The sequence below is a fragment of the Rhamphochromis longiceps genome, linkage group LG12 (assembly GCF_057381845.1).
Source record: "Rhamphochromis longiceps isolate RC_006_pf linkage group LG12, R_longiceps_female_GT1.1, whole genome shotgun sequence".
NCBI lineage: Eukaryota > Metazoa > Chordata > Actinopteri > Cichliformes > Cichlidae > Rhamphochromis > Rhamphochromis longiceps.
This window is the reverse complement of record NC_140568.1, coordinates 1,677,380-1,738,377: the sequence shown is the minus strand read 5'-3', so window position 1 is coordinate 1,738,377 and position 60,998 is coordinate 1,677,380. Positions and strand designations below refer to the sequence as shown.

The 60,998-nt window shown below is 42.3% G+C and overlaps 2 protein-coding genes across 2 annotated transcripts; both read left to right on the top strand.

The window, feature by feature from the left end:
* Window positions 1-2,816: 2,816 nt before the first annotated feature.
* On the top strand, window positions 2,817-27,517 carry niban2b (niban apoptosis regulator 2b). Its single transcript, XM_085424303.1, has 14 exons — window positions 2,817-3,103; window positions 13,406-13,536; window positions 13,772-13,900; window positions 13,989-14,094; window positions 14,816-14,983; window positions 17,652-17,767; window positions 18,416-18,520; window positions 20,202-20,364; window positions 22,528-22,715; window positions 22,840-22,995; window positions 24,166-24,279; window positions 25,393-25,500; window positions 25,642-25,753; window positions 26,384-27,517. The coding sequence occupies exons 1-14, from the start codon at window positions 3,049-3,051 to the stop codon at window positions 27,019-27,021; spliced, it is 2,289 nt and encodes a 762-aa protein (XP_085280429.1). The 5' UTR covers window positions 2,817-3,048; the 3' UTR covers window positions 27,022-27,517.
* A 4,433-nt stretch (window positions 27,518-31,950) lies between these two features.
* npdc1b (neural proliferation, differentiation and control, 1b) lies at window positions 31,951-51,462 on the top strand. Its single transcript, XM_085424302.1, has 9 exons — window positions 31,951-32,264; window positions 40,327-40,491; window positions 43,072-43,161; window positions 43,252-43,446; window positions 45,095-45,161; window positions 46,149-46,230; window positions 48,562-48,641; window positions 48,745-48,844; window positions 50,260-51,462. The coding sequence occupies exons 1-9, from the start codon at window positions 32,195-32,197 to the stop codon at window positions 50,329-50,331; spliced, it is 921 nt and encodes a 306-aa protein (XP_085280428.1). The 5' UTR covers window positions 31,951-32,194; the 3' UTR covers window positions 50,332-51,462.
* The last annotated feature ends 9,536 nt before the right edge of the window (window positions 51,463-60,998 follow it).

Sequence of the window (60,998 nt, the reverse complement as noted above, 5' to 3'; positions counted from 1 at the left end):
TATTATTGTTATTATGAAAAATGTAAAGTAGGTGTTTTACTTGTGGATGTAAAAAATCTAGATTATCAGGTCAAGTTTTGTCCCTAAATTGTCAATTTCCCACAGACTGAAATTTAAGTACTTTTATTTTGAAACTCTGGAAAGCCTCGTCCGCGCCTCGATTATGAGCCCTTACATGAAAATGAAATAATGGATCGGGGATAATAAATCAGTATTAGGTATATATAATGTGAGTTTATATCTAATGTACATCAAGAGTTACTGAGATGATTATGGTATGATGGCGCACTTAGACGCTGTTTGGTGTCCACGCGAGGGCAGCAGAAGACAAGTCAACGCTCTCACGCGTACTCAGTGCAGAGTTACGCGGAATAGTAGAGATGCTGCAGAATATACATTTAACTTGTGAGTTCAAATATCCACAAATGTGAGCCAGAAGGACAGAGAAGAGTAAAATGTTTTATTTTGAAAAACAAATCATTTTACGACACTGTTTATTGTTTATTTGTTTTGTTTTTATTTGTAAATTTTCTACTGTGCTAACCAACCTGAACCAAATGTTTCACTCACCTTCAGTAATGTAGCTTTTCCAGTATCGCTGTTATGTTGTCTCAGATTTTTCGAAACGTGTTTGTAGAAGATATTTATCAATTGTTGGTGTAGTGAAAAATATAGTCTAAAATCAGGGGTCAAATGAGCTGTGGGCCGCTGCTGGCACTGTCGTCTCATTGGAGGGCCACTTTAGTGTTCAAGTAACACAAACAAACAAACAAACAAACATCCACAAATGTTTCTGAAAATGTTTTGTTTGTTTTTTAAAATTCAAGTATTGAACGTGAACACAGATTCTTTTTCTTCCCTCTTAACTGAAGCCTCTCTGTCTGTGCAGACACTTGGCAGCGCTTCTGCCATCATTTTGTTCGCATTTAACAAAATATGAATGCAGACACAAGTGTACACATTAGTTTGCTTAGGGGAAGTTTATGTGGTTTCTTTGAGCGTGAGTCCATGAGATTGGTGAGTTACAAGATATTTCTTGTGTAAGAAGGAAAGAAGGAAAGCCTGTCTGTTTTATCGCTGGACATCTTCCTTTTACACGTTTTATCAATTTGGTTTTTTTGCCTGTCCCGTTTGGATCTTTAGCCATCAGAATTATTGTCTGACGGCCAAGAAAGATGCCCAACTGATTTACTTTACCAAGTGGATCATCACAGCCTTGCCATATTGGTCCATTTGGTTGACCTTTGTTATTATTATTATTTCTTTTATTTTATTTCAAGTTGTTACAGACGGGACAGACATGACTGGGGGATAAGAAAGGGAGAGAGAAAGAAAAACAGAGGGGAAGAAGGACCGTAAGAGAAGACACAAAAAACAAGGAAACAAAAACAAGCAAAAGAGAGCAACACAATAAACACACTAAACATGACACCACAGCAATAACCTAGATAACTGTAACTAACAGTAAATACTAAATATTGAATGTTATTGTGTAGTACGCAGCACCGACAAGTAAGAAATACGTATTTATGTCCATGTGCGTAATGTGCCACGGGTCACCCCAAGCAGCACCCTGAGGCTGTACGCTAAGTGGAAGGAAGGAGGCCGGGTGAGTGTCAGCACCACAGTCCAGGACGAGACAACAAACATCCACGAATACATCAGGAAGATGAGCCCAACCGACCGCGTGCTCAGTGAATACCTCAGGCAGCAGAAGCCCAGGAATGAGGAGGAAGAGGAGGAACCATCATGGAAGGACAGGCCCCTGCACGGTACCACCGGCAGATAGAGGAGGTGGCTGATATCCAGAAATCCTACCAGGCTGGACAAAGCTGGACTGAAAGACAGCACAGAGGCACTAATCATGGCAGCACAGGAACTGGAACGCCATAACCAAGTGTCCAGCATAGTATACAGAAACATCTGTGGCGAATATGGAGGGGATATGGGAATATGGGAGTCCTGAGGTCAAAATAGGAGACGCCCTCCAGCGTGGTGAAGTGGCCGAGCTAAGATCCTGTGGGCCGAAATGATATTTAACGACAGTAATTTTAATATAGTTTTAGAGGCAGGAACATGGATTCTTCAAACTCATTTTGTAATAAAACTGTAATTTATCATTTTGCTGTTTTCCTTCTTCTTCCATCTTCCATCAAACATTAATGATGGAAACGTTTGTTAATCAACAAAAACAGTGTAAAATTACAGAAACAATTATCCTTCGAAGCTTTTCTTGATCTTATGATGTTTTCCATCGAGGTGAAGGAAAAGGAAAATAATAATGGTGATTGTGTTGGCCTCAGGATTTCTTTGTATCATGGCTACAGCCCTGTGGTCGCTATTTGCTGCGGTTGGCGAACAAGGTGCATTACCGCCACCTTCTGGACTGGAGTGTGGCTCAGTCAGTTTATACATCTATATTCTCATATAAACACCACTTGCTCTTAAAAACCCAAATATCGCCCTGCGTTCCTTTGTAATATTTCGTGCACCCTTAACTGAACTCTGCTTTTCTGTAATGTGAGTATTTGCCTGTATTCAGCGCATTCTAACATCACACGTTCAAATGTCTCCTCCTGTCCACAAAATGCATAATCCCCTGTCTCGTGCTTATTCATCTTCTTTAGTGTGTTATTTAAACCTGTGTGACCAACTCTCTCTCTCTTGCCATTGTATCTTCTTTTTTACTGCTTTGACTTCGTCTCCATTGTCCAGCTGCTCTATAATAACCTTCCCTGTCCCACAGCGCTGGGTCTGCTGTTTCCCAACGAGACTTTAACGTAACGTGGCCGCACGGCAGAAGTTCTCCTCCTACTTAGGAGGGTGTGTCTGTCCGAGAGAAAAACGCACAGTTCTTACACAGTTTGAACTTCCTTTCGACAGCTTCGACTTGAGTGTTTGGTACCACCCGTTATTACTGACGCTGCAGTCATTTCATGAGCGGACAGGGCTGCTGTGGCAGGAGACACGTCTCTATAGACTTTATTGTTTGTCTTAAAAAGTAGTTGTCGGTCTGACGCAGCGTTCGCGTGGGACGCTTCACTGATCATGGGGGATGTGATTTCTAGTCACCTGGATGAAGGCAAGCGGGAGATTATCACAGGTAAGGAGCGCCGCGGGTGATTAGTTTGATGAGTGCTGGTTTGGCGTGTTTTCCATTTTGCCACAGTGTCAGCGTGAGTCCAGCACCTCTTTGTTTACTAACTAAACGGGCTTTTTATCTGCTTCGTTGATAAACCACAAATATCCACGTAGCGCGTTGGGCACCGCACCGCTCTCTTTCCTTAGCTGGACCAAACAGCTGTCTTTAAGGTTCGGGTTTGTTCTTTGTCGTACTGAAGCGCTTCCACGACACCAAAAGAGAAGGAAAAACTGGAAACGTAATAGGAAATGATGTGACCCGTTAAAGTTTGTTACAAATGGGGAGTGCAGCAGATAAAGTTCTGCTGATCGTCAGTGGCCCTGCCTCGGACATGTCACAGCCTATCAGGTTTTCTCTAATATGGAGTCTTTGCTGTCGAGTCTGAAGCGAATAAGCTTAGCTGCTGACATTTTTCAGCAGCACACTCGTGTACAGTATCTATTGGACTTAAGTGTCACAGTACTCGTGCCTGGTCCACACAGATGTGTCTCATATAAAAGGCATCACTGATGACCTCCTGATGTTCCACTCATCTTCTGCCCGAGACTGGACGGAAGGTTCCGTTGGACTCTGACTTTGCAGTTTGTGTGTTAGGAGTGGAAAGTTCAGGTTTAGCAATTCCTTATTTTTGGCTTGTTTCACCTCAGTTCTCTTTATTTGTGAGGATTACAGCTGACAGAAGAATCCACAAGTATGTTGTAACTTTTGGTGGTGGTGGGTGGGGTGTTGTTACAATTTCTCCTGAACTGGGCCAAATTTCAGGAACTTCAGTGACTTTTATTACACTCACAAAAAGTGTTCATGTTACTGTTTCATTGCTTAGTTGTTGGGATGTTTAATTTTCAAAACAACGGACACACATATTTTTGTAGGGTTAGTCCTGACCAGTCCTGACCTGATAGACCAGTGACCTGTACGGGGTTTGGGTTTCTAGGCTCTTTATCTTTTTTTCCATTTAGAAAATGAAGCAACGTACATAAAATAAAGAAGACCGCACATGAAGGTAGATATTTGGGCTCAGTTTTCTAGTACTGGATTAAAATGGACATGAAACACATCATGTATAATGACTAATTGACGTCATGGAGCCCTACATAGATGTAACTCTGTCTGTGAAGCTCGATTTAAAGTTTTAGAAACGTGTTTAGCGCCATCTCCTGTCAGTACAGAACATTACATCTAAGTAACGTTTGGTTGGCTGGTTGGTTGCTGCTGATAGACTTTAATTAGTTGATATAAACTAATAACTGAACCAATATAATGAGACTTAAACTAAAAATCCATTAAAGGGTTTCACTTTGTACTGACTTTGGCTGCAACAGTGACATTGATGTTCAAATGAAGGATGCACTGTTCACGTTCAGTCTCAGGTGAGCGTCTGTTCCTGTCACCACAATTAAAACCTTTACTGGGAAAAAGCTGGTGGGAGTCTTTCATCAAAGCACCAACAAACTGTGACATGAAGAAAAACAAACTTTGTCGCTGCTCCAACCAGTAATCCTCCAGAAGTATTTAAATATGCAGATGAACTGTTAACCTAGTCTGATACATGTTTCAATTATATCGTTTGCTGAAGATATTTTACATCGAAGCATACCTGCAGCAAACAGGGCTGCAACTAAAGGGGGGCGTGGGGTGTACTAGACCATATTTATTTCAAGGTTGTCGTAACATTTTTCAGATTGAAGGAGAAATAATATAAAGTCTTAATTAAATTGCTTTGATATTTAAAAATATAGAAGACAGAGTCAAGGCACATTTCTTATACATCTTATTTAGCTGAGTTTGACTTGAGATGTTTACTTTAAAAACATTGAGTTTCAGTTTGACATATAAATCCAATGAAAGGAATGAGTTGTTTTTGTTTTTCTGACAGATTAAAGTTAAACTTTTAAACACTGACGTGAAAAAAGTGTGGCGCCTCTTCCTTGGACTGTCTTGGGGTTTTTGTTTCCTCCCCGTTGCGCACACACGACCTATTTTCCCTGCAGACGTACTGATGGGATTCCTGATCGGTAAACTGTTTACAGCATCACAGACCAGGAAAACGTGGAGTTTCTGACTCCAGCATGTGGGTGAACCACTTGTCAGCTAACTCAAACAGGCCCTTCTCCACACTTTTCTCATTTCTAAAGTGCTTTACAAACCTGAATGTTACAGCCAACAGGGGGATTTTCCCGTATCAGTGCAACTAGCTACACAACAACAACACTTACTGGTTAAGAGAGAGTGAACGTGGACAGTATGTCCTTGGTCTTAATATGAAAATGTTGCAGCAAAGTAAGCCCCTTAAATGAATCTTTAATTTTCCTTCCGCTGAGCTATTGGGTCGGTTACATTAGTTTATGTTACCTAACTGGTAATGACCGAAACCAACCAACCCAGTGATGTAACACTGTGTACTGGAAGAAGATGGCGCTGAACAGATTTAATACATTTTAACTTTAAGCACTGTAAAATCCAGCTTCACAGTTTTTGTGTGTATGAAGCTGACAATGCTCGCTTCCACAGGTTTGTTTTTGTTTTTAAAGTCTTCTCTTTTCTTTTTACTAAAAAATGATTTGAGGTTTGATGACTCGTCTGAAGAATTAATTGCAAGTTTTGGCCACAGATTCCCAGAAAGGCCAAAGAAAATTTGAGTAATACTAGACTTGGATTTGGCTATAATACAAATAGAATCTACAGAGAATGGAGGAAGTTGAAATGTGGGATGAACCTCATTGGTATAGACCTACAGACATTCAGTGACCTTTCTATTTTACACTGACCTCCACGCTTGATTTCTGCTTAAAGTTTAGAGGGATTACCTAAAGCTCAGGAAACTTAGTGAATGCCATGATTGAGGCTAAAGATAATTTTTTCCTTCACTGTCATTACAACTCAGAGTAGCACGTACACGTATCAGATGTGGAATTTGAGGAATGCATGAAAAACACGTTTCTGTGTGGCTGGATGGAAACTTTAGCACGCTGAGAAGCTGAGTCCTGTTATTGAAAACTGAGAGTGGCCTCTGATACCACACGGTTTAAAAGCAAGACTGGATTAGTAACAGATTATTTACATTTATATTTTGGAGTGAGCATGCATGTAAAAACAAAGTCTGTGTGAATATGGCCAGTTACTTGTGTGTTTTGGGGGGTTTTGTGAGCAAAACACTGAAACGGACTGTAACAATTAGAGAAATTAAACTCATCAGTTAGTGTCCTGGTTGCCTCTTTGTTTTAACATTTAGTCAGGATGCATGAAGATACTGACTGTTATTATTGGGCATTGAGTTGTCAGCACTTAATTGGTACTATGACATGTGAAAATGAGAATGTCATAGCTGCTAACAGACTGTAGTTAGAGAAAACTGAACTATTGTTGACTGAGTGGGTTGTCTGGGGTGGGTTATGGACACATGAAGAACCAGGCAGCAGGAGAATCATAGTTTCACTGAGCAGAGTCTCCAGATTATGGATTATCCCGCACCTCAGTTCATTGACTAAACCCAATCCTGGGTTTCTCTGTTATTGCCTTCCAACCTACTTCTGCATGGGCGAACCTTAATCTGGAAGTCCCGAGGTGAAAATGGGAGACGCCCCCTAGGCTGGTGGAGAATGGCCGACCTAAGGTCCTGTGGGGCTTCCAGATACAGATGGCTAACCAACCGGACATTGTAGTGTTGGACAAGCAGAAGAAAACGGCCGTAGTGATTGATGTAGCGATAGTGAATGACAACAACATCAGGAAGAAGGAACACGAGAAGCTGGAGTATTACCAAGGGCTCAGAGAAGATGTGAAGGTGACGGTGGTCCCCGTGGTAATCGGAGCACTCGGTGCGGTGACTCCCAAGCTAGGCGAGTGGCTCCAGCAGATCCCGGGAACAACATTGGAGATCTCTGTCCAGAAGAGCGCAGTCCTGGGAACAGCTAAGATACTGCGCAGGCCTCTGGTAGAAGACCCGAGCTTGATAAACCGCCCGCAGGGGCGAGAAGGGGACATTTTTTTAATATTTACACATATATGTATGTCAAAGTGAGTTTGAGAGAGAGCGCAAACGTTCATTTTCACTTCACTTGTGAAAACTCTCTAACTGTACCGGTCAGTATCTACACTGAAGATAAAATGAGCGTCTCGTTTAAAACCAAGAAGACTGAAGAATGGACACTATTGGTTGGGTTTATTTGCTCCAGTTGTCACAGTCAGTGTTTCAGTGTTTTGCTTAATGAAGACTTTGTTTTTACACGGATGAATGTAGAGCTTTGCTTTGTCTATGAGTGAGTGAAACAGGAAATCCCCCCCCCCCTCCCTCCCCTTGTCCCTGGCTCTGTGAAATCTCTAACCTCTGACCTGTATCTTCCTGTTGCCTGGTGACATGTGGTCCTCTCACCTTCAGCAAATACCCAACTGATCGCACAGGTGATTGTTTTAAACAGGTCTGATAAAATGAGAAATACTTATTTCAAAGTTAACTTCTCCTCAATAGAAATATATGACATGGCCAGTAAGAAGTCGACAGAACTCCTTCTATCCATGTTTTGACAGACGCCAACAAAATTATGACATTTAAAGCAGCAATGAAAGGCCCTCGCACCCTGGGAACAGCCAGCGTGCTGCAGGGTGAGTCACACAGTCACATGGCTGATTCAGTGTCACATCACTTCCTCACTGACTGCTCTTTGAGTGCTTGGAGCAGAAAAGCGCTAACATAAGAGACGGTCTGTTTACAACTGACCATTTACCTTCTGTGCCCACTAGGTGGCAATATAGAATACCCACTAACTATATGACATACTGCTACATATCGAGTGGAACCATCAATTAAAATGTTGCATAGATTGGATCATGATTAGAAGCTTTTTGACAGTAGGTGGAACTATAAACACGACCTAATATGGGCACATAGATATCTCCAGTCTCTGTCTTCCATCAGGAATTTGGGAGTCTGGGAGAGATTCCCAAAAGTTGAATCTGGACGTAACATTTTCTCAGTTGACATATACAAGTGACTTCTTGGATGAGTGATGAAAAGTTTCTCCCCATGAAAATGCTACATCCAGATGAACGGACTTGACTTTTTTGAGGTTTTCTTAACTGGATGATTCAGCGTGCCACTGGGGCAGATTGAACAATGTTCAGTTGAGATGTGCGATATCTTCTCCTGTGGTGAATTATTTCACGAAAATTCAAAAGCTTCACAATTTAACATCACCAAGGTCTTTAGACTGTACTCATCAAAGGTCATGTTGATCTGATGAAGTCCCGGGGAGTCTGTCAAAATTATACTTTAAATTCAAAATAGCTGCCTTTCTTCTGGGTTTGGCGTTTAGCTCCAAGAGATGTTTTGTACATCTTGAGACATCACATAAGCTGCAAGATTTCACAGTTGAAACGTAGAGCCATTTTGTAATATTCAATGACCAGAGCCATACAACCTGAGAGCCTTTAACACGCTGCACGTTTCTGCCAAATTTCATGACTTTTCCAGCTTCCCAAACCCCTCAAACTGCTTCCTGTTTCATGGCGAATCCCCAGCCACCAGAGCACGCCAGCATCATCAAGTTCTGATGTGTATTCAGACTGCTTCTGAGGTGGAAAAAGACTTTGCTGTTGCCATCAGGTGCTACTGTGATGTCAAATACTGCAGTTAGATGTGTTCAGGGATGGACTCTATCACACTTTTGGTTCAAATTGGACAATAAATGTGTTTGGGATGCAACCATTCAACTAATTTAATTGACACAAATTCTTTGCTTGGACGCTTTGTGTACTGCAGCGGTCTATAGTGCGCCATTGTCACCATGGAAATGCGAGCGATTCACCCACGTTTGTGACTAAACTAGACCTGCAGTACAAACGTATTCAGCAGTCACGTGTAAAAGTCTGACAGGCTGAGCTCAGGTGGAGCTTTTTCCAAAAGCTTTCATAACATTTTTCAGATTGAAAGTGAAATAATATAAAATATTGTGTTAATTAAAGTGCGTTAATATTTAAAAATATAAAAATAAAAGCTTTTCATGAGTTGATAACAACAAACACGGGCTGGTAAAACTCTGAGCCAGTGACCTGAGGCTTGTTAGGTAACACATTATTATTAACCATCATAATTACTCGTTTTCAGCAGTACAAAGATGTTTCATCAGCGCTCAGGCCAAACTTTAAAATGCTGATATTGTCGCTTTTCTTCATCGCAGGCTTACAGACACAAACTCCTCACTCGTTCACTCTCACACACAAACACTCATGAACACACACCAAACCAAAACACTGCATGAACGCTTTCAGTCTCCTGTTAATGTCAGAAAGCCTTCCAAGAACACAGAGTAAAGGTACAGTTTCTGTAGTTTAGATCGCACACGGCTTCTTTTATTTGACTTTGACCTTTCACTGTATAGGAGAGTATTTCGATATTTTTGTAATTAAGAAAATGTTTTCCAGGTTTCCAGCTCAGCCAGGATATTTTCTTCATTCAACCAGCTGTTCTAAAAACTGCCTGAAAAGCCTCCAGCATGCTGCAGCAAGAAGCCCATCTGATTTCAAAGACTGTTCCAGTACCGTACTTGGTTCTCAGACTACGTGCTTAATTGTGGCTCCTGGGCTGTTTAAAAGTGGAGTGGAAGGCAGAGCCTTCAGCTTTGTTCTGTGGAACCAGCAAACAGACTCTGTGTCTGGGACGGCTGTCGCTCAGGGAGTAGAGCACGTCATTTTGTTATGGCCACTCCCCTTTTTGTATACTCAGTAGGGTTACCCCCTGCAGAGGTTCAGTGATGGTAGTTAATTTGATTGGCTTACACCAGGGTAGAGGCGTCGGGATGGTTTAAATAGGCCTGCCCTCTCCCTCCAGGAGGGCATCTCCAGGGTTATGTTTGTTTTCCAGTTGCACTACTGGTAACGTATAGTTTTGGCTGGATCAGATGAACCTGAACCTTTAGTGATGATGAAGGGGCCTTTCTCGGATCATGTGACTCATGTGACTGCAGAAAAGGATCTCTATGATACCAGAACAGAAACTTTGTAAAATGTGATTTAAAATAAAAATCTATAAAGAACATAGAAAACAATGAAATGCAAAACTGTTTGTTTTTGGTTTTTTAAGGGGGGAGCGAGATGATCATTCATTGTTAATCGTCTCCAAGTACTTGCTGCTTGTGTTTTCTGGGGCTTTCTGTGTAACATTAAAGGGTCTTTACACTCTAAATCTGCTGCATGGAGGTCGCCAACTTTGGCCTATGAGCTTCATCCAAATTGTAAAGCAGCTTCCACTGGACTCTGGAGCAGTGGCGACATTTCTCTGGAGTGAGGAGTCTAACTTCTCCGTCTGGCAACTTGATGGACGAGTCTAGGTTTAGCGGTTGCCGGGGGAACAGTACTTGTCTAACTGCACTGTGCCAAGTGTAACGTTTGGAGGGGGGCTGTTTGTGAGGAGTTGCTACTTAGTTTCACTGAAAGGAACTTGTATCGCTTCAGCATAGCAAAACATTTTAAACAATTTCATGCTCCCAGTGGAACTAGTTTGATGATGGGCCCTTTCTGTTCCAACATGGCTGTGCGCTGCTGCACAAACTCCATGACGACATGAGTGAGTGACTTTGGTGTGGAAGTGGAGTCCTATTCTTAACCCAGTAGAAAACCTTTGGAATAAGTTGGGTCAGAGATTGCCAACCAGGCGTTCTCATCAAACAAGAGTGTCCAAGTTTACAAATGTGCCTCGTGAAAGTTTGTTCAAAATTCCCGTATTCGCACTTCTAAACCTTGAGGAAAGTTATACGGTTCAAATTCCTTGAGCCCCTGCTGATTCTGCAAGTTTGCCCAATAACAAAGAAATGTTCAGTTCATAGTTTCAATGGTGGGTTTATTTGAACCGTGAGAGACGGAACCATAACAAAAAACGCACTTCAATTTACACATTAATTTGCATTTTAATGAAGGAAATAAGTATTTGACCCCTTTGAATACGTGCTTTAGTACTAGGTGCCAACATAGGTTTTGCCAATACCAGAGGTCAGACTTGTCTTGTAGTTGGCCAAAAGTTTTGCACACATCTCAGGGTGGATTTTGTCCCACTCCTCTCTGCAGATCTCCAAGTCATTAATGATTTCACTGAGTCAGAACATTAACGCTATCTGAATGTGCCCAGCACTGCAAGTATGCCGTCATAGATCAGGTTTTATATATTAAATATTTCTTCCCAGAAACTCGCGAGAGCAGGACCAGAAAAGGTGGCCGACGGTTCCTCCCTTTCTTTGTATTTATCACACAATGAAGACGTAGACAGAAAAATACTGTCCAGCTTTGTTAGAGAAATACAAACAACGAGTGACTTTGTAAATGCGTTTAAGATAAGGATGTGGCATTAGTCGTTTTAGGTTTGGTCATCGCTGGCGTCCTGCGTGTGTCTTTCTGGTGTTGATGGGAGCTCATCACTGTCAGTGTACAGTGATGAGCTTATTTATGCACACCAGTGTAAAGCAGTGCTCTCATTATTTACAGGCGGTAAATCATTTTCCTTGTCAGAGGTACTCTCTTCAATCGTGATAGGATTGTCGTGTCTTGCATGACATGACGTTGGTGCTGGTGGTCCATTCATCTGGGACTAATTCAGCCATGTCATCTGTAACTCCTGCAGTATCTGTGTCCAGCCGCCGCCGCAGTCATTGATATTCATAGTTTATGTGAAAAACAGTGACACAGATGTTTACAGGAACCGTTGCAGTTTTGACTGCAGCTACAACTTCAATATGTTACTTAAATTCAATGTTATTCATATAATGCCAACAGTCAAAGCCTCTTGGCTGCTCTGCATTGTGACATTAGCTATGACTCCTAACCACTCCAGGGTATAAATGGTTTGTGTTAACCCTTCTAGGGCTGCAATACATTGAGAATTTTGAATAATTCAATAATAAAAAAGTCTTGACGCAGTGTTTACTTCTATGCTTCCTTTAATGCACAGCTTTGCAGCGTGCCGATATGTTAGACCAGAGTGTTGCATCCACTGAAAACAGACCTGCAATACAAGCAGCATCTGAATAAAAGGTGACGGCGTTAAGCCCACACAGCCCCCAGTTTCAAACAGAAAGGCAGCAGCGGTGAAGACGCTGCACAGTTTTAACGTGAGACTGGAATCTGGGCCGCATGTGTGTGTAAAATGAGTTGGACACCCCAAAGTTCAGATGTTTAGCCATTCACACTGGTCCAGCCCAGTTTATCTGCCCCCACCCAGGTGGGGACGGTGATTCAGGCTTGTGGGTGGGAGTTGGGGTGGTGGCTGGGACGGATGGATGGCAGAATGAGAGGTGAATGAATACATATAGTATGTGAATAATTATTTATTATCTGAAAGAGTTTGTATACATGTAAAAGTTTCTTCTTTGGTTTGGTGCTGCTTTCTTCAGACGTTTTGTTTTTGGCCGTTCCAGATGCTCACCTGAGGCAGGTCGAGTATAAAAGGAGGCCAGTCGCCTTCAGCGGGCTGAATTCCTGTTCCAGTAATAAAGGCCAGAGGATGAGTTTAATTCAGCCTCAGGCCGCTTTGTTTGAACCTGACAGTGAGACCATCTGTGTGACTGATCATACAACAGAAGCGTGGGCTTCATTTACCTGTGTGTGTGGAGATGTTCTCATCATGTGCAAAAAAAATAATCAATTTCACCGTTAGACTCATGACACGTGCATGTCGGCCAGTTTGTTCTTACCACTGTGCACATGTTAGTCAGTTTGCCTCCAAATCCACAGGCTTGTGCTTACATCTTGTAGTCTATCTGCATACTGCCACGCCCCAATTTCTCTATATAAGGAAACAAGGTTAGCTGGAGAGAAAGCTGTGACTGTTTTTAAAGAAGGCAGCACCAGTAAGGCAAGAACGCAGGAACAACTCGGCCTGAAGAAACTAACAAGGTCCAGAAGGAAGACAGGAATGGTTCCACTGTCTGTGGGCCGGGGCCAAGACATTAGACTGAGCAGTAAGATCCAGGCTGTGTGCGATAAGACAGGCCTCTTTGTCATTTCATTTTCTTTAGATGTTGGTCATTTTTAAAGAAAATGTCATTTTAATCCTGAGCTTCTGGTTAGATTATGATAATTTGGTAAACTGCTTTGCTGTAAATAAGAACCAAAGAGAAATAAGTGTCGTTGTTAACAGTAGAGCTTGTAAAGAAAGACAGGCCCTTTTAATTTGTTTTGTAACCCAAATTCAGGTTTTTTCTTTTCTTTCATCATGAAACATTTGCGCAGATTTAATTGTATCGTGTGTGTGTCGTGTGTTTGTGTTTGTGTTTGCAGCTCGGACCGGAAAGGTGATTGCTGAGTTTGGGCGTTTGTATGAGCAGCAGTACGCGGTAGCTCTGTTCAACAAAGTTCGCTTTGACGTAGAGGGAGGAGGAACCCTGCAACCTCAGCTGCTTCACCGCAAGGTACAAAATCCTCTCTGAAAGCTCTGCTTTTATTCCAAACACCAGCGAGTGATCGTTGCAGTAAGGATGTCCCACGTGGCTCATTGTTTTGAGTGTCACACCGATGCTGCTCACAGATTAGCGAGCTATGTCTGTTAATCATTTGGATTATGACCATAGTGAGTCCTCTTGGCTCTGAATGGACAGAGAGAGACTTTAATGACTCAAAGGTTTCTCTTCGGTTTCGGTGTCACAGATTCCTCTGGAGAACAAGGCCATTTTTTCAGGCTCCCTCTTCCAGTACTTGGAGGAAAACAAGAAATGGAGGAACCACTTCCTTTCCATCCCAGACTCCCATGACGTCAAGTACTACGACAGCAAGGCGGTGAGACGGGTGCAGTGTTCTCTGTACATGAGCAAGTTTTACTCACTGTCTAATACATCGACTCTGTTCTTCCTTGGCTTCACCACAGTGCCATGACAGACTCCTCCATCCCAAAGGAACCATCAGCTGTGCCGGGTATAAAGTCCTGACATCTATGGAGCAATACCTGAATCTGATCAGCAACAGCTTGCCAGGTGAGGAGCGGGTAGGTAAGGAGAGTGTACTTATTACAGTAGGAAGGGGAAAACTCGAATCAACAGGAAACTCAGTTCATCAAATGCAATGATTTATTGTGGCAACTTAAGACATGCAGTCAGTGGGGTCAGCTTAACTGGTCACTGTGAACGTGTGACTGTGAGAGCCCTGTCCAGGGTGTACCCTGCCTCTATGGTAGATATAAGCTGCCCGATCCTGACCCCTGTTGTTCAGTAAAGACCACAGCGGGGTGAAGCTGGGGTGGATAGTGTGCATCCAACAACAGGTTCCAGGACTTCAGCCTTACTGGTTGAATGTTGTTGCTGAAGGCACTGAGCTCTCTCTGTGGTGAAGCAGACCAACATTTCTCTTAGCTGTTAGTTGAGAGCTGCCATTGTCTTAGCTGTAAAAGGCTGATGGGGTAAAGCACACGCAAATTTGTTAATGAGGAAACTGGAGAGCGAGGATGCAGGAGTTTAACACTGAAGCTGCAGATGTGTCTTCTTGGAGGCTGGGGGGGGGGGGGGGTTGCACTGGCAGCCACGGTGTTTCTGAATGTTGCTGTACTCAAGAAAAGGAAATGTTGACTGCAAAATCAGAAATGTTTGCACACCATCAGTGAGCACGGACAACATGAAGTCTTTTTGTTACCCTTTAACTCTACAGAGAAACTTCAGTGAGGTTTTCAGTGTATTATTAATGCAACGGTTTTATTTTTAGGTGTTAAAGCCAAGGTGGGAAGTTCCCCCTTTCTAAAGTGTGCCACTCCGTACCCTCTGATAATGTGGCACCCTTATGCCCGCCACTACTATTTCTGTGTGACGACAGAGAAAGAGCAGCAGAAGTGGTATATGGTACTCCAAGACTGTGTCAGACACTCCAACAATGGTGAGTCATGCTAATGTAATGATAGAATAACCCTTTATTGTCATTGTGCGTGTACAACGAAATGGTGGGTGCTCCACACCAGCTGTGCGTGGTGTAAAACTATAATAGTAGGACAGAGAGAATGAATAACAAACTAGAGGAATCTATGCAAAGCAGGAGGAAGGCACACGTTAGACAGGCTGCAAACGAAGAGCTGCTACTTTCAGTTTCATTCATGTTTGTCAGAGCTCTGGATTCTTCTCTGTGCTGTAAACAAAAACTAGATCTGCACGTTGCTTTTCTGTCTTCTGTGCTCCTGCTCTCTTTTCCTTCTCTGCTTTACTGACTCTTAAGTCTGTTGCTGTGATTGAGACTTGCCAATAAAGATGTCAGCTCCTGACCGGAGCTATAGCAGTAACTACATACGGGCCATAAAGTCCCAGATAGTCTGACTACAGTGAACGAAATGAAGTTGTTTTCATTAAATACCCTGTGACACAGTTTAGTCCTCGTACTGTCTCTCTCTCTCTCACACACACACACACACACACACACACACACACACACACACACACACACACACTCGTTTTTATGCACATCTAATTGACGTCGTGCTTACAACCATCAGAAGTGAAACTAAAACAAATATCCTGAGATAATTTAAATTTAACACTAAATGTGATTCAGAACATTTTTGCTTTTGTCTGTCATTTTTTGACATTTTATTTATAAATAAATAACAGTGCCAAATCACTACAACAGTTGCCTGAAGGCAGTTTATATTGTAAGGTCAAGACTACAATACAACAGCACGATTGGATCTGCACTCTGGGAAGGACAAACGTTTAACAGCAATCACAGCAGGGGGCGTCTGTCTCCTGAGTCTGAGGAAGCTGAAGGCTCTGCCTCTCTTTGCACTTTTAAGCACCATAGGTGCCACAAGTAAACCAGCAGCCTGACAGTACAGTGCTCTGCTGGGATAATACACTTCTATGATAAGGGTTTTGTTTTGTCTTTTCAGAATAATCTGCTCTCTCTTTCTAGTCCCTGTCAGGACTCTGGCTGCAGCATTTTGGATCAGCTGAAGGCTTTTCAGGGAGTTTTTAGGACTTCCTGATAATAATGAATCACAGTCGTGCAGCCTGGAAGTAATAAATGCATGAACTAGTTTTTCAGCGTCACTCTGAGACAGGATATTTCTAACTTTAGAGACAGATATGCAGACTGAAGGGCAAACATGACTCCACGAACCCTCAGTCTCACTGGAGGCCAAAGTAAGACCATGGAGAGTGAGAATCTGGATAGATGCTGCATTTCTACAATTTTGAAGGCCAAGTACAAGAACCTGTGTTTCATCTGAGTTTAGAGCAGGGGTGGCTCAGAGGCCACATTGACTTTTAAAATGTGACGGGCCAGCACCAGATGCATGCATATCAAACATAAACATTAAGATCACACTTTTTTGTCAGTGAATCAGAATCTCCGGTTAGTTTTGTTGTGGCAAGAACAGATCTGAGGTGTTCATCACTCAGCTGGGATCTGTGGGTGCTGCTTTGTCTGTTCACACACATACGTGGAGCCAAACAACACCAGCATCCTCTGTGACATCATCTGGATGCTTGGTCCCCTCACTCTAAAGTGCATTTTACAACTGGCTTCACTGCGTGATCGAGGTGCAGCACAGACTTGCACAGGGCTTCCTGGTGGATTATGCAGTGTAAAAAACCAACCTCTGCTCAGGGTTGTCCTCTTTCAACCTGCCCTGGATTCTTCTGAGCAGCCCGACTTTTGTTCCAGTCAGATTTGGCGATCCATCTGTGGTGGCCTGACGAGTGTACTCCGAGGTAGCTTGTACCTCTTGATGACCTCTGCCGCGTGTCATACAAGCCCTCTCCCCACGTTTTCCTCTTTATGGATTGCATGGCCAAAAACTCCTGTTATCTTAAAATTAAAAATGAATCCCTCTGATACAAATTAAAAGCTGAGCAGTGTCCTTACACAACTAACCTATAATTACATGGCAAAACAATTACCTTACCAAGGTACATACATTAGTTTTAATTATGTAGTAAAACTAACTTGCAGATATATCCTAGATGTTGTTCAGACACAGTTATGAAATCTGATCATTTTTACTCACATTTCTCGTGTAAAACACTGAATATGAAGCCAACAAAATTCATTCATTGTAAAAAGTCATCTGGGCTCCTGCACCCGACCGACCCCCAGTTTAATAAGTCATCTGTTCATTCACCAGCTCGCAGTGTTTTCTTCAGCAGGATAAAATGATGACACTGTTTGTGTGTTATGTGTTTAAACTGCAGCTTGATTGGTTGGTGGAGGCGAACAACTAAAAACAGTTAACTGTAATTTATCCATCCATTAGTTTATATTTACATTCAAATGAAGCGTGGATCATTGTAGGAGTTGTGTGATTGATGATCAAAGTATAAAAAGTCTAATTAATTGTGGTGAAACAGATTTGTTCCACTTTTGTTCTTGTTTGAAATCGCCTGGTACCATCTGAAGGAGAGAAAACTCGATTATTTAAAAGAGTCTCCTTAATCTCACGATGCTGCATTCTGTCATCAGCCCTGCTTTCCCTCCTGTTTTACCTTCATCATTTCTCTGATAGAAGACCTGCAGTTATCAGTTAAAAGTTCACTGACGGCTGCTTCTTCAATTCCAGGTTTGTCAGATGAGAAAAAAGTTCAGACACCAGCCTTCACTAATGCAGTGCGACTCTACCGTCAAGCTCAAGGCCAGTATGGCACCTGGGAAATGATGTGTGGTGCACCGTCACAGGTAGCGTTGGCAGAAATGTTCTTCTGTGGCCTCAATCGGACTTTGGGGGGGGGTTGGAAGCTGGGATGAATCAGGTGCTGTGTCATGAAATGTAAACTTGATGTCCTCCCTCAACCTGATTTTTCATTGAATTGCGACACGAGGTTATTCAAAGTTTTCACCAAACACCTCTGATGGTCAGAAGATTAAATGCTTTATGCACATGTTGCATCGTAGTCAGGCCCTGCTGTGCATGCTTCAGTGCTGAACAGGTTTTTCTAGATGCTTCTTCAAACCCAAATCACATTTATGTCATTTAAATTAAGTTATTGTCTAATGCTGTGTTTTTAAATCATTCTGTTTGTCTGATTATGCTTTAAAAAGGCGCCCACAAATAAAATGTAATATTATTAATTATGTGATAACAGACTTGGTTTGATGGAAGCATAACCACTTTACGTTGTCTTCTGTGGAAGAAAACTTAATTGCACGCGCTGTAGTTCATCTCACATGGCCTGTGTGAGTCCCTCTGTTATGTTCTGCTTCCTTACATGTGGCAACATGGAAAACGTACAGAGAGAGGTTACCATGACGATCACACGAGCGACTGTAAAAATGCAGCGCGCTCGTGGTCCTCTTATTTGTATGTGGGAATCGTTTTCCTTGTAGATCTTGTCTAACCTGGTGATGGAGGGCCTCCTCTCGGAGCTGAGAGACCTCATCTCCCCCCGCCTCAAAGGCAAACTCCATGAGAGACAAAGGAACTGGATACTGGTGAGGAACTACTCTGGGATTATTAGACTCAGTCTTTAGCAAAATAAGTGTTAACCTGCAAGTTTGGTGAATACTGCACCAGTGATTGGGGGACTTGTAAATGTTGACATCACCTGTTTGAAATGCTCCTTGTTCTTCTGGAACTTTTCAGGGTCTTTTTAGCACTTTTGTTTCAAACATGGTGCTATTTTGCCAGAATAACAGGAACTTTAATGACAAAGGTGTTGTGTGATTCATTCAGATGTACACTACCAGTCAAAAGTTTTAGAACACCCCAATTTGTCCAGTTTGTCATTGAAAGTTATGCAGTTGATTGTCTGATTGCACTCTGAAATAAACAATAGCGTAGTACAAATAAGCACGTGGAGTTAAAAAAAGAAATCATTGAATCAGTTTATAGACTAAAATGTATTCTAACCTTTGACTCACCAAAGTAGCACCTTTGGCAGATAGAGCAGCTGAACAAACCTGTGCCAGTCATTCTACAATAGAAATCAAATATTCCCCATGAATGTGGACCTTGTCGCTGCTTTGCTTTCCCTCTTCTGTCCAGTTCAAACCAGCTGGATGGGCTTTAAGTCTGCAGACTGTGCTGCACACTCCATGTTTCCAAGCTCACCATCTTGTTCTTTGTTCCTGAGGTAGTTCTGGCACAGCTTGGACTTACGTTTGGGTCGTTATCCTGCTGTAGGATGAACCCCTGACCAACTGCACACCAGAGGGTCCTGCATGGAGTGCTGTGGTAGCTGTTTTGGTTCAGGGAGCCTCTCACTCTGTACGAGTCACCGACCCTGGATCCAGCAAACAGCCCATCACACTTCCTGCTCCATGTTTGACAGTTGATGCCTCACACTGTGGATCCGTCCTTTCACCTACTCGACAGCGCACAAAGATCCTGCGTGATGAGCCCAAGATTTCAAGCTTTGATTCATTAGTCCATCTTACCTTCTTCCAGTCTTCAGTAGTCCAGTGTTGATGTTTCATGGCCCAGACAGACCTGTTTGTCTTATTCTGACATCTTATCAAAGGCTTTCTTGCCGCAGCTGACGAGCGTATGGCACCACGGTGTGTCCAGCACTGCTTCTATGCAGGCAGAGGGGGGAGTAATCCAGAAAGTTGGAACAGCTGCAGGAATTAGTAGCAGCAGCTTTCAAGGCTTGATCAACCTGCATTGCTGCAGAACAGATTTAACCTGTTAACCCTTGTTGTCCCTGAAAAAGGCTTTTTGTATGATTCTGAAATGTACATTATTTTTCAGTTTTGAGTAACTGCACCTTTGTTTATCCTCTGGCAGTTCACCCTCACCTTTGTACCATTTCAAGCTGTTCATTGGACTGAATGACTTGAATTGCAGTAAATAACTGGAAAGATTAGGGTGTTCTAACTTGTGACTGGTAGTGTATGTATAAGCTTGGAGCTTATTTTAGTAATGTGAGTGCAACAGAAAAAAAGCTGATCTACATTTCTTCAAAGGTCTGTAGTTCCACAGGACCTCTCCAGCAGGTACAGCCCAACTGCTTGCAAATTCACCTGTAAACTCAATAGTCTGTTACGCAGATATACAAATATATTCACTGCATGCATTTTCCAAACCATTTAGGCTACTATGTGACACTTAAACAGACGATGTACTGCACAGGTGTGAGTTTGGCAACATCAGCTGTGTGTTTTGTGTTTGTAGATCAGTGATGCTGTGTACAGCCTGGTGCAGGCGCAGTGCCAGACGCAGTATGAAGCAGTGTTGCAGAAGTGTGAGGCTAACCGCTCTTCTTTAGAGGCCTCCATACGAACAGACGTGGACCAGATCATCACATCCAAGGAACACGTGACCAACAAGATCAGAGGTTGGATAAGAGCAACACTTCTCCTCATTCAGATACTAGCAGCACATTTCTCAGAGCATTTTTCATCTTTGGTTAGTTACAAGCCCGTCATCGATAGAATACTCATGGAAGTAGAAGTCGTAATAATAACTGTAAATGTTAAAGCAGTGTTGTTCTAAATATCTACAGGGCTTAAAATTCTTACTGTGGGTTCAGTTTTAGCTGTAAATGTGGATTCATATCTTAATAGGAACGTTTATTGCTTGTTTCTAAAACTGCACCATGGCAAGAGTATCAGTGAGAATGCTTGTGTATAAACCTATGAAACCTATAGTTTACCTGCTTTGGAACAAAGGAACAAAGGAATGATGATGCCAATCATCCATGCAGTTAGATGATTGGTTCTAAATGTAGCTGTGAGAGAGAGAGTAGCCAGAGAGACGTCCAGCAAGCACAAGGAAACCAGACAAACTAACAAAAAGGCCAAATCAGCAACTAACTTACTGTTACATATTTGTAAAAATACATAACGTGTGTGTGGAGATGGATGGAGATATGTAGATGTTACATTGTCTTGGTTTTAAAAAAAAAAAAAAGATAATAAAAATATAGCAATATCTCACAGTTTGATATTTTAACATCACTGTCGACCTGTGGAAAGCAGGGAGACAGTTTCAGAAAGTTTCAGCTGCAGATAGGAGACATTAAACCAAACAAAGTTACTGAAGGGTAACTTTTTAAATTGTATGATATCTCAAGTCAAGTTGGCTTTATTGTCACTTCAACCATATACAGTTTAACAGTACACAGTGAGGCGAAACAACGTTCCTCCAGGAACCAAGGTGCTACATGCAACATAAATTAACTAATCTAATCTACGTGTGCTTCTACTTGTTTCCAGCCAATTAACTCAGTTTAATTCAGCTTTATTTTTAATATCTCCAAATCACAACATTCACCTCAACAATCAGACAAAACCTATGGACAAGCACTTTTGTGACAGTGGGAAGGAAAAACTCCCTTTTAACAGGAAGAAACCTCCAGCAGAACCAGGCTCAGGGAGGGGCGGGGCCATCTGCTGTGATTGGTTGGGGTGAGAGAAGGAAGACAGCATAAAGACATGCTGTGGAAGAGAGACAGAGGTTAATAACAGATATGATTCAATGCAGAGAGGTCTGTTAATACATAGTGAGCGAGAAAGGTGACTGGAAAGGAAAAACTCAATGCATCATGGGAATCCCCGGCAGCCTACGTCTACTGCAGCATAACTAAGGGAGGATTCAGGGTCACCTGGTCCAGCCCTAACTATATGCTTTAGCAAAAAGGAAAGTTTGAAGCCTAATCTTGAAAGTAGAGATAGTGTCTGTCTCCTGAATCCAAACTGGAAGCTGGTTCCACAGAAGAGGGGCCTGAAAACTGAAGGCTCTGCCTCCCATTCTACTTTTAAATACTCTAGGAACAACAAGTAGGCCTGCAGAGCGAGAGCGAAGTGCTCTAATAGGGTGATATGGTACTACAAGGTCATTAAGATAAGATGGGGCCTGATTATTTAAGACCTTGTATGTGAGGAGCAGGATTTTGAATCCTGGATTTAACAGGAAGCCAAAACAGGAGAAATCTGCTCTCTCTTTCTAGTCCCTGTCAGGACTCTTGCTGCAGCATTTTGGATTAACTCTTTTAAATTTATTTATTTTATTTCACCTTTATTTATGTAGGTAAACCTCATTGAGACAGTCTCATTTTGAGCAGCAACCTGTTTTAAATATCCTCACAAAACTACAGCTTGATAAACATACTGTAGTCATTATAATTCATATAACAATTAACTGGAAAAAAAATAAAATAAAAGACAGTAACAATAAAACATGAACAGGAGCAGCCCTGATGCTTCCTCCGTTGTCCTTAGGATTTGTTTAAAACCCTTCAGTTCAGCATTGTAAGAAAATGCCTTCTCCCCACGTTCTGTACGTACTGAAGTGACTGATAGAAGCTTGTGAGTGGAGGTGTTAGTTACTCTGTTTAGGTGACACACAGGAAGGTAGATGCACTGCTAGCAGACAAATTACTGATGTATAACTGAACAACTGGAGGCTTTATTTACAGGTTGTCACATTTCTAATTTGACATAACGATCCCAGACGTCTGCCTGAAACTGCAAGCCTGCTTTTCTCTCTTGTTTTGCAGCCGTGGTTCTTCCTAAAGCAGAGAAGCTGCTGAAGGTGAGCATTCAGCCCTACATCAGCTCCATCCTAGAGGCCCTGCTGGAGCCCACCAGCCGAGGGTTCTTCGAGGTCCGCGAGGTTTTCTTCCAAGAGCTGGTGGACATGAGCAAAAACGTCCTGAATGAGGGCACTAAGGAGATGGTGGCACAGGTGAGCACGTAGAGGAGGTCCTCCTAGAGAGGGGAATTCAGTAAAGGAGATACTCCCTCTGCCTCCATTGAACTCAGAAACATTTAGTGACATTCAGTGCTTGTAATCTATTCCTCTTCCTCAGCACATGGAGAAGATCTCAATGCTTGCCTTCCATCCAGTGAAGATGTGCAGCTGCTATGAAAAGGTGATGCAGCTGAGTCTGGAAGGTCTGGATCAGAGATTTGACATCTCGAGCCCCTCGGTGTTCATCCAGAGGGTCCAGATCCTCATGAGAGAGGTGATGATCGCTTACTGGCAGCTGGCTTTTCAAAGCAGTGCAGCTTTAACATATTGCTGGAGGTCTAAGTGATGTATTGATTACAATCGTAATTTACTGTACGAATGGTTTTCTGATCAAATGTATTTTTAAAGATCTGCATTTTATTTGTTGAAAATTTCATTTTATTACATTTTCTAATGAAACAACACGTTACAAACGATATAAACGGAGGAGAGGGAGGAGGTTACAATCAGCACTTACTGGTAAATAAACATCACACACTTTGAAAAACAAACTCCCCGCTGTATTAGGAACTTGACCGTTCTCAGATCCCTGAATGTGTAACAAATACAGGCAACGTAAATCAAAATGAATATAGTGAAACAAATGATTCACCTTCACTAACCCAGAACAGAATGCAGTTGGAAGGAAAACAATGACTCGAGAAACAAGTAACACACAAACTCATATCAGCTGACTTCCATGAAAAGGCGAATGCATTAGAATCACTGATGTGTGCTCTGAAGAAGCTTAGAACACTAGCAGACACTAAAACATAAAACACCACAAAGAAATGCTCCCGTCTGGATTTAAACATCTCTTATGCAAATATCCTCCATTCCTGTGTATTAAATCACATACAAAGTACATTATGTTGTCGCCTTCATCTCTTAGAATTGAGATGTTCACTGATTGCTGTAAATTTGTCAGGATGAGATCAGAAAGTTTTATTTCTAAAGAGGATAGTTGAGTTATTATTGAATATGAAATACTTTGTGGTTTGTTAGTCTCACTGTCCGTGTTTGAACTCGAAACATTTCCTGCCTCCTTTTCTGAGGTCAACGTTACACTGCTTATGTCTGCTTTAATTTTGTGTGAGCATCTCTCTACTCTGTGTTGTAAGAATAAATTAAACTTGAATAGTTGCTGCTCAGTTTGCAGAGGAATTGAGTACCATGAACACAACAGGACTGCAGGAAGGCAGCACTTCTGAATGAAAGTGTATTTGCTTAGAAGGGGAAGTATGACTAGGTGGAGGCACATCATGGAGCATCAAGTTTTGGATCAGTTAATAGATCTTCTTTCATATCATATTTATGTGATAATTATCAAAGTCAAGCTATTATAAAATATACTGATACATTTGAATGCACTCGTGATAGTGTCCCCATCTGTGTCTGTTTACAGCAAATGGACAATGCTGTTTATACATTTGAGCAGATCCTTCACCAGAGTCTGGAGTCTCAGGGCGGTGAGGATCTCTGTAAGACTATCCAGCGCTGCCAGGACAGAGTTATCAAGGTAAAACACGTGATCAGTAAAAACCTGTTAGATCACCATTTTCTCCTAAACCAGAAACACATGGAAGAGGAGGACTGGGGTGGTAGATTTGAAGGTTGGTGGTTGGATTCGCTCCACTTTACAACATCCATATAGAGTGTGAGCATATTAATCCATCCATCTTCCTCTGCTTATCCTGGGCCGGGCCCAGAACACCTCACCCAGGATCCATCCTTGTCAGATGACTGAACCACCTCAGCTGGCTCCCTTCGATGTGGAGGAGCAGCGGCTCTACTCTGAGCCCCTCCTGGATGGCTGAACTCCCCTATCTCTAAGGGAGAGGCCAGCCACCCTTCGGAGGAAGCTCATTTCGGCCGTTTCTTTCCACGATCTCGTTCTTTCGGTCACTACCCACAGCTGGTGACCATAGGTGAGGGTAGGGACGTAGATCGACCGGTAAATTGAGAGCTTGGCTTTTACACTCAGCTCTCTCTTCACAGACCGGTACAGTATCCACATCAGTGCAGCCGCAGCACCAATCCATCTGTCGATCTCCCGCTCCCTTCACCCATTACTCGTGTACAAGACTCCAAGATACTTGAACTCCTCCACTTTGGGGCAGGAACTCGTGGCCTGTTGAGCTATCAGGGTAGAAGTGCCTTAGTCAGGGAGGTCACCACGAACCTGATGGTCTCTCTGAGCTCCGTCGCTGCCCCATGGAGAGAGAAGAACCATCCAGAAGGTCAACAATTTCTGCTGCAAAAATGCTTCAGCAAGGGGGAGGAAGACTGGAGATGGAGCAATACTGGAAGAGCATATGGGAGAAGGACGCAACACATAACGGCAGTGCTCGGTGCCTATTGGGTCTAAGAGCAGACCACAGCAACCTCCCTGAACTGGGACCAGTAACCATCACAGTGGCAGACATCCAAGAAAGGGCCAACAACCTTCCTCTGTACCACATGGAAGCTCCTGTCAAAGCATTCACATCATAGCGTTGTGAATGCTTTCCACATATACTGCATTTGTTCAAAATGAAGTTACAGCTTATAGTTGCCATCTGACTGACACACACACACACACACACACACACACACAGTAAAGCTGTCCTTTTCCTTCATTCCTGTGCTTCAGAAGTTTGACTATGACAGCAGCACAGTGAGGAAGTGTTTCTTCCGCGAGGCTCTCTTGCAGATCTTCATCCCCTACATTCTAAAGCAGCTCAACCCTTGCTTTGTATCTGTGAGTACATCACCTTCTCTCTTCCCCAGAACCTGGAAAATTAATAATGCACATTTAGCTTTTTGTTTCTGTAACAAAGAAAAGCATTGTGACTGGTTCATTGTTGTTTGTTCTTGGTTTCATTCTTCTTTGAAACACCAGGAGTTGCCACGCTTTGAGGAGCTCATCTTCGAGGACTTTTCCCACTTCATCCTGGTAGAAAACATCTTTGAAGAGGTTGTGCTGCAGTCAGTCATGAAGGACATTATAATGGGTCAGTCTTCTTTGGTGGTATATCTGTATCGATGAAGAAAGACAGAGTGAAAGCAGTCAGAACTGAGGGCCTTATTATACTACCAGGAGGCAACATTGCAGGCAGTGCAATGGGTACCATTAAGAGGAAAGCCTGCATGGACTCACAAAGTAACAAATCAGACAGGACATGATGAATGTTGATCAAGACAAAAAGGTTTCAAAGCAAAATATCCTGTCACCCAGAGAAAGCCAAAGCACACTCTGCAAGTATTCAAACGACACAGTTCCCCAGAAAGGTCCTCGAGTCCAGACGGGTCATCCACTAATTCCTCTGATTCCTACATTTGGTACATTATGAAAAATCGGCCTTGAATTGTGCAACAGATCAAAGTGATGCAACACAGATGCTGGTATCAAATTCTAAAGAAGCATTTAGTGTTTAACAAACGTCTCCGTGTAGTGGTCACAGCTGCTTTCACTGTGATAAGATATTCAGATTAAATATGATATAAAAGTGGCATCTTGGATCCATTTAACCCGGGAGATCAGCATCATTCATATTGGTCCCCGCTGTACTCTGTGCACACAACATAAGTCATTGAACTTATTGTGAGAATCCACATTTGAACCCTTTTCTCTCTGTCTGCAGCTGTAAAGGAGGCGGCAGTCCAAAGGAGACACAATCTGTACAGGGACAGTATTGTTCTGAGCAACAGTGACCCCAACCTGCATCTGCTTGGAGATAATCCCTCCATCGACTGGGCGGGACAGTACGGAGGCGACCAGGAGGAGGTGGATGGGGCAGAGAATGATGCCGAGTACAATGGTGAGGTGGAAAGTGTGACGTCCCGGAAGAAGAAAAGAGTGAAGCAGGTGGTGTCCTTGATCCAGACGGACGGCACCGCTGTCCTGCCTAGCGAGTCGTGCCTGGAGGTGCCTGGTGTTGAAGACATACCAGAGGAAGATGGAGAGGGGCGGAAAGAGAATGGAGCTGGGGAGGAGAACTCTGAAAACAAACCTTTGTGTGACCAGAATGGATTTGCAAGTCTCAAAGCCTCCACAGGGAAGCCAGAAGACGACAACGAACCCGAGGAGCAGCAGAAAGAGGAATTCCAGGCGACCGAGTCTGCTGGAGAGGGAGAGGAAAGTCAGGCTGTGGCAGAAGAGCAGCCATCATCCAAGCAGGAGGAGTCGGAGGTTTTACTCCTGCCTCCTGCTGCAGCAGCACAAAAGGAGTCTGAGATTCAGGAGACGAGCGTCGCTGCAGGAGCCCAGCAACTAAAGTGAATCCTGCCCGCTTCTTTTTGCTTTTCCCGTTTATACCAAGTTTAAGACACTAAATACCTTTTTTAACCACAACAACCCAAACTTTGTCTTCACCTGGTAGAAACATGAGCACCGTCTGTGTGCTGTGTATAAATGTGACAAGCTGCAAGAGCGCCAGGATCGAGGTGCCTTCAAGAAGCTGGATGTTTTCTGTGGTTTGACCTTCAATCGGACTTTTCTAACTGCGTGATTCAAACTGTAAGCATTAAACTGTCACTGAGTGATGAGCAGCTTAAAGAACGTGTGACAAAAGAATGAATCCTGAGTGCAGACGATCGTGTCCATGTCAGCACGAGTTTGTTTTGTGGTGGTGGGAACGGCACCGTTTTACATCAGTAACAAGAAAGATTTTATTAACTGTCATTTTACATCATTTTCTATCATTTCCACACTTTTTCATTTTTAGATTGAAGTTTCTGAAGCAAATGATTTATTGGTAATAAATTATCGATCAAAAGTATATTTGTCATCGTTTCTGTTGCCACGTGCACACCAAGGTTAGTATAGGGAACTAAACAAAACTTAAAACTTTAATGAGAATTTTATTTCAGTTAGTAAAATGTAAACAGTGAGCGGCGTACAGACTGCTCCTGGACAATAAGAAACACAAGCGTCACCACACATAAGCTGTTCCAGGTGATCAGGACGTTTCTCACGTCCTTTCCACCTAAGAACTACATCACGGCAGGATGGAGGTGTCTCTGTGTACATGCATAGACTAAGGTGACAGGTAATGGGTGTGAATGTGTAACCCATATTTCTAATGACCTGAATCCTGAAGAACGTCCCTGTAGAGACGAGCAGAATGTCAACTGTTCGTTTCACAACAGAAAACTTTCTGTTCAACTTGGAAATGAGCAAAATCTGAGGCTATGATTTTCTTTAATGTTTGACATTTAGGTGTTTTTACGGAGCAGTTCTGCGTCGTCCTCCATCCTTTGCTCTGGTTTGAATCTCTGTTACTCATCTATTGATCACACAAATGTTCCACGTCTTCTTTTTGTGTGTTACACTTATTATAAACACATCCCCGCGTCACTGTTGGTAGAAAACTAAAGAATTGAAACTGTATTTGCCTTTGCAGTTTGCACTTTCTGAACAATATTCCCTGGATTCAAATCAACTGTGGAGAATCTTTTACTGCATAAAGTGTTTTTAAACTGTAGATTTTATGAGGTTGACTTGAACAACCCTCTGTGCACTTTTCCACTGTGTGCTGTATTTCACTTTTTAAACTCTGAGCACAAATAAACTGAGGACATTTTTCTCCAGTATTTTTCCTTATGTGCCATTCTTATACTTAGTTGCAGTGAAGTTGCATGAGTATTTATAAAAATGTTTTAATCTAGTATTAGCATATTTGCAGAAGAATCTGAACAGTTCCTCTGACACTGCTGTAAATCCAGAGTTGCTCCTTGACCTTTGTAGTCAGACGTTACTTGTTCCCTTCTGTGAGCTGCAGAGCAAGATCACTGACCTGGTGCTGGGCGGGTTCATGGGCTCGCGTAGAAACAATCCACTATATCAAACCTAAACATTATTAAGACCATCTGAAGGAGACGGAGCCTTTTGAGCGCTCTGTCTGCCTGCGTCACACAGTGCAGCAGTTTTGTAATTAAAGAGCAACATCTTTACAGGAGCAGTGAAGCTGTTATTGCTGGATACTGGTCCAGGCTGATTTGTGATTGGATGCTCGTGTCTTCACGCCTCTGTTGCTTTGAGGTGCCAAGATTCTCATCTTTACAAATCAAAGTCATTTGGCCTGAGCTTTGAATATGTGAGTCGTATGTCTGTTTATTACGAGTACACACACGTATAAAAGAAAATCATGATTTTTGCTGTGGACTGTGACGACTCGTGCAGGATATCCATCCACCGAAATACCAGAATCCAAAGTGTGAATACGGCTGGACGACAGTATCAGCCAACACGTCGGATTTAAACACGATTGGGAAAAGGATGCTGGGTGAGCGCCACTAACTTCGACCAACAGAGCAAGCAGCACACTGCAAATTCATTAAAGCACCTCCACAGAAACCAGCTGTGCTTCCAAAGAGAAAAACAGGAAGTAATTCAGCTGTAACTCAAGTCTATTCTTTTTCTCTACATTTAACAGAAAGTCTATTCAGGCATCAGGTGAATTCATCCTCAGTCTAACCAAAGAGGCATTTCTGCTCGGCAACATAGATTTTCCATATTTGAATTATTGTGAATCACTTAATGTAAAATCATTTCCAGACGTGTCTCTAATGAAAACTTGAAGATGAGTCAGAAAGAACAGGCAAGGTCAAAGGTCGAAGCTGCTACCACTGTTTCACTTTCATTAAAAAAAAATGTAATTGACATTAAAAATGTATTTTTCAAAAAAGATTTCACTAAAGGGGCGAAGGAAACATCACAGTACTATCAAGAGATTTACAGCTGCTTAAAAGCACAGGAATAAAGTCATGAAGTCACAAAGATAATTAGTAATAAGTCATTTCTTTTTTTTATATATATATAAACCCTTCAAATTCCCTCTGTGAGCAAAGGTACACAGAAAAACTGCGAATCACTTTTTAGCACATCAGCAGAACAGTGTGAAGTTCATGAGAGATCACATCCACTAATGTATTAGCAATTACTGAGACAAATGAGATTTATTTCCCCATTTCCATGTCTGGTGGAAATATCTCATAAACATAGGCGTGCAGGCTCAGTGGAAACAAAACCTGAGAGTCAAACAGCTCACATCACAAGATCCCAGCAGCGTACGTTACAAACAAGCTTCATGGTCCACTGAACGTCTGAACCTCGACTATTTCAGATCTAAGTGTGAAAGGGTGAAATGTTGCAGTTAGTCACAGTTAGTGTGATAATCTAATGAAAGTCTTTTAGGTGGAAACACATTTAATCTTGTTTATTTGTAAATGTCACGGCAGCTTCTAGCTTGTGCAGAACAAACACTGATTCTGTGACAGCTCAAGTCTGAGGAGATAACTCGCATTTAATATTCTGCTCTTGCTCTTTCAAGCACAGCAAAGCAGACGAATAACTCTTCAACAAGTGACAGGTGTTCTGTCTCCCCGTTAAGAATGCCGACAGGTGTTGAGCTTGTCGGCGTTTGTATAACTGAGTCACTGTTGTAACTAACAGGAAAAGTGTCTGTTTCCTTTAAAGCCTGGAGTGACCTGTAGGACTTGTTCATCCTAATGAATAATAACACTCAGGTTTTTGTCTTTACTGTTTCACAAAGTGAAATAATCAAATCACTTGAATTATATTTATCTAATGAAACTCTGAGCTAATGCTGATTTGACTCTACTCTTTGGAAGAAGCGAGATTAAAGAGGAGAACGAGCACATCGAGGCCTGAAGACGCACTTATTTCTTCTCTGTAGATACAATCCAACAGGAAAGGAGGCAGCAGGAAACAATAAAATCCAAATTCATACTGTAACACACGAAAAATGAGCAGAGAGAGGGTCCACAGTGTGCAGGTGGTGCTGGCTCCTTTGTTGTTACTTGCTGCAGTTTCTAACTGTGGAGGCCTACGACTCAATCTTCAGATGATGTCTCCTGCTCATCATCTTCATCATCATCTTCCTTTCTGAGGAACATAGGTCGTTCTCCTCCTCTTGGTCGTGACAGCTGCTCAAATGCAGGAGAAAGACCATGGGAGGAGTCCCTGGAAATATGGGCAGCCAGGTCGGGAACATTGATGCAGATATCAGGGAGCAGGAAGTAATCCAGTCATTTTTGGTTTTAAGAACCATGACTTTTAACAAAGGTCTTCTGAGTAATGCATTACTTTTTTCTGAGTAATGACTCCAACACTGATCACAACAAAGAGGGCAAACACCTCCAACATGCACCAACATGTGACCACACAGCATGAAGTTCATTTGCATGAATGTAATGATGGTGATCAGCATCATCGGGGTGTTAGACCGCACATAACCTGATTATCAACTGAATCATAAGTGATAATGATAAAAGTGATAAAAATAATAATAATAATTTAAAAAATTAATAATAATAATAATAATAATAATAATATAAAAAAAAATAATAATAATAATAATAATAATAATAATAATAATAATAATAATATAAAAAAATAATAATAATAATAATAATATATAAACCAAGTGCAGAGGACACCTTATGGCACTAACTTCATGAACTCTTCGTGGAGATGATCCTCTGCGGTGTCCTGGCAGCCCCCCTGAGAGCAGCGAGAGTGGAGACTTGGTGTTGTGGGTGGAGTAAGATGACTCGAGCAGAGCGTGTGTTCAGTCCACGTCCCTCCTTTTGTACCCAGTGATGTGTTTCCACCCTTCCACATGTTTCTGGGATCAGTGTAGTAAAAATCAAAATAACCGTGTAGCACATGTTTCCGGTTTGTGCATTTCCTTGTTGCTTTCATTCCCACCGGATCTCCGGGTGTAAAGATTAAGTCGACTGTGTTTCCTCTATTTCTTTGTATTTGACGGAGATGTTTTAAGAAATTTGTTGAGTGGACATAATGCCCCACATGTCCAATCGCACATTGCTCGCCTGGTTACACCAGGTTAGCTACAGACCATACAAAGGAGTAGTAGGGCCACATTAAGAAAAAACAATATCATTTTGAGATAAAACTCGAAATTATTTAAAAGAAAAAAGATATAGTTACCATTTCAAGACAAACAGCTGGACCCTCTGAGTGACATCATGCTCCAGGCTCGGTTTAACAAGGATTTAAAGGATTTCTCTTTTTGCACACAAACATTGTGACGATGAGTATAAAAACATGTGATTCTGCATAAAGTGATATCGGACTTTAGACGCGTTTGATGTCAGCGGCAGGTGAAGGCCGTGCAGCGTGCTTGCGTCATAGCCTGGCGTCGTTCTGCCACAGCTGAGCCTCAGCAGCAGCAGCAGCAGGAACTGCTGTCCGGTAGGAGCAGGGCCGGAGGAAAATGCAGACATCCTGCGGAAAACACGCAGAGCAGCGTCCCGACGACACTCGCTGATCCTCGTGTCTTCGCCGTTTTTCGTTATTGCTTTGTCTTCTTGCGTCCCTCTCCTCTCTAAACACCGGAGGATGGGGGAATGATCAGTGCCGCCACCATCTCCCCGTCCTCCGCCTTCGTCTGGTGTCTGTGCCCAGGATGAGGGCTCGTCTGCTCGGACACACGGTGGTGTTCGTTGCCCTTTTGGCGCTGAGAAGCTGCCTGGCAGGTAAGGAGACGCATTTGGAGGCTTTATGAAACCGCGCGGGGCCTCCGGCACTGCGCACCATCACCCTGGGAACAGTTCTCATTGTGGAGGTGCTCTCTACAGAAATCCGTCTATGAGGATGACATCTAATGGGCATATGTTAGCCCAGTGAATATATGAAGCCAGTTACTGTTTGCTCCATTCAGTGTGTATATTGCTGTGTATATTATGGGATTTCAGTCTAAAGTGATTTGATGTTGTCAGCCTGCAGGGACAAAGTGTTTATCCTAACGGGGATTGTCTGTTTTTACCTGCATATACTGATTTATTTGAAGATGACTCAGATGACACTGAGTCAGTAACAGCTGCCGTATGAAAAAGAAGTTAAAGGTGACGCTACAGCATAGCTTGTAATGGTTGCATCATGCTGGTCGTCACTGAGTCTTTCGTTTCCAGGGTTAAGATGTGCACATATGTTTGCTGGGCTGTAGTGCATGCATGCCAGCGCAGTGCAGACAGTGGGGGTGGTACTACAGTAGTTCTGGGGTATTCTCACCCTGTGATGTGTGGTGTTGTGTCAGGCTGGAAGAGCACAACTGCACAGATCCTATTAGGCAGCGAAGAGGAAGAATATGTTTTCCAGGTGTTGTTCCACATGCATTTGTTAGCAAATCTGTTATCTAAACAGAGTTTGTTTGCTGTGGCCTGGAGGTTCTCAGGAGCACATTCCTGATGTCACAGCTGAAGAGCTCCCTGTCACAGACGTCAGCGGCCACGTAGAGTCATGCTGATGACACAGGTCTGAAGTTCCAGTTCCTTTTATAGCTCATATCTATAGATCTGTGATGCTTTTAAAAACAATATACATCATTTAAAAAAACAGCTGTTTCTGTTTCCAGTGGTGGATTAACCCACATTTGGTGCTTTAGTTATTGTGTGTGGCAGAATGGGGGTACATACAGAACTGATCCATAACATATCACAGTCTGTGTGGTCAGTGAAAGAACATGCCGCTCAGTTCACCGTGGTAGCCCACTGTGTCTAATACTTCATGGACAACAATGGTTTTATGGGCATTAATGGCCATTTGTAAATTAGTGCTTGCTGGATGCACAAACAACCTGAACGCCTAAAACGTGCCAGGGATCAGCTGGTGTTCTTATCATGTAGTATCTTTATTCAAACAAAGGTTCAAACGAGTGTTTGTCAGATGAACGAACTGTTAAGAATCTCGGTTCGTTCAGTTTAGACACGTCAGGCCCGTAGCGATGACTGTTGATGAGCTAAATCTAGACTCCTGTTCGGGGTGTTCGACCACAACCTGATTATGGACCATGCTGTGTGATGGAGACCACAGCTGCTGTCTTATTTCTGTGCAATGTGCTTGGGTAACATATGGGCACTCTGCCTAATGAGTGGGCATTTAAAAAGTGATTTTTGAATAATTAAAGGTTTTCAAGTAAATGTTTAAGTCTCCGTAGCAGTTAATATTCCTAAAGAGGGATGTTTTTGCTGTACTGGAAATAAAAATGATAGAAATGTATTCATTTGCTTCTCATTGCCTGATTTATTTTAGCTTCGTTTTTGTTTGTTTGTTTGTTTTTTAGGTATAACGTGTAAATCCACTAGACTGTGTTATGTTTAGCAAACTGTAACAGTCAGAAAACAAAATGCGAACTACCTTTGCACAACTTTATAGAAAGTATGGCGATCCAATCTCATTCTACACATGGAGCTGTTAATGCTTAATTAGGTCAATGCCAGTTTGATGCAAGCTGTTATAGTTAAAGACTTACAGTAACGAGGAAATACACCAAGTATGCTGATCCCTCTAAAAAACCCTAAAATATTTTGGTGTGCTGTTTCTTTACTACCCATTTGAGATTTGTAAGATTTTTATCAGAAGAATTCTTATTATATTTCTGTTTTATTTGTAACACATCACATTTTATTATATGTGTTTATTTCTATGTGTGTGTGATTATTAAATGGCCGCATACTCACATACATATTTATGTAAATGAGGGAAGGTAGTCAGGACTAATCTGATTACACTACCAGAAGGAGAGATTGTAGACAGGAGTACAGCTACAAGGAATACAAAGAATTCCACAGGGAAATGGGAACCAACAGGCCAGGAAAGCCACAACACCAAACACCTGCACACGGTCACACAAGTCCTTAGGAACTGATACAGTGGGAAGAACCAGGATCAGACAGAGGCTCAGGCAAGTCCCGAGGAGTCAGCTGAATGCTAAAAACAATCTGCCTGTCGTCAGATACCCTTCATAACCAAGAGGCACCGTCATGGAAGGGCTGGTCCCTGCACAGCATGTCCCACGGGCAGACAGAAGAAGTTATACTGAGAAATCCTACCAGTGGCTGGACTGAAAGACAGCACAGAGGCACTAATCATGGCAGCACAAGCTCTGAGCACAAGATCCATAGAGGCTGGGGTCTATCACACCAGGCAAGACCCCAGGTGCAGGCTGTGTAAAGACGAGACAATCCAGCAGGGTGCATGGCATACATGGAGAGCCATAACATTACTGACTGGCATAGTAATACAGGAACATTTGTGCCGAGTATAGTCCTGGGATCAATTAGCCAGTGACTGACGAAGCCCCATGCCACCCTAAAATCATGGTTGTAAGTGTTAAGCTGACCATCTGTCTGTCCATCTGGCCTAGATACAGCAGGCTGCCCTGACTGGCCCACCAAGTTTATTATGGTAGGAAACAGTTGGTGCTGTTCTCTGATCCCTGTTGGTCTGCAGGTGCACATTAAAAAAATGGTAAATGGCCTGTATTTATATAGCGCTTTTCTAGTCACTAAGGACCCCAAAGCGCTTTACACATCCATTCACACACCCATTCACACACACATCCACACACTGGTGATGGCAGCTACATTGTAGCCACAGCCGCCCTGGGGCGCACTGACAGAGGCGAGGCTGCCGGACACTGGCGCCACCGGGCCCTCTGACCACCACCAGTAGGCAACGGGTGAAGTGTCTTGCCCAAGGACACAACGACCGAGACTGTCCAAGCCGGGGCTCGAACCGGCAACCTTCCGATTACAAGGCGAACTCCCAACTCTTGAATCAAGATCGTTTAAGTGTCTAAACGATCTTTGGGGACTCGGAATTCAGGAATAGAAACCAATATTATTGGCAAACAGATCTGAAGTTCCTTTGTCTTTTAAGGAAACACACTTAGTTATTTTCATCTACGGTGTGTGAAGGTTTGTGGATTCATCACTGACGTCTGAACCTCAGACAAATAGTCAACACAGTCAGAACTATGTGGGACATCCACTCTTCCATTAAGGCCCTTTCTGAAACAGTAAATGTATCAACAGAAGTCCCAGATGTGTCTCTCAGGTGCTATGTAATGTCTTTGCCAGATTGTTTTCCTACTTCTCTAGAATGTTACATTCAGATATAGTTCATCAGCTGCAGATAGCTGTTTAGGCTTGCCACTTTTTTTCCATCTATTTATCCAATGTCCTCAGAATACTTAAGCGACTCCATGCCAAGATCTGGCAAATGTTAAGCTAGTGGATATGGAATACCTGACTTTAAAGTGCAATTCTTTTTATTTATCCAGAGGACAGCAATGTAACATTTCGAGTGTTGTGTACATTCCCACCTCTGCAAAGGATGCACCACATGATCAGTAAGCACAAAAACACACATTTGGACAGTGTTCGCATCATTCTAGGAGAATGTAATCACTGGAACGTTTGAAAAAGCACGCCAAAACTGTTACAGTAACATCAGGAAGGCATGCACTGAACCAAGCCTTTGGTAAATCTGACCATGTGACATGTCTGCTAAGATCTGCCTACATCAGACAGCTAAAGGCTAGCCTAGTCACAGTGAGAGCTATTAATACCAGGACAGAAAGTGCACTGGTGCCACTGGTACTCATGTGCTGGCCTGCTGTACCTGGATAGCAATAGAACCTACGCTTTTCCTGGATTACAGTTCTGTCTTCAACACAATCAGACCAGGAAAGTTGGACTTTCTAACCTCCAGAGCAGAGGTGTTCAGGATGGGAGGCAGGGTCTCCTCTGAGCTCACCGTCAGTCTCAGCCCTAAACTCTTCACCCTGTGCGTCCATGACTGTGTTGCCACCTAGCTTGACACTGGCAGGATCGAGTACGCTGATGACACGAGCATCCTGGGCCTCATAAAGCTGCCGGAGGAGTCCAGTTACAGGCACGTCATCTAAAACATCACGGCCCAAACAGAGGAGAATGACCTCTTCAACATAGACAAAACATCTGAAATAAGCGTAAGATTTCAGGAAAAACGCAACTAACTAAAATAAAGAATAAACTGAAGTCTGATCGTAGAAAATAACTGAAGTAAATCAAGTGCTTATGTGAAGAGGTGGTACAGGAGTGGACTGACACACGGCTGTGGGGGTCCCTGTGGTACCAACTCTATCATCAGAGATGGTTATCATCCAGGTCACAGCCTCCTCTGAACATCCAGCCTGAGCCGAGCAGAGTCTGATGATATGCACACAGCACGCTTCCATAACAGCTCCTTTCCTGCCACAGTATTCCTGATGGGAGAAACAAAATAAGGACAGACACACGCACAATCTAATTTAGTTGGTGCAATACACATTTCAACATGCAATACATCTCTAAATGACAAAGGTTTTCTCATACCACGGCGCTCTCTGAAACTACTTGACATGTTTTTTTTCTACCTATGTTTATCTGACCCTGACTCTCAGCTCTGCACAGTATTTTCTATGTACCCACATCTAGTGTATGTGTACAAATGACAAATAAAACACTTTATGTGTATCTTTAAAGGCTATTTGGGAATCATCTTGTTAATACAAAAATTAGTTTTACACATGTTAAACTGTGTGTGTAGACACAACAGCCCTTCATAGTTGGCTTTTTGATGCTTGAATAATTTATACGTCACCATTAACTCTGTTAACTGACTTAACACACACAAAAACTGTTTGTTCAGGTGCAAAGATTAGACTGAAACGGTTGAAAAAGCAGCCAGTGTCCACTGATGATGCCATAGCCCTGACACTACACACTGCCCTGTCACACCTGGAGAAGAGAGACACGTATGTGAGGATGCTGTTTGTAGATTACAGCTCAGCATTCAATACCATCGTTCCCTCGAAGCTGGACAGGAAACTGCAGGATCTAGGACTGAGCAGCTCCCTCTGCAGCTGGATCCTTAGCTTCCTGTCTGACAGACGCCAAGTGGTCAGACTGGGCAGCATCACCTCATCCCCCATCACACTGAACACTGGTGCTCCACAGGGGTGTGTACTGAGCCCTCTCCTGTACTCACTCTACAGCTACGACTGCACAGCCACTAACAGCTCCAACATCATTGTGAAGTTTGCAGACGACACTACAGTGGTGGGTCTTATCACCAACGGTGATGAGACGGCTTACAGGGAGGAGGTCAGCGCCCTGACCCACTGGTGTCAAGACAACCATCTCACCCTCAATGTCGCAAAGACAAAGGAGTTGATAGTGGACTTCCGGAGGTGCAGAGAAGTACACACCCCCATCACCATCAACGGCGCTGCTGTGGAGAGAGTGAGCAGCTTCCGGTTCCTTGGAGTACATCTGGCTGAGGATCTTACGTGGTCAGTACACACAAACAAAACAGTGAAGAAGGCGCAGCAGCGCCTCTTCTTTCTCAGGAGACTGAAAAGATTCGGCATGAGCCCCCGCATCCTCAGGACCTTCTATCACTGTGCCATTGAGAGCATCCTCACTGGATGCATCACCACCTGGTATGGCAACAGCACCGCCTACAACTGCAAAGCTCTCCAGCGAGTAGTGCGGTGCTCTGAACGGATAATTGGAGGTGAGCTTCCCTCCCTCCAAGACATCTACAGGAAGCGGTGCCTGAGGAAAGCGGGGAGGATCATCAAGGACTCCAGTCACCCCAGCCATAAACTGTTCAGACTGCTTCCATCAGGAAGGAGGTTCTGCAGCATCCGGTCCCGTACCAGCAGACTGAGAGACAGCTTCTTCCATCAGGCCATCAGACTGCTGAACACGTCATAGACACCTCAGCTTCACTACTGGAACTTCAACATTATGCACTCCATACTGTACAGTAACGCCACTGTTTTGCACATATTCAACTCTGTATATTTTATATATTTTATTATTATTATTATTATTATTTTATTTTATTTTTTTACTATTTAATTTGTAAAAATGTGTATACACACACACACACACACACACACACACACACACACACACACACACACACGTAGGAAAATATTTAGTATACACATCCAGAAATGCATACACTATTATATATTGTACATATATTTATTAGTTTCAGGTTGGCCATTCTTGTATTTTGCTCGTTTGTGTTGTTGTGTTTGCACATCTCTGTTGCTTGTGGGGCTCGCACACAAGAATTTCACTCGCATGTGCTGTGCCAGTGTGCCTGCACATGTGATGTGGCAATAAAAAGTGATTTGATTTGATTTGATTTGATTAAAAACGACATTCCAAAGCCTGGAGAGCTGTTGCTTGGGCAGATGTTCCAAAGACAGGAAGTGCAGTGGTACAGACCAGAACATCTGGTTTAACAAGCTGTACCACCACATCTGTTGTATCTGTCTGCTTGTTCATTACACACCACTGTACAGTTGTGTACAATGTTGCTGTTTTTCCCCTAAACCTCTGATGAGAAAGCCTAATTTCTGCTATTGGACACCAAAGAAATGTCAACTTTCACAAATTATGCAAACATGCAAAGCACTTAGCTGTGTCTCAAATCAAAGACATTTCTTCTGGCTTTTTTAAACTACAAAACAAACAACTGGACAGTCTGGGCAATGAGCTATTTTATACATTTAGCTCTTACAGTTTAAGTCCAAAGAGTTGTGCTGGCAGACTTCCTTATTTGTCACAGCAGCTTTTTCTTCATCTCATAGAAAAACAGTTAAACATGTGACTTCTTTCACTGAAGATCAAAGTGGGCTGTATGTGGCCCACAGTGTAAAACGACTCTGACACCACTGGCTTAAAGCTCCCTTAAAACTTATCAGGCTAATTGTTAGTTGGAAGGAATACACAAAGAGATGAAAGGGCTTCATTAAGACTTTGCTCAGTACTTTATATTTTTATAAATATTAGAAAATTAGCACCAAACTGAAGAGAATATCTTGTTTGATATATTTGTCCCTTAAAGACTTTTTCAAAAATATTATTAAAATGCTACAAACAGTGCTTAGCCTCGCACATAGAATATCTCAGAGTACTTTAGCCCGGCTCGTTCAGCTCCTGTGTGGGTTTGTGATGCATAAAGAAAAAAAGTTAGCAGCTTGTTTCCTGATCTGACAGAAACTTGTTCATTTGCAAACAGACGTGTAGTTTCTGTAGAAGTCTGTCAGGAAAAGACACGTTTTTGGGCTCATTTGCTAATTTCATTTTCTGTTGAACACGATGAGATGAGCGTTTTGTAAGGTCCTCATTAGCATTCAGAAGTGTATAAAACATGCTTCAGGACGGTCCTGCTTAATCACCTGTTTGACAAGTTGGTACCATTGAGGGTCCAGTGTCACTTTGTTGGTTTCACTTACGGATCTCTGCTTGTCTGAGGAGACTTTCTGTCTTTTTTTGTTTTTACACTCAGTGTAATGTAGCACGGCTCAGTTACCATCACAAGTCTGTCAGAGTAGCTGTTCTCTGTTTCCACTAAGTGAATATTTGTTAGAAATTCAAGCTGCTGGAGAAGAATATCATGTGTTTTTATGCCTCCATACTGGTGCTAACCAACAGAGGAGGCGTCACTCTGTTGGCATGTTAACACATGTCTAAGATCTAAAACATACATAATGAATTGTGTGCTGTTGTAATGATTCTGTCACTAATGGCCTGAGAGAGGATTTCACTGTAAATCCAGGGAGCAAAATGTGACCACTGAGATGCTGAAATAAAAACGTAATTAAAGTAAAATAAAAATTCTAAGTGTAAAATGAAAATAGAAACGTGAGACGTCTTCACTTCAGAGTATTTTGAAAAATAGTGCTGTGCTGTGTCGTATGTTCATGTACAGGTTCTCCTCTGTGCCCTCGGAGTTTAGAATGTGCCCTGGCAGGAAGACACTTCTGCCGGCCTGGCAGCTCCCACTGTGGGCCTTGTCTGCGCCCCCTGGTGGAAAACTCCCGTGGACGCTGCGTGGTCAAGAGGAGACATGCTCCTCACACTCATTCTGTTAAAGGTAGGTGCTCCTACCTCATATTACTCAGACTCTTTTCACAGGATGACCAGAATGTTCTGTATTCACGCAATTAGATTCTGTATTCCAACTTTTAGTGCATATTAGTTCCTGCAGAACATGCATTAACTTTTTGTACAAGATCTTCCAACAGGTAACCTGAGATATAGTAAATATGTGAGAAGTCATGGGAGTCATGTTTGACCAGGACATGTCCTTCAATGCACATATTAAACAAATATGTAAGACTGCTTTCTTCCATTTGTGCAACATCTCTAAAGTTAGAAATATCCTGTCTCAGAGTGACGCTGAAAAACTAGTTCATGCATTTATTACTTCCAGGCTGGACGACTGTAATTCATTATTATCAGGAAGTCCTAAAACTCCCTGAAAAGCCTTCAGCTGATCCAAAATGCTGCAGCAAGAGTCCTGACAGGGACTAGAAAGAGAGAGCATATTTCTCCTGTTTTGGCTTCCTGTTAAATCCAGAATTCAAAATCCTGCTCCTCACATACAAGGTCTTAAATAATCAGGCCCCATCTTATCTTAATGACCTTGTAGTACCATATCACCCTATTAGAGCACTTCGCTCTCGCTCTGCAGGCCTACTTGTTGTTCCTAGAGTATTTAAAAGTAGAATGGGAGGCAGAGCCTTCAGTTTTCAGGCCCCTCTTCTGTGGAACCAGCTTCCAGTTTGGATTCAGGAGACAGACACTATCTCTACTTTCAAGATTAGGCTTCAAACTTTCCTTTTTGCTAAAGCATATAGTTAGGGCTGGACCAGGTGACCCTGAATCCTCCCTTAGTTATGCTGCAATAGATGCACTGGGTGTTTCTTCTTCACTCACTGTGTGTTAGTAGACCTCATACAATTCTGAAGAATTTCTCAGGTTTTGAACATTGAAACCAGTTTTTCCAGTAACAAAGTATTAAATCTTCAGTTCCTAATTGGTGGTGTGACTGGTGCACTGATGGTGATAGAGGGAATCTGAGTGTCTGTAACATCCATCATAATGGAGCTGCTAACTAAACGAGAGTTTGAGTGGTGTGCTGAGGAAGAGGAGATGAAATCCCTGAGAGTGGGATGATGACCAAACACTGCACAGACCAAAGTCACTCAGACTGTGTGTAGACGTGCAGGTTCTTTCACTCACTGCTGGACTGAGCCTGGCAGTTTCTGGGTTGAAAGTTGAAGTCCGTATTATAAGTGTGGTGTCAGTGACCAGAGAGTGAGGTGAAAAACAATGTAACAAAGATGGGTCATTAACATTTGTTCCATAAATACTAGTACTACATACATGCATATATTGATTAAAGAAGTATAACTTCTGGATCTGTTATATTGTTGCAAGTTGTGACGTTTGTCTCTCTGTTCATTAATATGGCCACACCTCTTTGGTAGAGTTGGAGAAGTGAGTGCGTACAGACGGTTTGGACAAATGAAGCTCCGCACTGGAAACACAACGACTGCCTGCAAACAACTCATTTAACCGATTAACAATTTCCTTAGAAGCAGTTCCACATGTTCCATGTTGTCATGTTTCAACTAACTCGTTGTTGCTGGATGTTCACTGTGTGTGTGTGTGTGTGATGAAACATACTTCATAATGAGGGTGATGCCTCCCAGGAAAATGGCCCAGAAGACCCAGAGCATCTGCAGCCCTCCAACAGTACTGAAGACTCAAAGCCATACATCTCCATGACAACTGCGTGACCACTCCAGCAGAAGGAGGGAGGCCTCAGACTCAGTGAGCCCTCATGGTCAAAGGGCAAGAGCCCTAGAGAACCAGAGGTCAGCTCTCCTGGAGCACTGGCATGTCTCTCACACGGCACACATACAAACATACCGAAGATGCAGGAGCCCATTGCTCCTCCCACTCGTCACTGTTGGGAGTGATATGTTGGGTGCATGTGTTGGTGTATATGAGTGTAGGAGGTGCAAAGGCAGCTTATAACTGCAAACAACAGTGCTATTAAAACTGTGAAGCTGTTCACCCTGTGTACATCAGCACAACTCTGGTCATACCACCTACTCCATACTGTGCTTGGATGTATAAGTAGGAGACAACACGGAGCAGTAGCTGATGATTTTGTGGTATGGGGTAAATATCCATACCACAAAACTCACACACATACACACCCCAAGTCCAGCACCCTGATCCATGAGAGGCCGATCCATGTGCAGTCTGTGTAAAGATGCACTCCCAGGGTGGTCGAGAATGGCCGACCTATCATCCTATTCCAGATACAGACAGACAAAATGACAGTGGTGGTAGACAAACAGAAGAAGACGGCCGTACTGATCGATGCAGCGATACTGAATGACAGCAACATCAGGAAGAAGGAACAGGAGAAGCTGGAGATGTACCAAGGGCTCAGAGAAGAGCTGGAGAAGATGTGGGTGAAGGTAACTGGTCCCAGTGGTAATTGGAGTACTTGGTACAGTGACCCCCAATCAGAGATCTCTGTCCAGAAGAGCGCAGTCCTAGGAACAGCTAAGATACTGCTCGGTGGTGGACCTGAGCTTTAGTAAACAAATGTTTAGATGAAGATGGTAAGAATCCTGGTGTTGTGTTCCTCCAGATAAAGTGAGCCCATACCCTGAGCTCGATGAGGAGATTGACTTTCTCTCTGCAATCATCAGGGAACAGAGACCCGAGTCCTACAGCTCAGGTATTACACTCTTCTTCTTATCCATATTTGCTATGTGACAAAATTCCCTAATGAAGTAATAAATCCACACTCTTTACTTTCTGGTATTAGCCCCATCCTCCCAGGAGATCACACCCAAGCAGTTTGAAGAGCATGGCTACACTCACAGAGCATCTTCTGTGGAACAGCCTCCTACTCAGAGTGTCCTGCTAACTAGCATCGCTTCACCCACCCCTAGAAACCACACTGCCGCTCTGAGCAGTCCCATCATCCTCCGCTACCCTCCTGACGACCATGTCTTCATCAGTAAGTCTTTCTGTCCTTGAGTTAGGACCCAGCTTAATTTCAAGAGAGCTATAGAGTCGTTTTGAATAATAGAACAGAAGACGTCACCTTACAGAGGCCGCTGTGAGGATTCAACTTAAACTACTTTTCACCACATGTGTGAAAAAAGTAATTGTGCAGTAAAATGGATAAAGCCGACGCCTCCTCCTGATCTCGCTGTATTTCAGTCTACCAACATTGTCCTGAGTGCTGTGGTGTGTACTTAACACACACACACACACACTACAGGAGGTACCGTTTAATTAAACGAAATCGAGTTTGGGTTTATGTGCTGCTGCAAGAGGCCATGGTGTAAATCAGCGTCCCCAACCCCCGTTCCATGGACTGGTACCGGTCCGTGAGTCGTTTGGTACCGGGCTGGCAGAGCTGAGGCTCAGCAGGACGTTACTCTCAATGTTGTTGGCGCATTTCAGGAGGACGCTGCTGATACAGTTACACAATCACACGTTTATTATTATATTTACAAAACACCACAGTTTTTGTCTTGGTTGTTGTCATTTTGTTGTGTTTCTCTGCGACACCTTAAAGGTGTCCATGAAAATATTGTCTGACATTAAACCGTCCGTGGAGCAAAAACGGTTGTGACTGCTGGTGTAAAAGTCTTAATCCAGTTGGACCATCATCATCCAGTAGAGCTCCAGAGAAATAGTTCTTGTCCCCTCCTCAAACTGACTTCCCTCTAGAATCGTGTGTAGCAGAAATGTACACCCGCATTAAAACCACAATCTTCACACATAACTTTTTAAATAAATCACTTTATCAACGTGAGACCTCATCAAAATGATCAAATATGCAATCATTTTCAGGATTTTAATCATTTAAGTGCCAATTTAGATTTGAATTATAAGTTATTCATTAAAAAACACATGAAAAAAACCTAATTATTTCCCATGTACTGAGCATTAAAGGGATGGGCCACAGGTGGGGCTTGGATATGTCAAATATTAGCAACACAGCTCTTTGATTGCATTAGTATCGGTGTCAGATTTTAATTTTTGCACCCTCTGGACACCATTGTGCCAAAAATGGACACGCACAGTATTTGCAATAAAATCTTCAAACAAGTGCACGCGTCATTGGTACCAACAGACATAATCATGTGACAAAAATACGTAAAACCAGAGGGGATGATGAGAATTCCCCAAAAGAGATGCTGACTTGGATTTGCTATGGTCGGTGTGGGAGGCACATGCACTCAAGCACACATAATCAACAATTCAGCCTCCAGCCAAGTTCATGGGTTGTCAAATACACAGTTGTCAATAACTCGTCCTGATGTTATCATGGCATGTGTATCGAGTCAAACGAAATCTAAGCCCCGCCTACTTTAAAATCTTGGGACTGAACCTGAGTTTAATGCAGGACACGACAGAACTCAGACGTTGCTGTGATTAGTTCTGCCACACTGCATTACTGTTATCAATGTTGTTGTCTGTGCTGCTGCAGGAAACAGGCCTGACTCACTCACATCTATTTATTTTCAGCTGCTGTCCTTTCAGCTCTTCCCTCATTTCTCCAAGCTTTCACTAAAGGATCATGTCTTACTCTGATGTCTGCAGACCAGCAAACACTTCTATCATTCATGCTGTCTGTTGGTTTCTCCTCTCAGTCATGAGCAGCGTCGTCATTGTGGCAGGTTCCCTGGCACTGCTGGTAGCGTTGGCTTGCTGGGTCAGGTAAGCTTATTATTTTCTCTCTAAGGTGCTGCATAAACCAAAAGGTCCCCACTATCCCTCTCAGGAGTGGACAGGATGGCCTGCAGTTGCACTGTAGACGTATCCATCATCATTATTCTGTTAGAGATGCTAAATTGATTGGAACCATTTGATTTACAGTATTTCCATGTAATTTATTGTTTTTCTTATAAATCTTAAAAAGAGATGACAAAGAAACAGAGCTGTTCAATGTGCTCAGAGAGAGAACAGGAAACTGTACGGACAAAAGTATTTGCCAAACGTCTTAATCTTTAAACTCAAGTGTTTTCCTTCCCTTTAGATTCAGACACCGACTGAGCCCTCCAGGCTTACACACACACTTCCTTAACCCAGTGTTTTTGGGGTTTTAGCTGTAAACTTTGCCCCACTCTGAGATCCTAAGCACTCTAGAAGAGGCAGTCACATAGAAGCACACATTTTTATATTTTTCTGAATTGACTTTCCCTCACTAGTCTACCCATCCCTGCCAGTTCCAGGTTTCCCGGGAGTACGTTGTTGGAAACTGTGGACAGTCTTCCTTTCATTACACCACTACAGGATGGAGGTTTTTATGGTCTGAGAGTCATTTGGGTGACACACTACACATACTTATCACTGAGACGTGTTCTGTGAAGATTGATGGAGAAAAAAAATCTATTTTTAAATGAATCTGAAAGATAACAAAATATTGAAACAGACAGTTTTCAGACCTGCGATGTACTCTGTGGTTTCTTAAGTCTTCTTCGTGGCTTGTTTGCATGTAAGTCACAGAGAGCTGAGCTGTTCCAACCATACTGGGAACAACAGAGTCAAGAGCTGCCTCTTGTTGTGAAATTCATGAGATAATGTGTTTTGAACGTTAACTGTCATTGTTAATGTGTTATAATACAACTTATCAGCTCTTTTCAGTCAGCTCCAAATGTTTCACTATGTGTGTTTTGTTGTGTTTATTTTGTTTTATTGTTACAGGTTTCAGAAATATGTTCATATCAATCAGAAAGTGGACTACCCTTCATCTGGACTGATGAGTGCTCAGGCATTCGAGAATTTGGTGAGGAAACGATGTGACTAAATGTTTAGGAGAAAACACACTGAAAATACTTTTCAGTGTCTTTATTTGTCTCAGATCACCACTGCCTTCAATGCTGAGCGATGCAAGGATCTAAACTCTACCACCAATGCTCCACATGCAGTTCATAATCTGAGTGCTGTTTAGTGAGCATAAATGTACACAATGTAAACCCGAAACGCCTTAAACAAAAATCTTAACCTGATGAACTGTATAGAAACAGGAAACACAGGATCTGAGATATTTGGCCCTTCAGTTTCCACCTGCTGCTCACAGGAGCCTCGTCAGAAACGGCCCCGGTGAAAGAATTGTTCGCCAGAAGCAGCTCTTAACCCTTCAAAGTCCGACATCGAAGTAATCGCTGGAAAATTCAATTTTTGGAAAATGCTGTAATTATTTGAAGTTTATATTTTTATCATATTTGCTACATCAGACTTTTTTTTGCAATGTATCAAATTTATTCTAAAAGAAATCCAGCAAACTGATGATGTAGAAGCCTCGAAAACTCAAATATATTGCACTTGGCTTTAATGATTTAAATAAGGGAGAAAACAGTAAGGTAACAGTAACTACATAAAAACTAGGCTGAAAATCAGTGAATTCTAAAATGACGACTCTCAATGTAACACTTGTGGTTTAAGTCATCACCAGTGTGTGAGAGATACTGAGATCAGGAGAGGCACCTTCTGTGGGCATCTGTAAAAAGTCATGATGGAGGCTCTGGGAGGGATTGGGGAAAACTGATGGAATTATGAATTCAGAAAAGTACCATCAGATTTGTTCACTGTTAAAGAGACTCCCTGGTGGATGTCTGCCTTTGGTTCTTATTCCTGGAAGCTGCTGTGCTCTGCTGTAGGTCCACTTGCCCTTCTTCTTCTTCTTCTTCTTCCTCCTTTCCTTCTAAGATTGTTCAGTCTCGAGTCTGCCATCGTATTGTTGCTCCCTGGTAGTTGACAGTACACACACCGAGTGGATCTTGGAGTACAGACGATCCCAGTGCATTCTTCTTTGGCAAATCTCTCAAGCTCCTCTAGATTAGGTACTCTCCTGCTATGGATCGTGATCTTCATTTAATCCCACAGATGTTCAGTGTGATTAAAGTAAAATCTTTGTGCAGGCCAGTCAGGAATGTCCACTTGTTTCTTCTTCCGTTTTGGATTGTGTAGGAAGACAAAGTCATGATCCAGACCCATTTTTTGCTGATGAATGATAAAGGTGTTCTTTAAAAATCTTTATAAATATATGCTTCTTTCTTCACGATTCCTTCTACCTTGACAATATTCCAGTTCCAGCAGAGTATCTGACAGCTAGGATGGTGTAGGTGTTGATTTCCAGGTTATGTTCTTCCCATTCAGCTGACTCTTCAGGAGTCTGACCCTCTGCAGGTATTTGGTGGTTAGAGGGTTTCCTAGCGGCCTCTTCGTGGTTTCCATTTGCCTGAGTAGCCGTCCTCAATGTCTATATGTTGCTTTCTGGTAGTTCGATCCCCTCAGTTCTGTCTACCTTTCCTCTCTTTGTTACCATCCGACTATAATACTCTAGTTCGAATGACATTCCCACGTCATTGTTGTACATTCTAGTGGTGTGATCAGTGAGTCGATGTCTGGTTCACTCCTGCCATACAGCTTGATGTCATCCATGTACAGGAGGTGGTTAACAACTGCTCCATTCTGTAGTCGGTACCCATAGGCAGTCTTGTTAATGATCTGGCTGAGGCCCATACAGAACAGTAGTGGGAGATTTACCAAGCCCCCTGAGCTTGGTAAATCTTGTGCTATTGGCTAAAGCTTGGCCTCTAGTGTTGTACGCCACATTCCTAACGAATTCCTGATGAAGATTCTTAAGGTTCTGTTCTTTCTGCAGTTGTAGGCATTCCAGGATCCATGTTTGGGGCACTGAGGGGATTACTTGTAGTCAACCCATAGTTAAGGTTTGGTCCCTCTGGTGTTTCTGCCAGTTCCTTCCTGGCACCCACTCATGTATTGAGCCATGTGCCTGTTAATCCTAGCCGCTATGATGGAGCTTCCATGTGGTGCTGAGCCAAGTTATGGCCAGTAGTTGGACGGGACTGGTTCCTTCTGAGGGTCCTTGGAATCAGGACTGTCCTGCCTTCAGTTATTGTAGGTGTGTCTCATCCATGGACACTCTGGAGTGCAGTTAGCTTCTATAGCCGGTAGGCGTGAATCATGTCAGCGTCTGGTTGCTGTCCAACTCTTCGGGCTTGAGACTCTTTCTTGCATGTCCACTACTGTGATGGTTACTTGTTCAGGAAGGAACCTTCTCATCTCCCCTCTACCCCTTGTTTACTTCCAGCTTGGGGACAAGAAGCTGGCCCACAGTGCCCAAATGTACCACTACCAGCACCAGAAGCAACAGATGCTCTCCCTGAGAAAGTGAGTCACCCTCCCTGCACAGACATGTTCATCCTACCTTGGCATGTGTATCTCTATCCTGTCTCGCTGTTATCCTTGCTGAATATTTGTGTGTTCTCCGCAGACACAGGGTTGAGCCTAAAGTTCCTGACTCTGCAGCCTCAACAGATGAGGAGAATGAGGATGGAGATTTCACCGTGTATGAGTGTCCTGGACTTGCACCAGTGAGTAAACGCTGCATTCTTATCTCCACATTCAGTAAAAGTTCAACTGTGTCCACTGTGTCATTGTGATGGTGTAATGCTGAGTCAGTGGAATCCATCAACAAGAAATAAGGATAACATTAAGGCATAATGTGGGTACAGATACAGCCACTGAACCGACAGGACAGTTGTGAGTGTGTGACAGATTCCTGACTGATTACAGCTGATGTTTGGCGGTAACGATATTCCCCGCCTGTGATGTGAACGATGCAACCATGAGTAGTAACGCCGCTAAACAGCATTTAGGAAAACTGTTGGTGTGTATCCAAAAGCAGTGTGATGGTGCATCCATTTACACGCTGGCTGCACTGTATATTTATATCTTTTAAATTGGTTCAGGGATTCAGTAAACTCTGACACAACCGGCAGTTCTCACCATTTACACTTTCCCAGTAAGTTATCAGTCACAGTGGAAACGATCACAGTCATATCTGCTTATTTAAGTCGTCTGCCGCTAATCTTAGTGCATCGCTTTTGTGATGTTAAGACTCTGGTTCAAAAATGTTGTGCTGTGAAAGGGACGCTCCGAATCCAGGTGCATGTCCTGCAAATAAGTGTCCAACCTGCAGTATTTAACTAGTTAGCTAGTTAGGCAGCTGTGGGTGTAAAAACTCCATGTGCTGACAGGTAAGAGAGAATTAGAAGTTATTAGCGTTCAACCTGGTCCTAATGAGCGACTGTGCAAACAGCACCCACAGCCAACACTTTGAGATATGACCATGGGAGATTATTTACAGCTGATACTGATTTTATACATTTTCTGTATCATTTCCTGGGATTGTACAATCAAACCACCATCATCATCATCATCATTGTCATACCCGTCAACCTGAATTTAAGGAATAAATCACACAAAGGTTATGGGAAACTACAGGAACTGTCTGAATAATGACAATGAATAAATAAACCCTTTAATAAGTATTTTAAAAATTATTATGTAGATTATGTCATTTTTATGTAGCTGTCTTAACAGTAGTTTTACTAATAATGTATGGATTGCATAATACACAGCGTGTAATCCAGAAGAAGGTTCATTCAGCACTCACTGTGGCCGGGTTTGTATTGTCTCCAACGCTGTTTCTGTGTGAAGAGCAGGAAGGTTTCTCAGAGATTCTCTATGCAACACTCGACCCTTTCAGCTGCTCTTTCAATCTTTCTGAACTCTGCAGAGTCAGAACAAAGACTTAGAGTCATGAGACGGAAAAGATGGAACACAAAACAAAAAATAAGAGCAAAGTAAGCGCAAAGATATATGAGAAGCATAAGCAAACTAAGGAATAAACTGATGACATTAAACAATAACTGAACTTCCCAGGGCCAAGACAGGAAGTGTGTTAATCTAAGATCTTCCCCTCTGTCTCTTTCTTCTCCTTCAGACGGGGGAAATGGAGGTGAAGAACCCATTGTTTGACGACTCCACCCTCTACCTGCAGAGATTCCACAAATGAACCTGGACACAGAGACGTTTCATGCTCTAAAAGCAGCACCTGTATGTACAAATATTTACACGTCAGTTTAATTGTTCCAGTGCGCAGATCGGACACATACCCTAAACAGCCAAACTACATTTGGTTTTTCCCGTTTTGTTTACATATTTCTTTACTGTTTATTACACACATATGCAACCATACGTGCTCAGCATTTATGAGCTCACTGATAGAACAGGCTTTGCTTTTATTTCAGCATTTTTAAATGGATGTAATGTTGATATGAACACAACTCAGCTCAGCGACTTCTCTTGTGTGTTATGTACACATTGTTTTTCAGTTGATTTCCGTCTTGCTGACACCATGTCTACATGCATCTGCATTCTTACAGTTCATCCAAGAAATTTAAATATTAGACAAAGATAACACAAGTAAATTAAATGTATAACTGAAGGTGTTTGTGATTAAGAGGGGAAAAATCCAAACCTGCACAGCCCTGTGTGATGAAGCGAGTGGGAATGTGGACTGACGAGACAAAGGTTGAACTTTCTGGAAGGTGTGTGTCCCATTGCATCTGGTGTAAAAGTAACACAGCATTTCAGAAATGGGACATCATACCAGCAGTGATATATGGTGCTGCTGGTGTGACAGTCTGGGCTGTTCTGCTGTCTCAGGACCAGAAGACTTGCTGTGGTAAATGCAAACATGAATTCTGCCAACGACCAAAACATCCTGAAGGAGAATGTCCGACTATCTGTTTGTGACCTCGAGCTGAAGCACATTTGGGTTCTGCAGCAGGACAATGATCCAAAGCACACCAGCAGGTCCTCCTCTGAATGGGTTAAGAAACACAAAATGAAGACTTTGGAGTGGCCGAGTCAAAGTCAAGACCTGAATCTGGTTGAGATACTGTGGCATGACCTAAAAAGGTGGTTCATCCTCGGAAGCTGTTCTGTGTGACTGAATTACAAGAATTGTGCAAAGAGGAGTGAGACACAACTCCCCGACAGAACTGCAGAAGACTGCCAGTTATCACAAACTTCGGATTGCAGCGGCTTAACCAGTTGCGCGCGCACACACACACACACACACACACACACACACACACACACACACACACACACACACACACACACACACACACACACACACGTATAATTTGAAAATTCTGTATGAACTCAGATGGTCTTGTGTATTTGGTCTACAGCTGACATTGTGTTTTCATGGTTTTGTGAGCTGTAACTAGTGGCTGATATGTACAGGAGCTATCTTACCTCTCAGTCAGTCAGTGTGGCAGGAGGTCCTGAGTACTGTGTCAAATGCACATCTGTTATTCGATTTCTTAATGTGAATTTGTATTTGTTGGGAAAAGACAATGTCATGTATAACACGTTAAACTTGATGCATTCGACTTTTGTACCCATTGTGACGAAAGCAGCGAGGAGCCACACCTTCACGTTCTACATCCCCGCCCAGTTTTACTTTGAAGAGGTCTCGACCTGCTGAGGCGTCAACAAAAATATGAGAAAAAAGGAAAATTACATGTAGCTGTGGACACGTCGCCATAAAAGAAACTTAAAATCAAAGAATCCGAACAAAAGAAACGACTGAGAATATTTTAAAAACGGCGCCGGCCACAGTCCCCAGAAATATACAACTTAAAGCGTCGCAGAAACAGCGTTCCCTTTATGCATCAACAGCTGCAGTGTGCGATTGCAGCCTTTTCCAACATTGAACTGATTCCAAAGCTTTTAAATTTACTCCCTGGGAGATGGGGACATTTTGAAATGTATTCTAGAGAAAGCAGAACATGTGTTGGCACACACTGGATCAGGTTTTCTTTCCTTTGTCAAATCGATGTTTGTGCATTTTACTTTGTCCTGCATAATAATCACTCAAAGAACATGAAGTTTGATTTATGATTTTATTTAAATATTATGGATTGAATATTACACTCGCTGTTACGATATTTCCATCGATGCATAAATGCAAACGTGCAACAAATCCTCCCTTTATGATCGTTCAAACTGTTTACCTGCACTGTACAGAGTGTTTCTGTCATTCATCATCATGTAAAGGCCATCCATATAATTCAGCTGCCCGTGTTCCAGGGCTTTTACATTACACTGCATTAGTTTTATCCAATAACCTGCCTACTGAAGGTACAGTATGCAGTCCATGTAGTGGGCTCTGCCTAATAAAGCGCACCGTTATAATCAATGCAGAAATCTCCTTTTCTTTGCAGACTTCATAACGGTCTCTGTCACTAACAGCAGAAACTCTGGATTTTTATGTTGACTGGGCGTTCTCTGCTTTTCCTGTACTAGAGCTGTTCGTCTGACCTGGTTAGGACTTAATATGCACAGCTGCCTTTCTATATATGCTCATATCGCCCCACATAGCTCATAGATATTCTTCATACATGTAGAATGAGTGTCCAGCTGCAAACAGTGAAACAGTCCAGGAAACCTGGATGTAACCGCGTCTCTCAGGAAAGCCGCTGTCTGCGGCTCTTTCTTCATCCTGCTGCCGTCCTCCTCAGCCTGTCAGCACTTCCATACTGGAGGAACACATTAATCTGCACTGGAGCTGCTCATGTTCGAGTGTCCACGTCCAAACTCACATATGTACCAGGGAATATTAACACGGAAGCCCTTTACTATGTTAAACAGACTGTTGAATCCAAACCTCTTAAGCTTGTGCAGCAAAATGAGTCGTTGGATGAGGAATTACAAGAAGAGATGTAATTCTCATGTTGTTTGTCTTTGTAAAGACGTTCTGCAGCTCTGCTTCACCAGTGCTGAGCAAAAGCCCAGCTGGTTGTCTTTATTTGCTCCTTCTTTCTGTGTACAACAAGTCATTCTCTACATGAGCTACATGTGAGACTGTTTGAAGGCTAAGTGTTATGATTCTGTACATTTAGGACAACTTCATTACTTCATGTTTAGCATGCTTGTGGATATACCAGAGCTGAAAGAAATAAATATTTATATAATCGCTGTCTGAGTAGTTGTAAAGTGTTTGTTTTTCTTTCTTTGTTGGTTTTTTTGCATCATCTTAATCCAATATTTCATAGGTTAGCAAATATTTCTGTCCAATCTTAATTCAAGGAGGAATGTTTCTCTGGTATGAAACTGAACCCTGCTGTTTCACAAACCTGTACATATGCAGTAAACATGCACTGCATCGACATCAGCACTGTGACAACTATATATTATCTTTTTGTTTTTGTTAATAAAACATTGTATAAACGTTTAAATATGATGGTTATGATTAAGACCTGAGCACTCTGTGAAAGCCTTACTGTATCTGCTCTGATTACTGATATTCAGGCAAATGCATGGTCTTCCTAAGGGCCTAAACATACTGTAAAACTCGTGAAAGTCTACACATGCATCAGGTCTTTTGAGGATTTGGAGAATATAAAAAGGCTCCACAGCGCCACGTCTGAAAGTATTCCCAGCGTGCAGCTGACCATATGGTCCACAGCTGTAACAACCCAACACATAAAAAAACGCTGTGTGGTGCATCACACATGTCTTACTCTTTCAGGTACAGCTTCAAGGTGGTTGATCAGAGCCATCTCAAATTTTGTCAGAAAAATGTAAAGGTGTTACTTTATGTTCAAAGTTGTGAGTTTTAATCCGAGGACATGACCCTAGCATCATGAGAACTTTTGATATGTTGCCATGAAGCATGCAATTTCAGACTAAAAAACAGCGTGTCCAATGTGTACAGGGACTGAAAGTTTCTCGCACCGAGGGTAAATCGAGACTTTACAGAGTCCAGGCCCTCTCCGTGACACTGCTTCAAGAGTCAGAGCTGTGTGTTGAGGCGAGCCTGACTATATTAGCCAGTATCTCTCAACCTCACACACCAGCTCAAGCTTCTTCCATGTCCCAGTAGCCCAATAGATTGGATTGCCAGGGTCTCTGCCGTTGGCCGCCACCCAACACACATTGCACCCAAACCCTATGGTGTCTCCTGAAGGGGGTCGGCCTATCGCAGAGCAGGCCCCATGGGGAAAGCTTCAGCCACCAGGTCCTCTCCGTTGAGCTCCTTCCCCAGGCCTGGCTTCAAGTTGGGGCCCTGGTAAACCTATCCTGGGCAGGATACAGTAGCTCTTGCTTATTCCTCTTTTGTAAGTGTTAACTGAATTGTTTTTGGTCTGCCCCCTTCACCCAGAACCAATTTGCCTTAAGAGACCCTACCAGAGGGTAAAGCCTGACAACATAGGTCCTGGACTCATAGGGTCACACAAACCCCTCCACCATGGTAAGGTGGTGGCATTATTATTATTACTATTCTCATTATTATTATTCTTAAAAACATTTTTCTAATACATTAAGCTGCCAAAACAGCTCTGGCTCGTTAGGCCATGCACACTCATAGGTCGTTGCTTCAAGCCTACGATCACACTCTGAAATCCTAAATATTGGGACGTGGGTGTGTTCTGGGTATTGCCATATGTGATGGAGTTCATTATGCTTCCTACTGTCCAAGAATACTGTTGACATGCTGACGTTGCATCAACACCAGGTCTCAGGGTTTCAGAATATTGCATTTCAGATTGTTGCAATCATCTCTGTGCTGCAGCATAAGTGCACCAGGCTCCAGTTTTTTACCAATTATGTGGTCATGATTGACATTGTGCCTGCAGACAGCTTCAAGTACAAGTGGAAAAAGGCTTCAGAAACCACTGAGCTCCAGGCTCCATGGTACACATACATGCACCCTGTCAGTCCCACAGCTACAGTGTATTTATCTTACAGACATTCTCTGACAATCTGAATGGGAGCAGTTTGTGTCATGGTCCTGCGACCATGACTCAGTGACTTTGTGTTTGTGTTCTTTATTGTTATTATTCTTGGGCTGTTTTGGGATGGTTTGTGTTTTGGGATTTTAGACACTGGGTTCTGGGTTTGTGCTCCCTCTATTGGTCCCTGGTGTTAGTGTTCCCCTGTCTCGTCAGGTTAATCAGGTCCAGCTGTTTCCCCCACCTGTGTGTGATTTCCCAGTGTCTCTTTGTGTACTTATAGTGTGTGATTTCCTCTGCTCCTCGTCGCGTCGTCTGTGTTCATACCTGGTGTAATCCCCTGCGTGCTCTCCCTGCTGTTCTCCCTTCATGTTCAGGTTTGCTATTTCTTTGTGTAGTTTCTCCCAGTTAGTTCATCCTTAGTTCTGTTTTACCATCCCCACTTTATATTGGATATTATCAATAAATCACCCTCACACCTGAATAAGTGCTGCGTTTTGAGTCCTCCTTCCGCTCTCCACACGGCCGCTGCCCCGGACCGTGACAGTTTGTGTGTTTGTAGAGCTGTTTGAAGTTATTACTGAGCACAGTTCCACATCGTTCCAGCTTTCACATATGTGCGCTATATAAATATGCACCACATATATTAACTAAGTACAACTATACTGTATGGTGTTTCCTTTCAGCACATTTGACTGACATGCAGTAATAAATAATAAAGGTCACACTTTAACAACACTAACACGTGGCACTTTTTCTCACATGTTTCTTATTTTAATCAGTTAAATTATAAAATGGATGTAAAAGGATCATAAAATTAATTTTACATTTACTTAGCTTGTATTTACATTTCATGAAACATTTGATTATAATACACCAAAGAAAAAATGAGTTACACTAAAAATGAATATATAGTTTCTATTCTGAGAAGGTCTGTCAAGTAAAACAAATTCGATGCCATTTACTGGATAGACGAGATCATGAGTTGAACAGAGAAGAATGAAGTATCCTCATGTATCCTTCATGCATACAGTTTACTGCATGTAGCTCCTGTTTTGTAAAATAAATCCGTATCATCAGATGTTTTAAGTCATACAGCACAGTTCAATACACCTGATGTCGTATTTGATGCCTTTTAAACTAAACCTGAAGCGACCAGAAGAAAAACAACAATCTTGTAAATCATTAATTTTTAATCTTTATAAATAAAATTCAAATGTGACGATTTCTGCAGTTATGTCTGTTTCTTTACACTGGCCCTATGATACAGAAATGCATTAACTATAAAGGACAAGGCACGAAGATTTCAGTGATTTATTGTCACAAAAGCCATATTGATAATTTGCCCCGAGCACCACGTTTAGCTTGTTTGTGGCTCAGTTTGTCCTCTGTATACCTTTTTCCTTTTTTTGCTTTCTTCTGACCACTACTCCTGCTGCGGCCTTCATCTGGGTCGGAGTTTTCTCCAGGACTCAGGTCAGACTTTATCTTTTCAAAGATTTATCTATTGCTATTACGTGATGTGTGGTCTTAGAGACACAGACAACCATTCACACTCACATTCACTCACAGATGCACACCTATGGGCAATTTAGATTAATCAGTTAACATATCCCCACAAACTGCATGTCTTTGGACTGTGGGAGGAAGCCGGAGTACGCGGGGAGAACATGCAAACTCCAAAAGAAAGACCCCGGCCTGATGGTGGAATCAAACTCAGGACCTTCTTGCTGTGCGGCAACAGTGCTAACCACCATGCTGCCCAATGATAATAATAATAATAATAACAATAACAATAATAGTAAAAATAACAATAATAATAATAGTAATAACAACATTTTATTTATAGGTGGCTTTATACCCTCACGGTCACCTCACCTCTGCTAACTTCTAACTCTGTTAAATTTATTAAATTCGGTTTTTGTGGATGCCTGGATGTTAAACTTAATTGTTACTAGAGATGGACCGATCCGAATATCGTTGTCGGTCCGATACTGACCTAAATTACTGGATCGGATATCAGAGAGAAATAAAAAATGTAATCCGATCCATTAAATATCACGAAAGCACCTCACAAAACTTGCGGCATGGCGTAACTCGGCTCATAACCTCGGAGCAGTGTGGTCACGTGATAGAGCGGCTGTGGCGTGCAAGACCTGTCCTGGAGCTTCCCAGAACGTTACCCCAGAGAAGTAAAGCAAGTGTGTAAGTTCATCTCTGAATGTTTGTAAAGCGTTCCAGCGTTAAGCTTAACAACCGATATATGGAGCGACTGCCTCTCTCTCTCTCTCCTGCTGCTACTTCAATCATGAAACTGATCAGTGATCAGCTGATCGGCTTTTCTCTCTTGTTTGTTTTTGGCCACTTTGCGCCAGAAAGAGGAAACCAGCGGCTGAACAACAGCAGCACTTTTAAGCTTGATAAGCTGTTGTTAGAATTTATTTAATATTACTTTCTACACCAGGATCTTTTTCTACAGCTGATGTAACTGTGCAGGGGCGGATCTAGCAAAGTTTAGCCAGGGGGGCCGATAGGACATGAACAGGGAAAAGGGGCACAAAGACATACTTTTCTTTCTTATTTTCATGTTTAATTTTAATAAATAAATATCTGAATCTTACAACTAAAGGTTTTACCTGATGTAAAATGTATAGAAGTCCATTATAATATTATTATTGTATAGGAACTATTAAGTCTAATATATATACCCTAGTAAGCTATAGTACTTTTTCCTTTGGGAACCATCTGTGCAGTCTGCAATTCTGTTGAAGAAAGATGTTGAATCTATTTAATTATTGTGGAAAAATAAATAATTTTTTTTTTTTTTACACGTGCATTAAATTTAAGTTGATTACGTCGATTAAGCATCACGAGGTGGGGGGTGGGGGGTGGTTCCCTCTGCTGGTGGTTGACAACCCTATTAGTTAGGTTGTTTAATATTTCCACTAAGTACTCTTTAAAATACCAGAATAGGGAGGATGGTGCAGGTTTAAATTTATTAGATTGATCAGTGTTGCTGAACTATGAAATATTTGGGGTGCAGTGTATTTTTTGCATACAGGTGTAACAGAATAGCTTTAGTGGGTTTTAAAAAAAAAAAAAAAAACTTGAGTATGAACTTATACAAAATGCAGCAAGATATTTAAAAAAAAAGTTTTATTGATTAAAAAAAAACACTATATCAGATTCATATCGGCAGATATCCAAATTTATGATATCGGTATCGAACATAAAAAAGAGGTATCGTGACATCTCTAGGCTTGACTACTGTAACAGCATCTTTACAGGTCTACCTAAAAAATCAGTCAGACAACTACAGCTCATTCAGAACTTCAGACCAAAAAAGTGGACCACATCAGTCCAGCTCTGAGGTCCTTACACTGGCTGCCTGTCCGTCAGAGGATAGACTTTAAAGTTCTGATGCTGGCCTATAAAGCTCTGAATGGTTTAGGACCAAAATACATCAGTGACCTGCTGACCCAGTATGAACCTTCCAGATCCCTCAGGTCATCTGGATCCGGTCTTTTATCAGTTCCCAGAGTCAGAACCAGACACGGAGAAGCTGCATTCAGCTTTTATGCTCCTTATATCTGGAACAAACTCCCAGAAAGCCTCAGATCAGCTGAAACACTCAGTTTATTTAAATCCAGGTTGAAGACTCACCTGTTCTCAGCTGCATTTGAATAAAGCACCAAATCCACACTTTTAAGCTTAAATTTCAAAACTTACACTAACTACTGATTTTATCTACTGTTCTGATTTTATCTGTTTTGATTTTTGATTTTATCTACTGTTTTTTAATCAATTTTAAATCATGCTTTTTATTGTTTTTGTTTTTTAATGTCTCTGTAAAGCACTTTGAATCACCTTGCTGTTGAATTGTGCTATATAAATAAACTTGCCTTACTTCGCAGGTCGCATTTGAAAGCCGAGTCAGTGCATCCTTCATAACCCAACCTATCCCAGAATTCATAGCGCTGCCCAGCCAATTCGTTTCCAACAGTGGCGGCAGCTACTTAGTTTTAATATTACTCTTTCTGGGTCACAAAAGAAACTTTTTTTTTCATCATCAACAATTTTTATTTATTTCATTTTAAATCTTAATAACAGAACTTAAAAATAAATACATAAATAAATAATTTTAAAAAACAAACAAACAACAACAACAAAAACAAAGTTATCCTATTCTTTCTTCGCGCACCAATCCCCACACCACCACTCTGTCATTACTCCTGTTCTTCAAGTTACAGAAAGCCAGCATGTAAAGGGCCAAATACAATCATATTGATGCAATTTATCTAATAAACCATAAGCCACTTTTTCGTAAGACGCCAACTTAGCCATTGTCTTTAGCCACTCTTCATAAGGAGGGGGGCTCTTTTTCCGCCAATGTCTTAGCAGCACCCGTTTGGCCGTAGTGAGAGCCAGAATAATCCATCTTTTCGTATAAATGGAAAAATCTCCATCAGAAAGTTCTGTGGTTATACCAAGTATGGACAGTTTTGGTGAGATACCAAATCTCCTTTTTAAAACACTGAAAATTACCTCCATTATGTTTTCCCACCAATCCCGAAGTGCCGAACAGCTCCATAAGATATGTAAAATCGAGGCATTTTGACCATTACATCTCCAACATTCGTCCGTAGAGGCCAGGTTCCATTTATACAATTGTTGTGGTGTTCGATGCCACCTATGGATTATCTTAAGTTGAATAAATCTACTTTTCTTTATACGTAGTATTAAAATTTTGAAAACATGAATCCTGTTCAACTGAAGATATGTCCAATGCCATGTCCTGGGCCCAGTAGCCCTTAACTTTCAGGAGAGGGTGAGCTGACCGTTCTTGCAATAAGTGATAAATCTTAGTGGTGATGCCTTTACCCAAGGGGGATCTTGAGAGCAGGACTTCCACAGGGCCGCCCACAGGACAACTCAAGGGGGTTCCCAGCCACTTCGATAATGAACTATGTATTTGGACATATCTCCAGAATTGATTACGCTTCAACTTATATAACTCCACAATTTTATCAAAGCTTAAAAAACATTTGGTCCCACAGTCAAATAAATCTGATGCATTAAGGATGCCTGCTTTACGCCACTGTAGCCAGTCAACCGATGTCCCTCCAATTAAAATTCTTTTATTCTCCCATAAGGTTGCCGAAGGTGATTTAATAATGTCCCAGCGACCTGCCCTATGTAATTTACACCACAATGTCTTCACATTTGCAATTATAGGATGGTTAGTTTTATGACTGGTATCAAACAGCTCCCTCCAAGGAGAAATACCGCCATTAACTTCCGTCTCTATATGGGACCAGATGGGTTTAACTGGCGCAGTAGGTAACCAAGCTCTAAGTTGTTTCACGTTCATCACCCAATAATACCATTGGAAATTAGGCAATGAAAAACGTCCTTGTTTTGCACTCGCTTGAAGTTTCTTAATACTTAAACGATGCGGGGAGCTACTGCCGGATCAAAAAGTCTAGATCTTTGAAATACTTATCTGGAATGTGTAATGGAATATTAGATAAAATATAAAAGATCATGGGTGCAGTCATCATCTTAATACAACTAATTTTACCCCATATTGTGAGACGCACTCTGGACCATCTACCAAATTCCATTTTTATTCTTTCAATCATTGGCTCCATATTTGCTCGAACCATCTTAGTGTAATCCGAGGGAATTTGTATCCCCAAATACCTCAAACCATTCACGGACCACCGAAACTCCCACTGTTTAAATAAAGTATGGGGGCAGTGTCCTGACATAGGCATTGCCTCTGATTTATCCCAGTTGACGTGATACCCTGAAAGCAGCGTAAAGCTTTCTATACATTCTAATAGGGCTGGAACTGACTTCCCAGGCTGGGTCATAAGTAACAACATATCATCTGCATATAATAGAAGCTTATGTTGACTATTACCCATCA

Bases quoted from the DNA above. Each gene is read 5' to 3' on its own strand.
- niban2b (XM_085424303.1), top strand. From the start codon at position 3,049: ATGGGGGATGTGATTTCTAGTCACCTGGATGAAGGCAAGCGGGAGATT. The intron at 18,521-20,201 runs GTGAGGAACTAC...TTGTGTTTGTAG, and splicing joins GACAAAGGAACTGGATACTG to ATCAGTGATGCTGTGTACAG. The intron at 22,716-22,839 runs GTGAGCACGTAG...CCTCTTCCTCAG, and splicing joins CTAAGGAGATGGTGGCACAG to CACATGGAGAAGATCTCAAT.
- npdc1b (XM_085424302.1), top strand. From the start codon at position 32,195: ATGAGGGCTCGTCTGCTCGGACACACGGTGGTGTTCGTTGCCCTTTTG. The intron at 43,162-43,251 runs GTATTACACTCT...TTCTGGTATTAG, and splicing joins ACCCGAGTCCTACAGCTCAG to CCCCATCCTCCCAGGAGATC. The intron at 48,845-50,259 runs GTGAGTAAACGC...CTTCTCCTTCAG, and splicing joins AGTGTCCTGGACTTGCACCA to ACGGGGGAAATGGAGGTGAA.